Source organism: Leptidea sinapis, chromosome 15 (assembly GCF_905404315.1).
Source record: "Leptidea sinapis chromosome 15, ilLepSina1.1, whole genome shotgun sequence".
Lineage (NCBI taxonomy): Eukaryota > Metazoa > Arthropoda > Insecta > Lepidoptera > Pieridae > Leptidea > Leptidea sinapis.
Window position 1 is genome coordinate 4,017,050 of NC_066279.1, and position 72,089 is coordinate 4,089,138.

The following is a 72,089-nucleotide window of genomic DNA, read 5'->3' on the forward strand; positions in this document are numbered from 1 at the left end:
AAAATACTATTTTACAAATATTGTTTGGTGAAACTGTATTTTTCTGCTTAAAAATAATTTTCAATATTTGTAGCTGACAGCGGGTATAACAAATGATGTATTCATTACAAGCACTATTATTATGTAGGTATCAAAAAAACCTGAGTGAGATTCCTATAATAAAATATATTCAAATAATATGATTCTCAGAAGCACTAAATCGAAATTTAAAGGTATTTTAAGATTTAAATTATATGATTTTTTTTAATACACGGGAGTGGGTCAGGGGTTGGAAATAATACTCCGCTTATAGGAACGAGTCTTTATTTGCGTTCACTTTTTCTGAACTTGCGCTTCGCCGGTCTGCCGCTGTCCTTCTAGTGGGCGGCGGTACCTTCAACGCGTCACACCACACCGAACACTAAGTCTCTTCTATCTTCTTCCTCTTGGAACACTTCCACTTTTCACTTCTTCTTCTTTTCTTCTTCTTCTTCTTTACACTTTCGAGTCAGAACTAGAACTGCCGTAGGCCACACTTAGTACGGCTTATATACCCCGGGATCCGTTCTATTTTCAAAATGATTCTCCCATTCCATCTTTAAATTTAAATTGTACTAGAAAATTCTTCTGCTTACACATTTTCCATCCCTTTTTTTCTATTCGATTTGATCCTGAACTTACTAGAAATTTCCTTTAACTTTACAAAACCCAAAAAAATCCATACACTGGTAGGTGTATCGAACCCGGGTCTACATCGTTTAAAGTAAACACTTTTCCGCTGACCTACGAGTATTGCTGACGCAGCTGTTAAAATTAACAATGTCTTGAAGTCTGACAACTCTCGTCATATACTTCGAAGGGTTGCTACGCAACAATATTATATAAATTTTAAGATGGGATAATTTTTAGGAGGAAAGTTGTAAGAAGTTCCAGTAGCAGTGAGCCAATTTTAAAATGACTGAGGTCTGGATATGTGACAGTGAAGTTGAATAAATAAATACACAAATAAAGGCTTAATTATATCTAATTCTAGACGAAAAGAAGAAAAAGTAACTTAGCTTACAATTATATTATTATTCAAATATAAACTTAACCATTAAATTTAAAATTATTTAGTTCATTTTACATACATACCATCCTAAAAATATTTATATTTAATTACACGAAAACGGAATATAACCTCATTGACAGGTAGACGCTTATCTTAAATTGTAATATTTACAAACATTTCTTTTTCTTTATGAAAATAACGACAGACGAGACGAGCAGGACGTTCAGCTGTTGATAATTGATACCGCCTGCCCATTCCAATGCAGTACCGCTTAGGATTATTGAAAAACCCAAAATTACCGAGCGGCACTACAGCTGCGCTCGTCACCTGGAGACATTATCTCAAGTTACAGAAGTTGTCAAGTCTCATTTGCCCAGTAATTTCACTAGCGACGGCGCCCTTCAGACTGAAACACAGTAATGCTTACACATTACTGCTTCACGGCAGAAATGTCTATTTCTAGTCTTATAAATGTACCTAACTGGAATAACGTCAATACAAAATAAATCTTGTATAATTTTCAATAAAGTTTCAGCTTTCTCGAGTTCTACGATATATAATAAGAATGTACGTGTTCGTAACTTTCTTTTGATTTACAACATTTATTTGTGCACGTGCCAAATAGGTTTGAAACCTGTAAGGCTGTACGTTGCCTTAAGTTTCTACATAGGCTGCACTAAAATTATCGGGAATGGAATATTTCTACTGTTCCTGTCATATTAAAATCTTTTTAATTGAAAACTCCTTGGTTTTATTCAAATTCAAATTCAAATATTTTTATTCAAAATAGGATGTGAAATCACTTATTGAAAGTCAAAAAAAAAACTACCACCCATTCCAAATTGAATGCCTCAGGCCTGAGAAGAATGGGCGCAACAAACTCAGCGGTGTTTTTTTTTTCATCAAAAGTATGTTTTACAATTAAAGTAACATTTACAAAGTAACATTGTACAATTAAACTTATTATTTAATAGCCTGAGGGCGGTCGCTCCATTCCCAATCTGTGGTATCATTAAGAAAGTCATTTATGTTATAGTAACCTTTACCACACAAACGTTTTTTAACAATTCTTTTGAATAACGTAACACCTTTGTTTTGAACATTTTCTGGGATCTTGTTGTAAAAGCATATACATCGCCCCACAAAAGACTTACTAACTCGACCAAGCCGAGTAGTAGGCATCATCAGTTTATGTCTGTTCCATTTAAAAATCGAATACCATTTATTTATTTAAAAAAAGATTCTCGGTCTTGTCACAAGGTCTTGTCAAACTTGTTTAGTCGTTGAGAAAATGGAATTGACTCGAGAAAATTCTAGAGCGATGACATCATCCTGGTCCATCACGACAATGCGAGTTCTCACACCGCGCACAGAACAAAAGAGTTTTTAGAGCAAGAAAACATAAAATTATTAGACCATCGGCGGATGGCGGTACAGCCCCGACCTAAGCCCTAATGATTACTATACTTTCCCTAAAATAAAGAATAAATTGCGTGGTCAGAGATTTTCATCACCTGAAGAAGCTGTGGACGCCTACAAAACGGCCATTTTGGAGAACCCACCTTCCGAATGGAATGGTTGCTTCAATGATTGGTTCCATCGTATGGAAAAATGTGTCAAATTTCGCGGAGAATACTTCGAAAATCAATAAATACATTTTTAAATAGTAATGTTGTGTCACTTCTTTGATTCCCGAAATTTTCAGTGCCGCCCTCGTAACGATAACACGAAGCGCTAGAATTTATTTATTACTTCTGTTAGATTAAAGTAGTATTAATGAAGATGAACTATTTTAAGCAAGTGTCTCTATTTTTGAAGTGAAAACTTCTATAGCCGTGTTGGACACTTTTTCTTAAATGAAAATCTTATAGGTTCACGTCATCGATATGCTCATAACTGGCGCACGCGATAAATGAAAAAAAATATATAAATATATATAGATAGTATTATACACTATCTGAATGGGTGAAATCTTGTGAGCTAGCGTCACCGAAATGGTTATAGCAGTATATCTGTAGTTATTCAAGTGACATTAGTACTGTGTATTAATCTATCTATGTATCTATCTAGAGATTACAACGTATAGAGTCACTCATCACGATATCTCTGGAACCATTAGAACTAAAGACTTGAAATTTGGTAGGAATATTCTTTTCACCGAGTAGAGGTCAGCTAAGAAGCCGGATTTTACGAAATTCCACCCCACCCGCAAGAGTTTTTTTTTATTATAAACAGAACAACGTCTGTCGGGTCAGCTAGTGTCTTATAAGTGAAATCGAATTTATTCATATATATATAGTCAAAAGTGCTATAACTTGTCATTCGTAGCTGTCAAAAAACTATTAATAAAATGTACAAATTATTAAACGGCACGTACCTTTTATTATTTCTTCTTAAATTGAATGATTTGACAAGATTTTCTGAATGTAGTAATATTTCTTAAAGAGTCATTATATTCACATTCATATGTGTATTGTTAGGGCAGGGTTAGGATGTTAATCAACTTGAAATTTTCCCGAAACGAGTCTCTTGGTCACATATTATAATTTTCGGAACACAAAAATACTATGAACATCCGCAGCATTTCTCCACAATAATAATTTTATTTCCTTTACACGTATTTTTCATCATACAGCTGACACTCGTAATTGAAGTGCTGTAATTAGGGCGCCTGCTTCATGAAATCCTCGAAATGCACTCGCAGCTCGTTTCCGCTCTACTTGTCTGTGCCGGTTCACTATACCAGGAATTCTGCGAAAGACATTTCATATTTAATCATTAAATATTCTCTTACAATTTCATTTCTAATACCAATGTATTAATGTGGTCCTTAAAATGATCGTAAAAGTAGTAAGAATTTCTTAAATAAATAAAAGTAGTTTAAAAAACTAAAAAACAAACATTATTTGAAAAGATAATGGATGAAATTTAAAACGAACATCAATTCCTACCTTATCGATGATAGATGAAAAAATTACATAAATTTAACAAAAGTCTTATTTTGCAAATTTAAAAATCGATTAATTTTATCAAATTAATGTATTGTCATCAGTCCTCGATATTAATCGATGTAGATTTCTATAAAGTTTTAACAAAATGTAGCTGTTTAAAGTATGTCATAATTGCGTCCAAATGAGTCAGTTACATACAAATATACATACAGGTGAAGCTAATATAAAACGTGTAAAAATAGCGGTCTAATAAGGCATTCACACAAAGAGTTCAGTTTTATCAACACTACATATTATAAAACAAAGTTGGCAAAGTTGTAGGTAATAAAAAGATCTTGTAAATGTTCGGAAAATAAGGCGTTTCACAGATAATTCATAAATATCATTTCGTAGTAGCAATATTATGGATTACAATTAATCAAATCTATTTATAATTAATAATAATGAAAAAAAATGTATAGTATAACACTAAATTATTATCATTTACACATTTAAAGTGTATTTGGGACATAAAAAAGTATATTTTCACCAAATTTCGTAAAAAAAAAAATTAGTTTTGAAAAATAAAATAATTAAAAACCAAAAACTTGATTTTTTGAATGTTATGTCTAAAAATTAAAAAAAAAAGTTGTAGATTTATTTATTACCTACAACTTTGCCGTTTTTAGCTTTACAACACCCCTCCTTTTCCACATCCCGACCTCGGATCGCCCGTAATTTATTTTTCCTTTAATTTTTGTTATATTCTCTTCCGTTTCTAATGTGTTTCATCCTACTATTATTATTTTTTTCACTTTTTGTCATTTTCAAAAGCTTCACCACTGGTCTATGAGGTATGTTGGCGCATGAAATAGGCAGCACGCGTTCACTTCCCGTCTGTGCACGGCACAAGGAACCCCAAAGCACAACTTACTACTCAGTTCAGTGCAGTTGAACTAATTACATAAACCATGCAGCGTCATTACTAACAGAGGCTTGTCACGACATTCCAAGCAAAGAAAATTATATTTTTCTAGTAATTGTGCAAAGATAGGTGAATCTTTGGTTGTGATTATTTGCTTTGAAACCAATGATACGTTTCTTTGCAATATCTCCAGTGTATTTGGTTTCCAGGTTGGTACTATGTATTGCGATGCATCTTCTATACTCAATAACTCTGAAGTTATTTTTTAATAATTAACAATTATATTTTTGAATTCATAAACATTTCTCAGCATTTGATCTATGAGTATTTTTTTCGTTTCATTAATTCCGAAGTGACCGTAAATGGTAACCAAAATTAATATATGGAAATTGAAATTTTAACGTTTGTGGCCGCCCTAAGAACAAAATAATTAGGTATATTAATAATGGTAGGAACAAGTACAGCCATTTGTACAAAGTTAGTTGTTCAGCGCTGGTCATGTATCTGTTGTTAGTTAGTGTTGTGTTGTTATTGTGGTATTTGTTGTTTCGATATAAAAGACGAAGGCTTTATCAATTAGCTGAACCAATACCCGGGATTAAAGATACATTTCCATTTCTGGGGCTTTTAAAGAATTCATACAATGCGGTTGATAGTAAGTATTAAATAAATTAACTTTAGAAAATTTCAAGCATAAATCACATAAATAACGCTAGAAACATTTTTTTATGACAGTAAGGACCAAGACGAGCAGGACGTTCAGCTGATGGTAATTGATACGCCCATAACAATGCAATGCCGCTCAGTATTCTTGAAATACCCAAAAATTCTGAGCGGCACTACAATTGCGCTCGTCACCTTGAGAAATCGGATGTTAAGTTTCATTTGCCCAGTCATTTCACTCATGCTGCGGCGCCCTTCAGACCGAAACACAGTTTACTGTTGTTAAGCATTAGCTTAAACATTACTGCTTCACGGCAGCAATAGGCGCCGTTATGGTACCCATAATCTAGCAAGCATCATGTGCAAATACGCCTCCCACTGGTATGGTGTTGGAATAATAATTTTATATATCGCACGCTGAGAACAAAAATGACCTATCACAAAATTAGCAAGTTTTGGGAAAAGAAGAATTTATTTATCTGACGAAGCCGGCAACACGTCTCACTCCTAAGCATTTCCCATGACGTGCGCCATTGTCCGTTTGTCACCAAATCTGTGGTGGCTGCACTGTCCCAGACGACCGATATCCATACCGAAATACTTGTTAAGCTGTTAAGTTAAGTTGGCCAATCAAAAGAGAAGGATAGGGATATTATGGATACAAGGGCAGTTGTATCACCATTAAGGCCGCTATCCCTAAAGATCGTCATAATAACGCATGGTTGAAACCATTTCTTAACCGTTTGTATAAAGCTTTTATTTTTACAAAAATTACTGTAAGTCTACGGAATATGAGAAGAAAATTAATTTTCTCTTCACATTTCTATTTATATTAGTCATTGCGAAAAAGAATCACCAAAGTACTCTTTAACTCTTACAGTTGGAAAATTTATTGAATTAGGCGTTACTTTGCGGAAATCCATAATTATACAAATTATTTAAGTTTTCTTTAGTGTTAATTCTGCCAATATTTGTTTTTAAAACAATTCGACACGTGTTTCGCCTCTACACGAGGCATCCTCAGGACGTGTTGTCTCTCCAAAATCTGGCACGAGACTTCTTACAGTTGGTGCCATGTTAATCATCCAATCTAGATAAAAATTATATAAAAAATTATTAACTGTTTAACGTACATACTTTTTAACATGACATAGTTTTGTTATTTTTATAAAGAAAATTTAATTATATTTGTAATAAATTGAAAATGCTTCTAATTCTGATTTAAAACTACGGCGATCCTGTGCGAGAGGGGTAGCATAGCTCCGCTCGTTCCCTCAAGCCGCTTGGTTCGGTCCCCAGCCTTAAGAATCATGCTCAACTATATTTGTTACATTATGTCATAACAAACGCGGGAAATGCAATCCATTACATTCGAATAGTTCAAGCGTATTTTTGTAATTAAAATTATATTGAAATTTTGTGATTGTCAGTTAGAATGTTCGAGATTGTTTCTAGAACATTTCAATTGAAAATTTTAGAAGTTTTGAAGTAATTAATCGGTACTTTTTCAAAGTAATACATTATTCAGTTTTTTTTTTATTATATTTGATTATTTTCATTATTTTATGCATAGATAATAATGACATTATTATGGGAATAATGACATTATTATTGGAATAATGACATTCTTAAGTTCATAATCATAATCTGTGGTTGTCGGTGCTGGTGTTATATTTAGTATTACTTATATTTATTTTATTTACGTTATATTTTACCAGTGGGAGGCTCCTTTGCACAGGGTGCCCGGTAGATTATGGGTACCACAACGGCGCCTTTTTCTGCCGTGAAGCATTAATGTGTTTCGGTCTGAAGGGCTCATGAGCTAATGAAATCACTGGGCAAATGAGACTTAACATCATATGTCCCAAGGTGATAAGCGCAAATGTCGCCACTCACACTTTTTGATAGCCATTATTATTTTGTATAAACCACCTTCAATATCTAATCTCCTTAAATATACAACAAAAGACTTTACATACCAGTTTCTTACATAACAACAATGTAAAACAAATGCGCAATTGTAGTTCACACAGTAATTAATGCAGTACATTATCTGAAACATCGCATAAATATATGTTATTCCCACAAATTTAACTATAATATTATTCTTAAGGATATAATTTAATTTGAAGCCAATTATATTTTTACTGTCTAGTGTCTTGGTTAATTACGATTAGGTAGCAAATATAATTACGTGGCTTGCAATTAGGCAGCTGACGTGATTAGTTTACGACATTAGGGACTGACTTTGATCGATATTACTTGAAGTACTTGAATTAATACGCAAGATACTGTAATTTCGGCTCAGATTAAATATTGCAGATACAATAATAATATTTAACAAAACTCGATTAAATTGGAAAATATTTGTAATGACTATTTAGAATTCCTTACCTCTAATAGAAAAGTTATATTAAAGCCTTAAATAAAGTCACAGCCCCCACAAAAAAAATGTGTTAAAAGTTATTTCCTTTTATGGTCTTAATTAAAGTCAAGTACGAATTAAAAGGTGCGGCCAATAAAGATCTAATTGTTATTTGATTTACCAGGAAACTGTTTAAATATGAGCCTTAAATTATAATTTATTTAGTGAATTTACTATTATTAAGTTCAAGTTCTTAGAGCGCATAAAAATTCAAAAACCAAAAAGCTCTTTCAAAGCTTAAATAATTATAGTGATGACAACGTGCTCATTACTTACATTAGGTAGGTAGTGTTAAATTACTTTTTCTATTGATTGATCAAGTCGAAATTTACTTTATCGCCTTACTTTAGATGCGAACTAAAGGACATGGCAATCCTCAAGTTAGCATTAATGATGTCTACAGGTTATATGTTGTTCCTAATATCCTTCCCAAATCGGCAGTGCCCCAGAGCTATAGATTTTTCAGATACACCAATACTGAGTGTGCCGTACGGCACTCTACTTCATCGCCAAGTTCTGATCCTTATTTTGTTTATAAGATGGTTTATTTTACATGGTCTTATAGCTTGTTTCAATAGCTTTCTGATGCATTCATTGAAATCATCCTAACTATTAGCAATCTATTGCTACAAGATAATATCTGCTGCATGAGCGCCAAAATCGCGTTGATGTATATCGTACTGCGCGCTACGCTCGGATCAAAAAGCGCCGTTTCGCTTCGGATATATTAGCTGTATTAAGCCCAAATGTCGGATGATGAAAGAAAGATTTACTGTTATGATCCCGAAACCAAAATACAGTTTACTAAGTGGGTGTTTCATTCAGAGGAGCTGCCAACTAAAGTTAATGGAAGTTGAAGCCAGGGAAAAAATATGGTGGACACGTTTGTTGGGAATTGATAAAGTGGATAGAAAAACAGTTACAGCAGAGTTTTATACTAACAATTGTTTGCCACTTACCTTGGAGTAATGAACTCGCAGTAGGATCCTTCTTCAACGCGACAATGCTGCGTCGCACACCGCGAGGCAAACGATCGACTATTTGGCGACGTCACATGTGGACTAGCTTTGTCACTGCCAAATTAGACCGTTGCGATATTTATTTCTTCCCGAAAAGAAAAGAATAACTTAGAGGTAATCGTTTTATAGCCGTGGCTGTATTTCTTTTGAAATACCTTTTGGTGAAGAGATCCCTAAGGATGAACGAATATACGAAGTGCTTTCTCAGCGGAACCATGAGATGCAGCGACGTATTGACGTGAATGGAAATTATTTTTTAAAGATAAATTAAGATTAATAACTTACTAGTTTAATCAGTTTTTCATTTCCTAAGATTTCAAATTGACCCTCGAATGGAAGAAAATGGTGGGTATCTTTTTTTTGCTACTGTTCGCTTCATAGTGCTAAATGCATTATGCCTGTATCATTTCACTGCCATAACCTAACATACACACAAACACACGTTCATTAATAAACGATTTGCTAATGACTGGACCAGTTTGATACTTTGTGTTCTATTTACAGATGCCGTCTCGGATATAGAAAATATAAGCAGAGAAACTTTTAAAACTGGAGGAATTCAAAAGATGTGGGGAGGTCCTTTGTTTTTTATAGGTATTATCAAAGTGTAGCCAATTCCTAATAGATTTTATTTGGTTTAGTAGTTTCATATATTTCTTCCCTTAAATTATTTTTGTACACCTCTCAACTGAGAAAATAGCGGTTAAAGTTGTAAATTTGCGTTTACATTTTTATTTATGTCTTTGATTTTATTTCTCGAGAACATTGTCAATGTTTTCTTGTAAGTTCAATTTACATGCAAACGGTGAATACATTTTAATAATATTCCTATGAAAATAAGTATATAACACAGAATGCAATTATTTATTTTGTTTTCAGCGTTAACAAATCCAGCAGACATTGAATATGTTTCGAAAACTTGCTTGGAGAAAGATCTATTAATTATGAAGAGTGTAAGAGCCTTTACTGGTGATGGTGGAATTTTCGCCCCTGGTATTTGTAACAATGTTATAGTGATACGAGTATTTGTTTTACTTAACTTACTTGAACCTTACTTTGATGTGGATTCTCGTTTCAGTTTCAATATGGTCTAGAAAAAGAAAAGTGATTATTCCTGCGTTTAGCCCTAAAATACTCAATAGTTTTATGGATATATTTTCGCGAAGAAGTGCGGATCTAGTTGATAAACTTAAGGAATTGAGTGGCACCGGTACATTCGATATTTGGCCTGTAATCAACAATTTCACATTAGCATCAATAGCTGGTAAGACTAATGCCATTATTTTCATATTCAATCCATTTCAAAAAGACCGCTGAGACAAAAATGATATTATTAGTAAGGTAGACCAAGAGCGAAGTAATTTCACTATTTAAGGTGTTCATCAAAATGTAAAACCAAAATATTTGCCACTATCTATAATATTTATTTGCTAGCGTGCTATGACACATTTTAACGTGCATTATTTTAAACTAACTTTTGCCCTTGAATTTGTACCGCACTCCCCGGGCACTCTGAAAATATGTTTGATGTTCTGGGATCGCATGGCAGATGTGAAAACTTGAATTATTGAAAATAAGATATAATCAACATAAATTAAAAACCAGTTAGCGTTTGAAACAAAATCTTTAACTGAAATTTCAATAGTAGTTTTGATTGGCCTTGAATTAGACACACTTAGACATATTATGTAGATGAACATTATCTTTTGTTTTTGGTAGAGTTCTCGTGACAGGCATCGTCATGCCCGCATAATGCCGGGTCGTTCCCTTTCTTATAATATGGTCGAGGGAGGCGATGGCTGGTCCATGCGCCATGCTCGTGAACGGGTGCTGCTTGTGTGGCTGTATGATCCTCTCACCAGGAAATCTGATTTATGTTTTTTATTTCTTTTATTTTTTCTATATTTTTTTTTAATTTAAGTTATTATATTTTTTACTATATAATAGCTAATAAAATGCTTGTATAATGCCGTTATTTTATTTATTGATGCATCTACTGTATTGTACTTTAAGTATATAGTCAATAAGTATAACTATGTTTTTACTTATTAATTAACATTTTTTGACTTACTCTTGAAGGCATTTAGTAATTGACGTTTGTGTATTTTGTCGCATCACTTTTATATATTGTAATTGAAATAATTTGTAAAATTAATTTGAAAATAAGAATCTTGATGATATTAATCATTCAGTTTTGAATGGAACAACAACCTTAGAGTTTCTTGCTCGTTCTTCTCTAAGGAAATCTGCCTTCCGAACGAGCTATAAGAAAAAAATTACATATTACATTTACATACGAAATAAAAATATTTTTGTTTGCTTGTTTGTGTGTACCGAATACACACGAATGAGTCAAGTAAAGTCCCTCCTCCCAAAGAAGTATCCTTTCATTGGTAATATTATAGGTAGCAATTGGAAATTCTATTGTCATTATAATCATTTTGATTTTGATAAATTTACGCGATAGCCATTTAGGATTTTAAGAATCTTTATTTAAACATAAATGTATACATTGGGTGATTCATTCAATTTCTCCAGTAGTTTTAGTGTATAGTTGGATATGCATACATTTGTAATTGCATAAACATCTTTAAAAACGTGATAATTATTCTATTTCAGAAACATCATTGGGTATAAAAAATCTAGATGGAATGAATGATGTAGTTGTATCAGACTTTCTGAAATCCGTAGAAGAGATTTTTAAAGTGGGCTCAACCAGAACATTATCCATATGGCTGTGGCCAGATTGGATCTTCAAATTATCCTGGCAATATAGACATTTCACAAAACATAGTAACAAAATTATTAACATTACAAACAACGTTAGCATTACAACGATATATTTTATTATTTGCTTTTAGCTGAGTTGCTTTTATTCAATACAGATGCTTTTTCGCTGAATTTACAACGCAAAAATTTCAACGCATATGAAAACCTTGACCACAAGGCCGGAAGAAAAAAGCTTCTTTCGTCCGGTCTTATTCGTATGCATTCAGAACCTGATCTTAGATGTAAGCGTATAGTTACGTTAATTTTTTTAATTATATATAATATAAAGAGTCATAAATCTATCCCTAATGGTCGTTTTTTAAGAGTTATTCACACGCCTTGTATTCGCCCACAATTATTTTCCAATTCTTTTTTACAAATACGATTTTATGAGTTGAATAAAAAACATTGAGATCAGGACTCTGAATAAAACTTAACTTTATTCATACGTTATTAAAAGCCGTTTCTTTATGTGCAGTCATTTTTGAACACACTCTCTCTCTTTCTCTACTATTAAAAAGATAAACAATTCTGCCATAATAATTATTGTCAAAATAAAATTAATTTAGTTTTTAAGCAACTGAAACGTAAAACTGAAAAAAACACGAATGCTTTGAACCATTATTATTTAACAGTTACATAAATATCTGCTAACTATATTGATTGTTTACTAAATCCTTAATTTAAAATACATTTAAAGTTTAGTAATTAATTATTCTTAATGATGTTATTTCAGATTATCCAAAAAAAACGCAATGATTTAAAACATGTTGATTTAAATGCCTACGAAAATCAAACAATTTTTGGTAAGAATCATGCTTTTTAAAGTCTTTGTGAATTAGCAAATCCTTCACAGTTGTGATTATATAAAATATGCGGTGTACAATTTTCGAATTTGCCAGTTTCATGTCATTTTGAACATGTATTTCATAAGAACTCAATATTACTCACAAATGCTATCAATGCAACAATACAACAAGTACTACCACGCTTATATTGTATATTGAAGCGTTCTGGTTTTAGAGTATTGTGTGATCTTTTAGTGTTTACCTCTCCTAGCCAGGTTGATTGTTAATCCAACTGCATGTAGTTTGAGTTCCTTTCAAAATTGCGTAGTTCGGAAGCAAACCGAAACCCTGAAAAATAATAGTCCATTGAAAAGATACATTTGGGGTTTAGTTCTTTAGAGGAATTTCATTTTTTTGATGTGTAAAGGGGTTCAGTGTAAAGCTAAAACCAAGTTTGTGGGGTCCCACGGCCGCCATCTTGAAAATAGGGGTTGAAATGGTTTTTACGATATATCTATTAAACTATTTATCTGATAAAAAAATTGTGAGCATTTTTTGTTGCAAATTAAATTATCTACAACTTTGGTTTATTTAACTATTGTTCGAAATAACTTTTTTTTATCATTTTACTAATAACAATCAATAACTGATGGCACATTATTAGTACACACCTATAATATATGTATAGTTAAGTGTACTGAAAAATAGTACTCACTTCGGAGCGCTGTAAAACCTTAGTTATTGACTTAATGAAAAAATGTTGCATTTAAAAGTTGTACCTCAAAAAACGATCTACAAAAATGGTCTTATATAATTTTTTCGTAAAATGACAAAAGAAAATTATATCGAAAAATATAATTATTATTCTCAATTTTCTAAACATTTTCGCTTATAACTTTTTTATTTACAGTTCTACGACAAAAAGTTACTGAACCAAAGTTGTAGAAAATTCAATTTGCAACAAAAAATACAATTTTTTGTATCCAATACATAGTTTAATAGATATATTGTTAAAACCATTTGAACCCCTATTTTCAAGATGGCGACCGTAGGACAAGGGTGGCGACCCCACAAACTTGGTTTTAGCTTTACACTGAACCCCTTTCTTTACACATCAAAAAAATAAAATTGCGTCCTCTAAAAAACGCAAGGTAAGGCCTAAAAAATGTAACATTTCAATGGAGTAAAAGAAAAAACTTGGGTCTTATAAAATTTCAGGGCAAGACGAAAAAGTGGATTCGTTTCTAGATCATCTGATATTATTATCTCAGCGACAGAATGGTTTCACAGACAAAGAACTGCGTGAAGAAATAACTACGTTTCTACTAGCTGCTACAGATACATCCGCGGTTGCAATTTGTAACACGCTTTTATTGTTAGGAAAATATCCAAAAATTCAGGAAAAAGTTCATGAAGAGTAAGTACTAACATTTAGTTATTTAATTGCATTTTTTTTAAGTTGAAATCAGATTTTTAAGCCTCTAGAATTAATTTTATCTAAAAATAGATACATTGTCATAAGTACAAAATTTTGTTGATTCATATTTAAAGCCTAATAGTAATAAACTGAATTCTCAATAATATGTATTTATTCTTTAGATTAGTACGTGTGTTTGAGAACGATAAAGAAAAATCATTTAAAGATGTTTTAAATGATTTGAAATATTTGGATATGGTCTTGAAAGAGTCTCTTCGTCTATATCCACCTGTACCCATAATTATTCGGAAACCAACTGAAGAAATTAAATTACGTGAGTATAACAATTGGTATGATGGTTATTTTCAACTCATATCTTTAAACGAGCAATTCTTGTATATATAATCTGAATCTCGGAAATGACTCCAACGATTTTCATAAGATTTTGTACACAGGGGATTTCAGGGGCGATAAATCAATCGAGCTAGGTTTCAATTTTCAAAAATATAGTTTTATCCGTATGTTTTAATGAGAAACAGCTACAATAACATTAAAATACAAAGGTAAATTTCGCCACTATATACAAGAGTATAATAGCTCAGACCCCGTTTCGAATACAGATGTCCTATTAGTTTCTTTTATTTTTGTTCAAGTTTTTGAAATTCTTAAAATCCGAGCAAGGCTCGGTCGTCCAGATATTGATAATATATACTAAGAACGTTCAATAAATAGAGAGAATGAGGTGCAAACTCTTTGCAAACAAAAATAGTAAATACCGATGTAGAGTTGAAATATTGATTAAAAAAATAAGTAGTGAGAATATCTTTTTTTAGTAGCTATTATTAAAAATCAGCACGCGTCTCTGGCCCGTTTGCCCCCTTTTATAAGTTCAAATTCAATTATTTTTATTCAAAATAAGTGATGATTGAAAGTAAAAAAAACTACCACCCATTCCAAAATGAATGCAAAATATACTCCAACATAAGATAACATAAATTGATAGGACAAAGGCACTAAATAAATAACAATACAGTTAATATATCGGATTTTTTTTCGGAAACTATTAATGTTGCCAGCAAATATTTGAATATTTTCTGTATATCTTTGAGAATCAATATTATAGGATTAGTCATTAAATTGTAACAAGCAAATAATATTTTCGACAGCATCATCTGGCTACACTATTCCTGTTCAAACTGGTATAATTATTTTTATTTGGGGGGCTCATCGTGATCCCAATTACTGGGGGCCTGACGCTGACTGCTTCAAACCGGAGAGATTTGAAGCTGGAAGTAAAACTGGGCTCTTCATTCCATTTAGCACAGGACCAAGAAACTGCATTGGTAAGTATCTAATCCGTTTTCCTGTGTTTCCATTTTAATAATATAATATAGAAGTTGATCGTGACTCTTATTTGGACGTAGTTCCTGAAAAACGTTCCAAGCCACAAACATCACATTTTAAGGAATTCGTGTTTAAAGTTTAATAAATATTAGTGTATTCCATACATGTGTGTTGGGCTACTAAGTCACGATGTCATTTAAAGAGTGACAGTAAGGCTGCCATTTTTTGTCAGTCCGTTAATATGTATCACGTGACCAGTCGACCTTTCGACATAATTGTGGTTTGCAACGTTTTTCTGGAATTACGTCCAACTAATATGCTTAAAAAATGCATGAATTGGCTCTTTACATTAAGATTATAAGTGGCTAGCCAGAAATAATTTTAAGCTATTGTTTGGTGAACATCTCTCGTGCAATAGTATAGAGTATAATGTATGCTTACAAATAAAGTACTAGCAATGTTACTATGCTAAATGCTTATATTTTTAATATAATAATATTTGAATTAGATTGATATCCAGGATTGGCTTCACGTTATGAAATTCTTTGTCGGTCAGTATTTATTGTACTCACTTGATCATGATAACGGTATTATTTGGCACCATGAAATAAACACGGCGCCCTAAGTTGGCTGCTCGCGAATTAACTCCTCATTGGTTAACGACTCTGATAGTATTTTATTGTATCAAGTAAAAGGTTTTATTCATTATTTTTTTATGAAAATGAGGGAGAGATGCACGAGACCCTAAATTACCTTGATACATAAGATGTACAGTCTGATTTGCCCAGTAATTTCACTAGCTACGGCGCCCTTCAGACCGAAACACAGTAATGCTTACTCATTACTGCTTCACGGCAGAAATAGGCGCCGTTGTGGTACCCATAATCTAACCATGCTTAATATCACATCCTCTAATTGAAAGCGAAGGGTGTGTGCTTCAAAAATTATGATGAAATGATAATTGGCAATAAGTTTAAAGAACTCACCAAAGCAGTAGCAGAGACTGAAGAGTCTGAGGAAGAGATGACATCGTAAATCGCCAAGGCCTTGTGCCAACTAAAACATTACTAGAAGTACAAAATATACTAAGTAAACAACGTACCACAACGTACGGCAATGATTTTCTTTACTTGTATTATTCGTAGGTTAGTGGTTGGTAAAATGCAAAATTAGCTTTAATCATAGAATAGCAGTAGTTACTCGCTAGGATAAACTTACTCCAGTTTGGTTGAATCCGTCCTAAGTGTTAAGTTCGGTCTAACAACGCGCGAGAGAACTCTGGAACATATTTCCTATATTTTGCGCTCTAGTTTCCTTGAAGCTGATGTGACATTCATATGCAGGTGTTATCACTTACTCGAGCAGTAGTTCTTCAGTAAACAATTAATTTGTAGAATTAAGGCGTAGAGGGTGCGGCAACAAAATAACTCTATAATCTGTACACTTTCGAATTCTACTTCCAAGATGTTCTTGGAGTTAGATGTCATATTCGTGATACCATCATCAGCCGGAAGACGTCCACTACTGGAACAAGGCCTCCCCCAAAGGTTTAAACGAGGACCAGTCCTGCGCTGCCCTCGTCCAACGTATTCCGGTGATCTTGACCAGATCGTCGGTCTATCTTGTGGGGGGCCTACCAACACTGCGCACTGTGCACTAGAAGCCTTTGTTACGCTCTATCGCCACCTTCACACAATCTGTCTTATAGCGGCGTATATCGCGAGTCAATGACTTAGAGATCTGTCTATTTAGCTGCCTATACTGGGAAGCATCACCCGGGGACTGAAGGGCCATCTGGCGTCTTACTTCCATCAATTTGATGGTATAATCTGAGAATTTTCCGGTTGTTTTTGAACGGCTGGCCTTAAAGACCCTGCCGTTTGAAAAGCTGCGATGGTCCTGTTACTATACTCGTTCACCTCAACGCAGTCACCGAGGCATTCGAAGCGGTTTTGCGATTCGAGTTGAAAGGTTTCTTTTGGATCTGGATTGATATTCAATGTGCCTCTTACAATGCGGGGATCACTCCCAGTTTTCACTGAGTGGATTACAAATACATTATTGAATATATGTCTTTTGGTCAATCTCATTTTGAGTTGCACCATCGGGGCTAATCCTAGTCCATTTGTCATATATAAATCCTCCTTCATCATGAAGTCAGTCACCATCTGGCCTCGGTCGTTCTGATTTACATAACCAAATTGCTCCACTCTTAACGTCTCCCGTAACAACGTTGAAGTGGGTCTTAGGAATGGCTGTTGAGATGTCCTCATACATGGCCTCCACTTCCTCGTCAGAGTGTGTAGAAGTCGGAGCGTAAACCTGGATAACCTCCAAACATTCAGTAATTCTGAATATAGGTTGCGCTACACTATCCGACACGCTCCCCACCTCAGTTACGTTGCTGACGATAGCCTTGTACTCGAGGAACCCAACACCACCCTGGGACAGTTGGTCGCCCTCCCGGAAGTAGATTATCGCTCGATTAGCAGGTGCCCGGAATTTAGGATTATCGAGTCCTCTCTCTGTCTTCGGACCTCAGATAACCCCAACACATCCCATCGTAATCTGCTCAAAACTTCTTGTCGGTCCGCGGTGTATTGACATTAGATTTTGCCTGGGCCAATGGTCTCCGATTGTGGTAGCTTTGCCGAACCTGGAGATTCGTAGCACCCTCTACCACGTCACTTATGTGGCTGCTACCGTGGCCATCACGAGCGGGGCCGCTGGGGACTGGGGGCCGGGTCTTTACAATGTATGTCATGTTTCTGGGGGGATTTTGCGATAATCGCCACGCTTGGCAGGCGGGTTGGCGATCGCAGTAAATGTTGGTGCTTCTCAGAATAATGCTGCTGCCCATCCTCCGTTCTATGTATTCCTTACGACACTCAGAGATGGGGTGATGCTATTCGATGCAACACCATGCGCACACGTGATATAAAAATGCATTATTGCGGGATGCTGTTTTACGTCAAACGTGCAATAAAGTTGTAAGCTTACCTTACAGTAGGTACAACATTATATTTATATATTAAGTTGCTTATAGTCATTCTTGTTTCTACAGGTTACCAATATGCAATGTTAACAGCGAAAAGTGCTATTGCTTCAATTCTACGTCAGTTTAAAGTTGTCACTGAAGAAGAAGATGGTCCAATTCCTAAAATTGAATGTAAATTCACTCTGATGTTAAAATCTAAGCATGGTTATCCTATTAGATTAGAACGAAGATAATCTACTGTTGGAAAATTAATTTATATAAATCTGACTTTTTCTATAACTGTCTCAAGAATTATAATGTATTAACAATGACTTTCTTTACAACGTCATCGTGTATTAAGTGTAAGTACTGTTAGCATTAAATCAATCAATAAGTGATTTTAGTTTTGACATATTATTTCGTTTCTTCATATTGTAAAAATCTGAATAAATGTATTGATTTATTTTTAATGTTGTAATTATTTCCAATAATCAATCCATCCCATCTCAATTTTCAATCAGCTTTTTGTTTATATTGATGAAATATTTTATAAAAAAATCTAAACTTTAAAAATATCCTCTCACCTTTGGTCTGGTGCACACCAGTATTGGCTTAAACCATTTCACCGTGTGCATCGCAGAGTTGCTTTAATTTTCGGATCCAATTCGGTGCTCTGTGAACGGCTAGATTACTTGGCGTTGTATTGAGACTTCTTTTCATTGTGTGTCTTCTACCGCAGCCAAAAATTAATATACATTTTTAAACCTTAGCCATCACCTTTTTGTGTTACATAATTATAACAGTTTTTTTATCGTGTTTTTCATCGAACGTTTGTTTTCAATAACTTTCTATTGAAAACTTGTTATACTTATTATATTTTGCTGGGTATGATTGGGTATACTGAGTTGAGCGTCCGTAGGGGATTTTTTTTCTAGCAGCGTATGTGGTGAAGTTTTTGCGCGGGAAGGAGCACAACCCGGGAGTTCTGTGCTGCTTGAGTCTCCGTGTACCGGACCGGTACGTGTGGAGGCGCCTCCATCCGCTACTACTATCCATTCCGATGGCGAGAACAAATGTGTTGGCAAAGTCGCCTTTAACTAGAGCCCTTCGCCATATAAACGAAATCCACAACAAAGTGGACATTTTTGAGTGTACGTGGAGTGAACTCGCAAGGGTATTGTTATATGTAGTATGTCATGGTAAATAGTAGTATGTTTAAGTTTTTTCTATTTTCTGATGAAATGAAATGAAAATGAAACGAAATTTTATTTGCAGGAAACATTGTACTTACTTAAGATGTTAACATAATATTATTGATAATCCAATATGTTTCGTCAATTGACATGCAAAATATGTTACAAAATTGTCTAAACACTACTGTTATACCGAAACATGTCGGATTACACAATGCTATCATTAGCATTTATAAAATTAAAATTTTAAGATATTATAATATGAGACGTAAATTACTTAATAATTCATTTAGTATTTGATTGTATGATTAGTTACAGTTTGATTTGTTTGTTATTCTTGTTTGTTTGTAACTGTCGCATTAGGTCATACCTGTCATGATAGTTGCTATCTGTGTGATAAATAAATAAATAAAAATATTATTAGATATTAAACCTGATATTATGAAGGTCTTGAAGTAATGTTGAAACAATGAGTAATTAATCATAAAGCGTAGGTAAAAGATCGTGTTAATTTGTGAACTGTCTTGGTTAATCTACACTGGCCTTCAAAAGTAAGTATCACACTTTTAAAATTGGGATAACGTTTTAAGTTCACAAGATATACTTTCGAAATAAAAAGGACTCCAAAGAAAATTTAATTTCGTACATAAAAACTTTATAGTCGGTAACCTTCTTTTAAGAATTGACTGAAAAAAAACTTCAAAAACAAAACCATTCCTTTTTCAAAGTGGACGTTTCCGAATTACAATTTTAACATTCACATTTTTCTTTCTGTTTTAAATTTTTTTCAAGATCGATGGGTCTTGTTTTAAAAATGTATGCTAAAAAGCACATAACATTTATTTATCATGCCCCTTTCAGTTGAAGAATGTGCTAGGATTATGGCTTTTCTGGAACGAGGCATCAGTATGCGTCGCACTACAAGAATGGTGGGTGTGACGGTACGAACGGTCCAGAAGGTAAAGCGAAGGTACGAAGAGACTGGACACCATCTGAGGAGACCTTGTAATGGCAGACCCAGGTGTACCAGTGCCCAAGAAGATCGTTATATTATTTCCACTGTGTTAAGAAATCGCCACCAAAATGCAGTTGAAGTCCAGCAACAGCTACTTCAGACCCGGAGGGACTACATTAGTGACAGTACAGTGAGAAGAAGACTTGCTGAAGCAAATTTGAAACCCCGAAGACCAGCGAGTGGCCCAAAACTCGAGAGACAGCATCGAGTAGCGAGACTGCGATACGCCCGTGAACACATGCAGTGGGATGAAGAAGAATGGTCAAGAATTTTGTTTGCAGATGAGTCTCGATTCTCCCTTTACACTTCTGATGGAAGGCGAAGTGTTTACAGGCGACCTGGTGAGCGATACCTTCAAGCCTGCATCTCAGAAAGAGTCCAATACGGTGGAGGCAGTGTACATGTATGGGCTGGCATATCTTCAGAAGGTCGCACAGAGCTAGTAGCCATAGAAAAATGCACCCTCACTGGGCAAAGATATGCTCAAGAGATTCTCAATGAGTATGCAGGGCCGTATTTAGCAAATATGGGTGATAGATCGATGCTGATGCATGATAATGCCCGGCCACACACGGCTCATATCGTACAAGAGTATATTCAGGAGGTCGGTATCAGAGTGATGGCTTGGCCATCAACAAGTTCTGATCTCAACCCGATTGAACACGCCTGGGATGAGCTTGGGAGGCTAGTCAGAAATCGCAGACCACCACCTACTACCCTCAGGGCACTAAAGCAGGCCCTGGTAGAAATTTTGCAACAAAACGTTTTTAATCTTAAATCTCTACCTTCTATAGTTAAGAAAAAAAATTAATTTGAAAAGTGTGATACTTACTTTTGCAGGCCAGTGTATTATGGCATGTTTTGTGGGAAACATCTTGATGAATATTTTTAATTCCAATCAAAATAAACCAACAAAAGATAAGATAAACAACTATCTGTAGTTCACTGGTATGTTTGGCCTCGAATAACATCAATCTTGACAGGCAGACTGATAGACGGATTCGTTAGTGATCGTCGATATATCGAGCGACGTTCAGTTCCGTGGTCACTTGGAAGAGAAGGCCAAACTGGCCTCAAAAAAGCTTGGTGTACTCAGTAAGGCGAGACAGTACTATTCTAGAAGCCACCACCTGCAACTTTATAAGGCGCAAATTCGGCCTCATATGGAATACTGTTCTCACCTCTGGGCGGGTGCTTCCCAGTACCAGCTTCTTCCATTTGACCGCATACAACGAAGAGCGACTCGAATCATCGACGATCAAGTCATTTCTGATCGGCTTGATTCTCTAGCATTGCGTAGAGATGTGGGTTCTCTCTGCATCTTCTACCGCATTTATCACGGGGAGTGTTCGGGTTGATTCCAGCGGCCGAATTCCACCACCGGACATTACGTGCAAAGTACCATCCGCATTACGTAGACGTCTGGCATTCCACAACCGCGCATTTTGTTAGAAATTTCTTGCCTCGCACAGCCACTTTGTGGAATCAACTACTGGCAGCGGTTTTCCCGAACAGATACGACTTAGGGACCTTGAAGAAAAAAGCGGCCTTAAAGGCCGGCAAAATGCATTTCTTGACACACCTGTTGTTGCGGATGTCCATGGGCGGTTGCCTCACCTCTCCTCATCCCGTGAGCCTCTTGCCCGTTTGCCCCCTCTCTTATATAAAAAAAAATTAAGCACTAAAGCAAGCTTGCATAAATGACATATCAGGTCATATGGTACTAGTGAATTAGACAGGCACACCCAAGAAAGTACCACTCCTACTTAAAAACTGAAGTCACAATAAATGCAATAATATTCTCATGTTTGGTCATTTGCTCTGGATGCGGGCTAGATTATGGGTGCCGTGTGGCTTTCGGTGAGATGGGCGCTGTAGCTAGTGAAATGAAACTTAACATCTTATGTCTCAAGTTGACGAGCGGAACTGTAAGGCTGGTGACAATTTTTATGTTTTTCAAGAAACCTGAGAGGTCCTGCACTATAATGAGCAGGGCGTATCAATAACGATCAGCTGAACGTCCTGCTCGTCTCTGTCCCTTATTAAAATAAAAAAAACACCGAAATTCCTTTCGCATCAGGTTGAAACTTTATCCTCGCACAGCTTCTTCGATCTTCCTAAAGTCTTTCAAGATGACAGCATAATATAGTATAAATTCAAAACACTAATTTACATTTAAATTCAAACATTTTTATTAAAAGTAGGGTTACACATTAAAATATATGCCTAGGACCTGAGAAGAACGGGCGTTATAAACTCAACGTGTTTTATCTTTAGTAAAATTGCATAGCACTATAATTCATTAATTAAATATTATATACTGATATAATATATATCAAATAAAAATGTCATCCATAACATATAATAACATGTACTTCAATTATTTGTCAAAACCTAGTGGTAATGATAAAAACCTGGATCGTTTTAAAGGATAAAACGTAATAATTCAATCAGAAATTAATTATACAAAATCAATTAAAAGTTAATTCTCTAACGAAGGGTGCAAGGTACAAAAACCGCGTTCCCAAGTTTTCTCATTTCCTGAAGCTAATAAAAGGTTAATTGGTTATATAATATTTTATGTGCTACGAGAATGGAGTTGCTATCGTAAAGGATATTGTGTTGAAAGATGACAATAAATTATATAATACGAAAATCAGCTATGGTTTCGTCAAAAATATGTCAGCGATTGTGTTTAACTGACCTCTATTTTGAGTAATTCACGCGCTCTAACACAAAGTGTCATACATACCGCGAGTGTAAGACGTAGCTTGTTACGCACACTAAACTAATATTCATTGCTTGTTTTTATCGGTTGTCTCACAGAAAGAGACTATCTAGACGTATAAATTATCTAATATTTGACCATACAACCGGATTTTGTTCTCAATTTAAGTGATTTTATTAACAAATGGCCCCGTAAATCCTACTACTCCACAGCTGAATATCTAAGTGATCCGACGGCACTAGATTATGATTATTTTATAGCAATCGCAATGACAATACAATATTGTATATCTAATTAAAAAGAGCGCAAAAAAATGCTAGATGAGTTACTTGCGCCGCTTCTTCTCTCTCAGAATGCCATTTTTTTCTGAAGCAGCAGTAGTAGTGTCTATTATATTAGAAATGACATCAAAAAGAATTCTAAAGGAATGAACTTTGAGAAAATAAATGCCCTCTATGCCTTTTATATGCCTTTAAAGTCAGATAGGCAGTTGTAATAAGCTTATGAAAGGTCTAGAAAATTCCATATTCCAATTCGTCAACATCAATGACTTTGACCAGTGATATATTATAACGTAATATTTTTGAATTTCGATTTTTATTCGTAATTTGTTAACATTTTATTTTTTATGTTATTTTAATAAAATTCATTTTATTTCGACAACATTATTGTCAGGCAAATAAATAGAGGCAAGTAAGTCGTCGACAATATACATTTACGATACAACTATATTAATTAAGAATTGTATTAAGCATGGCGTTTTTCCTGACCTGAAATATAGTAAGATTACACCAATATTATTCGGGATGCTCTTGACACAGTACAATAGTTCTGTGTCATGTCTATTGTACTGTGTCACACACAAAGACGGTGTTGGAAAACTACTATTACATGAAATTATGCTTAACCAGGCATATACGGACAGCACACACGCGAGGGTAGACCGGGTCGTCACTAGTTCCTTATGTTATGTAAGTTCTTTATGATAATAAGGGACGAGACGAGTAGGACATTCAGCTGATGGTAATTGGTACACCCTGCCCATTACAATGATATGCCGCTCAGGATTCTTGAAAAACCCTAAAATTCTGAGTGGCACTACAATTAGGCTCGTCACTTTGACGTATGATGTTAAGTCTCATTTGCCCAGTAATTTCACTAGCTACGGCGCCCTTCAGACCTAAACATAGTTATGCTTACACATAATTGATTCACGGCACAAAAATAGGCGCCGTTTTGGTACCCATAATCTAGCCGACAAAGGAGCCTCCCAATGGTAAAAACTGGTAGTTTATTTTTTAATTTAAGTGATAAAGTGAAGCACGTAAAATATTTGAATGACTCATTGATACTCCTGGATTAGTCATTGGTAATTTGAATTATTGCGTTTGGAATTGATTGGCTGTCATAAGCAAAGGTTGACCTAAAACAGAAAACGGATGAAAAGAGTTACACCCGGAAGACAATAGGATTGAAAAATCGGTAAAACGCCTTTTTCCATAATTGAGACTGGCTTAATAAGGTTTCGCCCCTCTTTTCGATAGAATCTAATGATTCCTCTAATGAGCCATTTCTGGGGCACTTGTGTTACATTTCTAAGAATTGCTCATTGAATAGAAAATAATGTATGATATATTATTATACAACTGAAAAGCAAGTAATAGGTATGTGAGAATATCTAATAAAAGTATTTAAAAGACGATATTTCAAAAGAAACCTTTTCGGCACTTTTAAAAGTAACAAAGAAATGGTTTTGGGATCGTTAAGTGCTTCTTTGTTAAAACGTCAAAGGGAAAAAAGTAATACATTTTATAAGCTTTAATATCTACATTAAGTATATTCAACTTATTTCAACAGCTTATCCGATATATTATGTTCAAATTTTCAAAATATTTACTTTCTCTCACAAACACATAGTATAACATAGTTTATTAATATCGATAATTAGACATTTTTTTTAATTGTGAGACCAGAGCTAGGTAATGAATACCTGTGCTTCAAGTCACCGTGCCCCCAAAGCACATGGTTATGATGATGGAACGGATATACAAAAATAAAAATATAATAATGAAACTTAATAAAATAAAGAAAATTTAATTAAATGTAGAGATAAATGAAGCAAAAATAAATTTAGATAGAAGCTAGATAGTTTGACTGAACAAATTTAAATCTTTTTTTTTAAGTTTACAAGTTCAATCTATGCGTAAATGTATGCAATCGAAACGCAACGAATAAAAACGAATAAAAAAACATAAATCAGATTTCTCGGTGAGAGGATCATCCAGCCAACATACAAGTAAGTACAGAGTTCTCCAAGAGACGAGCGTAATTATTATGACGGACTTAATACGAATGTAATTCTTATTATTGCTAATGCGGGCGAGACAATCATAAGTGCGGTAAAGACAACTGCAACTCCGACAAAAACCTCGAAAATCAGGGTTTCCTTCTCCAGATATTAATCAACGAAATGTTGAAAACTGGCAGGGAAATTTCTGTTTTAATTTTTGACTTCATCTTCTTCAACCAAATCAAATGTTATAGTAGGTACCTACACCCGCCACGCGTGACTTTATAATTACGCGTATCGTTGATAATTACAGTAAGTAAGGTATTTAAAATATTAAATTTTATTTTGATAGGGCTTGGCACCGGTTCAAAACCTATCAATAGGTAGTACATATAAATAATAGGTATTTAAAATCTTTATTATGCTATTTTATAGTTTTTAGTTTATGAAGTCGGTTTTGTATACTAGTCTGTTTGGCCTATATAATTAAGCTGTTTTAAGGACTTATTATGAAAAAAATCCTGCTGAGTTTCTTACGCCCGTTCTTCTCGGGTCTGAGACATACAGTTTAGAATGGGTGGTAGTTTTTGACGTTCAGTAGGTAAAACATCAAAAAACAGAGCGACATAGATAATTATATCTATGTCGCTCTGTTATTTGATCTTATTTGGAAATTTTGATCTACGATTAAAAAACCAAGTAGATAAGAATTAAGAACGTTTGTATACAAAAACAGCCTCTATATGTATTATTTTTTGTTTTTAATTTTAATACATTGACACGTAGACAAATCTGCATTCATAAACTTGTATACGACTATGAAATAATAATGTTAACGATTGATATGATTAAGCCTCATCAAAAGCTACATAATTACCCCTTGTCAGAGTAATCTAATCTGACGATAAACGTTTATTTATCTAAGTATTGACTATTATTGTTTAAATCTAACAGTAGCTCTTCAACCTCACGAAGTGAATATGAAAGTGTTTTGATAAATAGCCATCAGTACAAAACGATATTAGAATAATTTCTAAAAAAGACTATAAACATGTCTTGGAAAGTTTGAAAATGGAAGATAAATTTTACGATTTATTGATAAAATATAATGAAGATCTTCTTGGCAGCTACGGGAATTTCACACTTCTTGGGAAAATTCACTTTACGGCTCTTACACTAGGCATGAGTCTATCAACTATTGCATTATGTTTTTTAATATTAACTTCTGTTCTTTTTTCTGAGTGGAGAAAGAGTTTTAAGAATCAAATCCTTCTACAATTTATGATAGCAAGATTTCAGTACACTCTTGTAAGATATGTTTACAACTTGATCAAAATCAACAAGTTGTCAAGACCATTCTATCGAGTCGATGTGTTAATATTCATCTATACAGAAGCAGCTTTAGTACTATGGATGTTTATATTCAGTTGGAATATGTACAAGAGTTTGGTAAAGGTATTTAATGCGGCATCTTCCAGCATCATCAAAATATCTCTTATTGGCTGGATTGCTCCGGTATTTATATCGTTCTTCATATATACTTTATGCTATTTTCTTATTGGTAGACAATTTGGATATATATTTATTTATTTAATATTAACTAAATGGCCACTGTTGGTTAGTAATGGCGTCTTTTTAATATTAGTCATGAAAGCTATTGTACAGAGAAAAAAAACGGATATCAATAACGATTATCGTGTGGTTATTGTTATGATAATACTAATATTTACATTTTCCATCCAACAAGTACTAATAGATATCTATAAAATACTATGTTTAATGTATCGAGAGGATGAAAAGTATGACGTGTTTTTATATGTAACAACAACTTTATCAGTTTATTACTGTGCATTCTCGAATATATTTTGGTTGTTCGGTAATAAAAAAACAGTTGAATTGTGGAAATTTAAAAGTGAATTAGTACAACCGAATTGTAACAATTAATGCATAGGAATTGGTATACTCTGAAAATTAATGTAAGAAGTAATGTAATTATGATCATACATCATCATAGTTTGCTCCTAAAACGACAAACCAAAAGTGTGCTATAGTCTAAATGCTTAGGTTTAATGTTAACGTCAGGGGTGCTCAAGCTTGAACTGCTGGCGATCTACCTCAAAATTGCTAGACTACGATCGATCGGCTTTGAGAGGCTTCAAGAATGTGTGATGAAGGATTGTCGTCGAGGTAGAGTGTCACGATGACATAGATATATTAGTTTTGCGCAAAATATGCATTTTTTTAGTCAAGGAAAGTGTAGGTCTGCTCTTAAATGTCAATGAAAAAACTCATAATTATTATTCAAAATTGCGAGTTAATTGGTTCTTACAAAACAAACGCGTTCTAAAGTTCTAAGCGTAACTAAAGAGTGACTTTGGATGTTGAAGCGTGACACTGCACGTCCTGAGCATACTTTTCATAAGATGGTACGTAATTACGGATTTTAGTTTATTATACTGGATTTAATTCTCAAGATCGACTCAAACAGCACTCGCGATGGACCTGTCGATCCCGATCGACCGTTTGAGCACCCCTGGTTTACGTGTTAAATGTACTTTCTATTTTTTATGTTTGTGATTTTCATCTTAGATAGCAACGATAATATTTATAAAAGTTAAGATAACTTTCCTTTAATGAAAGCCCAGGCTAGTCGCAAGGCATCAGTGTCAATAATGTGTTTCTGTAAATATAAATTTATGTTAAGAAAAATGTATTTCGATGTCAACCATGTATAAATTTAAGAGAAAATGTTTACTTTACCTTGGAAAGATCATAATAGAGTACAAGACTCAAACGCTTTTAACGTAATTAGGCGTGTCTGTAAAATTTGAATTGTATATAGAAATTGAAATAAAGTATTTATTTTATAGTTTTCATTACAATATGTTGTGTAGTTTAACTATCTTTGTAAATTGAGCTCCACGTTCTCATTGAATACGCAAAGTCAAATACAAGGTTTACATTTATTATAGAGTGTTTTAAAATGCATTAAATTTTTTACAAATGTATTTTGTTGTACTTACCGCTAGAGATCCATGTTGAAATATACTTTACTAAATACAGCTTCATTGTGCGAAAAGTATGGGCAATAACTTATTATTATAATTTAAATAATTATGTTATATTCTAATTTAATGTTGTAATTATAATGACGGGTACTCACGATATATATTTTATGACTAGCTGACCCGGCAAACTTTGTTTTGCCATATAAAGTATAATTAACGCGATAGTTTTATAAGTAATAAAATATTGCCTATATTATAGCCTGTACATCATTTTGTTCTATTGTCAATAGTTTTTGCAGCGCACGCAAAAATAGGTTTTCGATTTTACACCTTGTGTTACAAAATAGCAATTTTATTACGGATCCCTAATTTGTAAAAAAAATTCCTTCCTCGATAAATGGACTACCTAACACTGAAAGAATCATTCAAATCGGACCAGTAGTACCAGAGATTAGCGCGTTCAAACAAACAAACACTGCAGCTTTATAATATTAGTAAAGATTTGATTTGGCGAGAAACACTTTTTTCTCGCTGCCTCCGCAGTTCCGCAGGGACCACGATTCATGCAATTGGATCGAAATATCGGCATCGAATCAATAAAATATATACCGTGAGTACCCGTCATAATAATTACAAAGTTAAAGTTCCGCGATGATAAAAGTTTAATAATATCATTAAATTCTTCATAAAAATATGTCATTTGTTTAATTGACTTTACCAATATAAAGATAAAAGATGAATATATTTTTATGGAAATATGTAAAAAAAAGATCTACAGATAATATGAAATAATTCGCATCACAAAATGACTATGGCTTTACGTAGTGCGATACATCCTCCCCATCTTGAAACTCAAAACTGGGATATCTCGTGTACCTGTTTAGTATCCTTCAAACTACAGAACACCAATACAAGTGCGGTGCAGTTTCGCGTTAAAACAGGAGGCAGTACTGTCCAAGATGAACCCAGCAGTAGAAATAATTTTTTTCATTGGTGCCTAAATAGAATATTTTTATCACTGAGGACTTACAAATGTTTCGATTGATCCACTTTTTTACTGATGATTGTTTTGGAGCATGTTTTGTTTTCATGTAAAATCATATTTAAGTGGTTAGTCTGTGTTCAACACTGACAACTTAAGCTGAACTTTAAGCTTAACCTCTAGTTTGCTTAGTTTGTTACGGATTTGAATATGGACCCCAGAAGACAATAGCAGCGGTGATTCACAAACCACAATACATTTTATATACTACAAAATATATGTGAGGACTCATTATTTAATAAAATAGTGTAGTACTAAAAAATTGGTTTGTTATTTGCAAATATTATCCCAAAGTCTAATTAAGAAACGAATTCGACTACCGAAACTATAGAGTAAATATTTATTATTTTGCCAGAAGTTTAAAATACAGCCGAAAACGGCTACTAACGGCTAACGGCTACGCAATACGCCCACTTCGGGCAATATTATAATAAAATTAATTTAAATTATGAAAATTGAGAAACGGTAATATTCAAGTACATACTGGATAGCTTAATAAACAATAATACACCGGCAAAGATATTTATCGCTTTTTTCGAAATAGATAAGATTGGTTAGCAATTATGTTTATCCCTTCGTATTTGGTCGAAGGTACAGCTCGGCATCTCGTCCAGGTTGGTCGAGACAAGAGTTTTGTGGCAAATATGGACTGGACTTTGTCGCTGACTATGTTTAATAGACAGTAGACGACGTGCTTGCTCTAATTATTGCTGAAATATTTTGTTTATTTATTTGTAATGACATTATAGAATTGATCCGAAGCAAATATCAAACATGTTCTTAGAAGATTCTAGATGTGTTGTAAGAATATATTTTACGTTTAAGGGCTTAAATAGACTCATTCAGAATAACACTGTCATGTCAAGCATATTTTCGCCATATTCATTAACATGGATGTCCTATGTGGTCGATGATTTTGTATGTAAAAAGTATATAGAACAAAATAATATAAACGTATTGAACAAGTTACAATTTCAAGCCAGTTGGGTAGGTCCTATAAAAGAACCCCAAAAATATATGCATATATTCACTGTAAAACTTGAAAAGTTATTTTGTGCAAGTCAGGATGACGTAGAAAAGTAATTTAAAAAGTATTTAAATGAATATAACATTTAATAACAATAACTGTACAAACATTAACCCTCAACTAGTTTTATCATACAAATAATTAAATTTTTTATTGGTAATTTTGAATACGTAGGTCACACTAAAAGTTTTGCGTAACATAAAAAAACCACATGTTATAACCAAAATATTATGTTTATTGCTTTTCAAAATACTCTCCTTTACATTTTAAACATTTTTTCATGCGATCGAACCATTTTTTAAAACAGGAGGACCACAGATCTGAAGGCATGTTTTCTACGTGCTGATTGAACGCTATCACTGCCTCTCCGGAATTGGTAAAAGTGAAACCTCTCATCAAATCTTTGATTTAGGGGAAAAAACAGAAATCACAGGATGCTAGGTCGGGGCTATGCGCAGGACGGGTGACGAGTTGTACTGTTTCGGAAGCTAAATTTGACTTAGTTGTGTTGACGTGTGTGAAGAAGCGTTGTCATGATGAAGGAGAACGCGGCTTTTTGGTCGCCTTTCGCGAACTTTTTTAACACCCTGGGTAAACAAATGGGAGAATACCACTCGGCATTAACACTCTTTTGATCTTCAAGTGGAATTGTGCAGATGGGACCCGTAGCTGAGAAAAAAAAATGCGATCATTTTTTTACCAACGTTCTACAAGCGATGCGATGTCTGCAGCACAAAGAAGGTATCAATATCGTGCTACTCTGTTATTATGTTTGTTCAACGTGATCTCAAAAAATAATTGAAATAACTCAACTGCGATACGGACTCGAACAGAGTACAGCATGCAACACTATCTGCTATTTTAAAATCTTTGTAAAAGCTCTTGCAGCTTGCTATAAAGCGTGCTATAAAAAAACAAAAATTTGTTAATTTGTTTTTAGTCGGGCTAAGAACAGAGCCACAGGACAGGAGCGGTCCCGTTGGTTGCCTTTACCTTAGTAGATTTTTAGCTTTGGTTACTATTAACATAGATTACCATATAAACGATACCAAGCCTTGAGAATGAGGCCGTGGTCACCAGGTTTTTCCGCATTAGGCCTTGTTACACAGAAACAACAACGGAGTACAAAAAGTAGATATGGTTTACCTCCTTTCAAGTAAGTTATCACTCACCTCATTATTTTCACCACAACCGTCTTTTGTCATTGTGCATTATAATAATATGTGATCGTTCTCCTGATTGTAATATAGAATTATTTTAATTTTTATATATAAAAATTTCGTGTCACGTTTTTGGCCGCGTTGAACTCCTGAACTACTGAACAAATTTTAATTTGCACACTGTGTGCAGTATGATCCAGCTTGAGAGATAGCTTAGTAAAATTTATAGATTATACTAGTGGACCCGACAGACGTTGTCCTGTATACACGTGTTACATTTATAACCAATCTCAAATTCACTGAAACACACAAAAAATCATCAAAATCGGTCCAGCCGTTTAGGAGGTAGTTCAATTGTGAATCAAAATCATTCTCAAATCCACCTGAAGACACACACCAATCTCAAATTCACTGCAACACACAAAAAAATCATCAAAATCGGTCCAGCCGTTTATGAGGTAGTTCAATTGTGAATCTAAACCATTCTCGAATCCACCTGAATACACACAGAAAGTTTCATTAGAATCGGTCCAGCCGTCTAGGAGGAGTTCAGTGACATACACACGCACACAAGAATTATATATATAAAGATTTTTATTCGTTGGTGGATTAAATTAAATTTGTACCAAAATAAATCTCAACCCCTATATTTGCATATTATAAGGAAATTGACTCGAGATGACTTTCTTTCAAATCTAAACAATTGTTGTAACCCTCACTTCTGGGATTAAACATGCATCTTTAATTTGTACCAAACGATTTGGTAATAAATTTGTATTAAGCATACAAATTTATTAACAGTTCTGTTCCTTGTCAACGTGCTGCTTTAGCCGATGCAAAAGATCTTCCACAATACTGTTACAGATAGGACAATCAAAATAAAAGATATATCAACGTCGTATTATTTATTTCCTTCTGTTTGCTAGCCACTCGGTACAGTTGTGAGTAGCGTAGTATCTTTACGTACACGTTTTAACGCTACCTTTACCAAAAGTTTTAAAATACTGATATTCTCAGGGCCAATCGCCCAGCAACACAAATGACACGGCGCGTCGTATTGAGAGGAAAACCATTCAACTATACATTATGAACATACACAAATCATCTAAATAAAACTCTATTTACATTATCTAATACATTTCTATATAGTATATTCATTAATTTATTGTTTTTTATTGTTACTTATTGCTCTATTAAACTAAATAAACTGTTAATAAAGGCGTCAATTGAATATTTGTTTCTGGACACATTGTATACAATGCAACAATTTGGCACTACCATCGGTAAAAATAAAAATGTAGAATAATTCATAATTGTATATCTACATAGAGTATTGATCTGCGTTATATTTCAAAATAGGAACAACTGCCGCCATTTTGTCAAGCGTCAAATTTGGCAGTTTAATATATGAAAAACTTAGATAATTTATACGTCTAGATAGAGTCTGTGTCAGAGTTAGACAACCGATAAAAAAAGGCCAGGGATATTAGTTTCGTGTGCGTGACAAGCTACGTCTTACACTCGCGATTTGTATGACACTTTGTGTTAGAGTGTGTGAATTGCCCAAAATACAGGTTAGTCATAAACTCAATGTATCTCGACGCTTTACAGCTGTCATAGTCTATCTAGACGTATATATGATCTAAGGACATTAAAATACATCTTCGGAAGATGAAATGCGTAATTATTGATGTTACAACAGGCCGGAACTTCTTATAAGCATAAAGTACAAATATGCGGACAGAAAAGACAGAAAATACATTCCTAAAGTGCCCTTCAATTGCTTTTCTTGTCTGACATAATACGATACTGGCTGATTACAATTTACATACAAGCAACATGTCAGCCGCAAAGTATTTAAAAAAAGGAATGCCAAAAGAACCTCAAATAGCACTCCGTTCAATTTGAGATAAATTAATTTGTATGATATATTGTATAAAAAAAATTAATAAATTGTTTATATTTTTCTCATAGGTCTAGCGTAGATTTTCTTTGTATTGTCGAGAGCTTTCGACTTTCGTTTCGTGCTTACAAATTTTCAAATTTATCCCATCGGTGAAATAATGTAAATACTTTTAAAACCCAGAAGTAGTAATTTGACTATAATTGTTTTTTTTTTATTAAACGTTTATGAGATTTCTCATTATTATAATGTATGTAGTATTATTACAGTGTAAGAAATAAGTATTACATTATAACTTTACATTTTCAATTCACCCTCAGATTGTGTTCAATATTTTTGTAATCGAAACCAATGGCCAATCACACAGTAGTGAATTAAAAAAAATACAAACGAAGCAATACTCCATGAGGACATATTTTAATTTAGATTGTTAGAAATAGATTTAATGGTACACTGATTAAACATGGTGACAGAAAGTAAATATTAATCATCATTAAACAATTATTAATAAATTACATTATTAATAATTCTATAAACAATTATAACAATGATGATATATGAGACATAGCTATTTAAAAAAAATATAATCTTTTAACATCTACATAGAGCGCATTTTAACTAAAGTCTAATTAAATTAAATGTTTTAAACTAACAATAAATAAAAAATACAACGCTATATTACGTAACTTATATTTAGATACCGAATAATAAATTACGGTTATTGTTCTTCAACCGCGAAGGGTTTATTTTTCATTTAAACCGATATTAAAATTCTAAACTCAAATTCTCTAACGGTCGTTTTCAATAACGTATCTCTTGTTACGGATACATTGCTGTCGCCGATTAATGACAAGATCTAATCTATCCATAGTTATGTGTAATATAGTTATAGTCCAATGCTTTATGTCGATACGTTATTGAAATGTAAGTAAGCGTAAAAGGATAGATTTGTCTACCTCTAGTAACTTAAACTAAGGATAAATAGGTTATTTAAAACGGCCGTTAGCCGTCCTTTGAATTAATATTCATTTTTTGTTATAAAAAATGTAGAGTACCAACATATAATAAATAATTTACGATTCAAAAAGTGTTTTTTTTTGCTATTGACACTTGATTGAACAGTGATTTAAACTGTACTTTAGCCACTGAGTTCGGTAAAATATTGTTAATTTTAAACAAACATGAACTGACTTGTTCAAAGAACCTACTGGTTGGCTGATTGAAGCAATCCATAGAACTTTAGAACTAAATTATATAAAACAGAATTCACAAAAAACGCCAAATACTCATTGTCATCTTATATTCCCGCTATCACTCAAAATTAATTTAACAGTACAATGTACGGCATTTCTTTATTTCATCTGTGTCATCATGATTCTAAATTCTGCTCAACATACGTAACCTGAACTGAATACTGTTTTACATTGCTGCTTATTCACCGGGAATATTTTTAACAACTGGAGTAAATGCAGCAATGCATAACTATAGCAGTCGAAGGTTATTATGGTGTCATTTGTGGCATGTTCCTTATTCCCGCTTTGTTTTTTTATAATTTGATTCGTCTATATGTATATAAAGTCATTTGATTACATAAAATAGCGTCGTATTTATATATTCTCTACATACAAACTCTAGTAATAACCGAGGTTGTCACATTAGGCTTTTCAACAACAGATAATGTCGATGCGTCATCGCTTCACGTCACAACAAATTATTATCTACACAGAAGGTTCCTCTCAAACGAAACTCGCATCCAAGCCAACTGAAGCAGTGCGCCGTACACTACACACTACCGCGGGTCGTGTATCGGCCACAAGCCGTCGAGCCACACTTCAAGCCCATATTTACACTAACTTATGCATCTACCCTCGGAATTTAAATTTTAGATATATGTCGAGAAATCAGCGATGATCCCCACATCCGTAGGCTCCAACTTCAATCTTAGACACGCGTAGAATAAAACACAACACGTGGCTAAACAAAATTAATATTCTCTAATTAATTATTAAACAGGAGATATAGTTAGGGCTCAAGCCTTACGTAAGCCTTTGAAAGTTGAATAATTAAAGACACCGAATCGATGGATATTCCGTCAAATATGTAGCGTACTTATTCGATACGAACAGATCACCGAGTCAAAGCGACTCAATATTTATGCGCACTCCACATTCACGCGAGATCCTCGACAAGGCCTCGGCAAGAATCTCAGCGAAATTCTCGGCCTTCTTTGGGTCTACTCGCCTGCTGCGACTAGATTTGTTTTTAATTCTAAATGAATAATTTCATCAAGGTGTCACGTTTCCACATCGTGGATTTCTGTTTTCTTTTTATAATCTTTTAAACTTATATTCCACAAAATATGTGGTTCTGCTTGAAAGTATTCTAGGAATGCCAATTCTAGTTTGGTCGTTCAAATCCGGCTCAGTAAATACCATGCAAAACTGTATAATCGACGAATCTCACGCTTCCAACAATGAGAAACATGCGCGTATGGAGTCAATAGAAATTCTCGTTGGTGCTTTCATTCTCAGCTCTTTTGTCTCACGCCAAAAATCCGACAAAAAGGCGAGAATAGATCCTCCTGCTGTAGATATCTGATGAAAACAGGCCAGGTTTATTTCTTTAGTGTGTAGACAAGCTACGTCTTACACTCGCGATTTGTATATCACTTTGTGTTAGTGTGCGTGCATTGCATCAAAATAGAGACTTACTGACAACCTCATCCTTTTTCGACGATTTCACAGCTGTCACAGTATATCTAGAAGTATAAAATATCGTCTATGATCGAAAGTTTTGATTAAAATTTCTTAATCATTAATTATTAAGTTTCCTATTTCTAGTCGTACTGTTCGATTATTGTATTTTGTATTTGTATTGAATTGTAGTAACGTTTTCTTTGTGAGTTCTATTCACGTATTTATATAAAAAATGGATTATTAATTCGAAATGAGAATGATCAAGGGGATTATAAGAGGATCAAATAATTTCATGCGATAAATAATTTTTTATGCGAAAAATTCCGAAAGTAGATCATATCCTCTGCATGTGAAGTAAATTGTGATTATTCTCCTTATAGTTATGAATACTTTCCCTTAACAGTAATAACATGTTTAAAAACATTGGAACAGTTGTATTGTAGAATAAGCTAAATGTAATTAGTTACGATTTTCTATTTACTCATATACCGTATTATAGCAAAATGTACGACGTGGCTTTACCCACCTACGTTGAAGTCAACTTCAAATTACATATTATATAAGATCTTACAAACCTTACAAAATGATATTGTCTTCAGGTTTAACGAACTTCGTCGCAACTATCCATACATGAATTCCACGGTCAAAACACAAACTCTACACTGATTGACATCAAAAGTATTAAACAACAACAAGAACACCAATTTCAACAAATAGTGCATAAGCAAGTATAGGAATTCATGAACAGACCTACTTATATAAAAGGCGAGGTTCCAAAGCAACTCCTAGTATTATCACAAATGAGAAAAAGGGGTAAAATGGTAAAGTATCAAAATTCTTGTGTCCCATTTCAGTCGTCATTTTGTGCAACTCTATATTATAAAAAACAGTAACAAAACTTCGTCTTGAAGTGTTGCTCAAAAGCAATACGTAACCAAACAGCTTCCGAAAGTCATATTATTATTATGTGTAATAATATAATATTGCGTAACTATTTCAAAATGGACCAATCATGGCAGTGAGATCTGTATCAGTGCTGTCATTGGTCGATTCATATCACTCTCATATGTTTAGCACATGCTAGATATTGACATATTGAGATATTATTTGCGAATCCTAAATAACATAGTATACTTTATAATTATTTAATACCTGAATGCATCTGCATCAAAAGTTTAACAATACATTTTAAAGCTGAAAAACGGTTAAAAATTCTACAATAACTTGAATTCGGAGAACACTGTCAGACATTGTCACTTTAATTATTATCTGTTATAATATTAATGGCATCTAAATGTGTGAATGAAACATGGACGATATTTCCAATTCGCAAATACGATCTCTGATCTTGAGATTGCGACCGAACAATACAAAGAACAATTAATATAGTGTATTCAAGTCCTTCATGAAATTAGCGACTCGTAATAATGCTTTACTAATTTCTATTTAATTTATGTAACGTTATATTATTTTATTATATAATAGTTCAATTTTAAATAACAATAAAGGAATATTTGGATAATATAATTTTTAAGAGTCGGGTCTTTTGACGTTCTGTGCCGAAGGCGCTCCTTCTACGACGTAGCACCGTAGATAGAGTCGTCTACGCTACGAGCTATTTGATATGGTCTCAGTCTCAAGACTAGTCCGACATCTATGATACACTCCCTAGTCGACCTACTGACTCGTGTTTACCATTGACACTTTTACTTCTAGTTTTCTATAGATATAGAGTACTTGGTTGTGTTCACGAAAAGTGTCCAAAGTGTACGCGAGTCTCTGATATGTGGGATGATGTGTGTAGCGCTTCGGAACGTCCGCCAAAGCACCGCCCGCACGGCACAAGACCAGAGCGTACCTACATTATATACGTATATATACAATATACAATAGAATACGTTAAACTAACAGCGACTACGGGGCGGCGGCTCGTGCGCGAACATTCTCACAACAATATACATCGACTCGCTCTATATATAACAAACTCACGAACGCGAAGCGATCGTTTAACATAATATACATTCGAATTGCTTCGATTAAAAAAATTGACTAGAAAAATCTCAATTCACTAGAGCACTATGCGTGCGTGGACGAGAATATGTCAGCGGCGCGCCACGCTTCGGCTTCTTCTTCTGCGTCATACTGCTGCAGGAAGGGATTGGTAGAGCTGTAGCGAGGACTGGTTCCATTCGAGTTCAATGTTACAGCCAATCCTGCCGATGTCCCCGGGATAGCGCTGCGCGGGGACTCACGCGTGTCTCGCGGCGATTCTCTCGGGGTAAGATCTCTGCCGTTCAATTTGATCCCAGTCGGCGTTGCGCGAGGTGAATTCCTCGGGGAGTGTTTCGGGGAAGGCCTAGGGCTGGCGCGATCCGGCTGTCTCAGTATGGAAGAGACGGAGCCGGTGTGTTTGATAGTGTCCGCGGGGCTGTGGCTGCCCGAGCTACTGGTGGGTGAGCCTGGAGATGACAGAGTCACCTGGCGGGGGCGCGGGGGTGCGGGGAGGGGGCCGCGCTGAGGCGACTGCGGACGATATTGGCCGCCCCTGACTGATGAGAGAACCTGCCCAATTAACACACTACATTAAAAATAAGAAGAAGTTTCATAGCATTTAAATGTATAAAAAATAAAAAATGCAAACTTAAAGCACAAATTTAAATACTTTGCTAATTTATATATTGTACTATTCCTTTTCTACATATAGATGTTTTTATAAACGCTGACTCTTTAAATTAAACTTGAGTAAAGTAAACAAACAGACCATTTAAAATCTTACTTCAGTATGATTAAATTAAAAGGTATATTTATTATTATTTATTTATTTATCACGACTTCGCTCAACATCTTTAAAAAAAAGACTGCTTTATCATATACAAACTGATGAATAAAAACATCTTATTAATATAATAACAATAAATCATATCTTGTAAATTGAACCACAACCTTAAAACCGGAAAGCAACAATGAGCAAATTCGCCTCCCATTCACTGAATTTATGTTCTCATGTAAGTGACGACTGTCTTAATGAGAAATAAAGTTCTTAAACCCAAATCTCTTAATAATCTCTCGAAATATTTTCAAATATTTATATATTTTAAATGTGTGATCTGGAAACGCCACTCAAGAGCATTCCTTAGTTTGGTTGGTGATAGAAAGTTTCTTGGGAGCCACACTGCCAAGAAGCACCACATGTAAAACAAGCTATTTCAGAAGTAATGACATTCCCAACCCCCATGGGAGATAATATATAGTTATGATAGTCGACTATGATACGTACACGTGCGGGCGGCGAGCGGTCGACAGCGGGCCGAGCCAAGAGAGCTGGAGGCGGAGATGCTGCTGATGCTGCCGCTACTGGCCGATATGGACTGGCTGAGGGCGGAGCTCGGCCTGCAAGCATTCAACAGTCAATTACCAGTGGGAGGCTCCTTTGCACAGGATGCCGGCTAGATTATGGGTACTACAACGGGTACGTCTACCTTGGACATACAATCCATTTAGCCAGGTCCAATTTCGTGAAAGAGACGGGTAATCTCTTTGACCGGATTGGCAGCGTTCGGGGAGCTCCGTAAAATCTTCTCGTCCCAAATACCGTAGTGTCTGAAGACGAAGGTTTTCAACCAGTGTGTGTTGCCAGTGATGACTTACGGAACGCAGACGTGGTCGCTAACTATGGGCCTTATGAGGAAGCTAGATTATGATTAAGGCGCCGTAGCTAGTGAAACTTCTGGGCAACTGAGACTCAACATCGTCTCAAGGTGACAAACGCAATTACGCCGCTCAGAATTTTTGGGTTTTTCAAGAATCTTGAGCGGCACTGCATTGTAATGGACAGGGCGAATCAATTACCATCAGCTATACCATCTGCTCGTCTCGTCCCTTATTGTCGTAAAAAAACTGTACCTTGGGGGAGTGTGGCTGAGGCCGCTTGCGACGCACTGGCTCTGTTTCCACGCGGCCCTAGTGCTGGCTCGCCGCGACGAACTGTCTACAAACATACATGCGTTAAGGTACTGCTTATATTATTTTCATTCAACACCAAGTCTCTTACATATTGTCCTTTGATTTCGTCTACGTGAATTTTGGAATTCTTATAAAGATCCCGGAAAATCTTGAGAATTTTGTTTTACGAATCCAAAATAATTGTTAAATATAGTAGTAATTAAGTAAAGAGTACATCAAAGCTTTACCAGATAGCATTCGATTCACCTTACTGAGAATGTGCGGCCGGAATATACCCTAGCCTTCTACTCTTAAAGGCCCAGACTTATTGAAGTCAGTCGTTTTCCATTCGATGCCAAAAAAAGATAGCCCATATCTGGATTACGACGGTAACATTGCCATAATCTTCCTGTTCTTTTAAGTCATGGAGAGTATTAAAACGGTATACCTAAGCTAGCTCTTGATATACCTCATCAAATTCATCAGTCCCGATCACCAGTTTATCAACGACCAACAATATGGATTTCACCATGCTCAATCGGCTGGGGATTTTCTGGTAAAGGTCACTGGACTGGACTCACAAATAGATAATATAATTTTTTTCTTGTGTATTGAAGAGGGTACTTCTGTCGAAGCTACCACCATAATGTGTGCTCCAGAATTTTCTTTTGCACGTGGATATTATACTCATAAGGCGCAGCATACAACCTTTGTCGACCGTATTGCTCTGACTATATTATGCTCTCCCACACTCTTTCTGCTGGATATCAATGAATTGTGCCAACCAATTATTTAATGCTCCATGAACATCTTGATCGAATGGCGTTGCGTATAGACGCCAAGATACAGAAGCGTTGCATTGGTCTCGAAGACAAAATCTGCAATTCTTTTCATTTTTGATTCCTACCACATTCCGTACGGTGGTGCTTGTTTAAGCGATCAAACAAGCACCTCAACTCAGCCTTGTCAGCATTCTGATAACTATACAGGGATTTCTGTTAAATAATAGGGCTTCATTTGCCTTTTTGCTATATCACTCGATAAGGCATTTAGCCTTATCAGCGCATTGGAATGGTCTAGCAGGAAGAAAACTTCAGGTGTCAATCAAGCGCTGCCCGCACTTATAATACTTGTTAGTAACAGTGTAGCCCAACAGACAAAGATAAATTCTATAAACTATTTTATACTTTACTAGCTGACCCAGCAAACGTTGTATTGCCGATATTAAAATAAGGTACAAAAGTAACTGTTGATCGTAGATGGGTGAAAATTTTAAGTTGTATGTATTTTTTAATGCTGACTCATAATCAAACCACCCTTAACATTTAGGGGTATGAAAAATAGATGTTGGCCGATTCTCAGACCTACTCAATATGCTCACAAAATTTCATGAGAATCGGTCAAGCCGTTTCGGAGGAGTACGGGAACGAACATTGTGACACGAGAATTTTATATATAAGATTGTATGTAGAAGCAAGTATTCTTTTGAAAAATAACTCAATGTAGAGTTTTTACTTTCTTACGATTTACGCTACTTAAGGTAACCGTAAAAAGTCACCGGATCTCAATAATTAATAAGGTTGATCTAAAGACTTATTGTATGAAATTAAAATTTGAAATAAGTCTTTCTTTTTTTATCGATGCAATTAGTTATTATTTAAGATCACTTGTATTATAAAGAAAAAATATTTTATATATATATATATATATATATATATATATATATATATTATGAAGAGAAATTCTTTCATTTAATGAATTTAACACTATCTCGAAATAAATAAACCTATTTAAAAAATCGTTACTCGAGGTATCAAAATTCGTGTCAAGTCATTATTGATCGTCCAATGCGAAAACTATTATACACAAATGAATATATTCCATGCTAATTGTTTCTTATAATTTTTTCGATTAAATTCAACTCGAATAAGGTTCGAGCAAACTACTAGTTGTATAAAGAAGAAATTAAAATTAAGATAATGACATTACCTGAACGCTTAGGCGGAGGCCAAATCTGCAAGAGACACTGCAATACGTGTATCGGTTTCTGGTAATCCAAGTCAGAAGGTGGCTGGGACTGTAGCATCAGTGGTGGTGCCAGTGCTACCGCGAGGTGTTGAGGGGACATTTTGTTCCTATCCTGTGCGGCTACCACGAGCGCTAGATGATCCAGAAGGAACACTAAAGTAGCCCGTGCGGCTCTCGGTAGACATTCAACAATTGAGGCCATCAAACGGGCATTGCCTTCCTTGTCATCTGGTAAACAAACTCCTGGAATAAAAAACATTATTAAAATTGGAGTTGAGCAGATTATAAACTGTAAAGTAGATCTTTTAGATGGAGAGAGTTCACAATCAGAGAGTTGAACGTTTAACGTTGAGATTTACGTTCGATGCGTCAATCGGACGGTTGGTTCAGGTGGCGCTCGGACGAAACCCAAGAGGCGTGGGATCGAGTTCCACATTTTTTGGTAACAAATTAAATTGTATAGAAAATATTATTTTAAATGTGATATTAACAACAAATTCTCAATTCAAAATTCTAACAATTTCTCTGCTATTCTTTTCAAATTAAACTTTTGTTTATCAGAAATATCATCTTAAATTGGAAGGAGTTAATTTAAAGAACATAATAACTAATAAAGAAATAATAAGTACAAAATTTACCTACTTTCTGGTCAATTTTATTTTTACTATCGATTCATGGATATATTATACTGAAAATGCACGACGGCAAAGACAAAAAAGTACTGGACTAAAATCTCACACAAGTTATATGTATAAACTATTTTTGTCTCAACGTAGTTACAATTTACAGAGTACAGAAGAATCACATATAGGTATACCTAGTACAATCTTGGCTTAATATCTCACATGATTTTAAAATTTCAAAAGTCACCAACCTAGAGCATCTAAAGTCATCTGGAACAAACATCTACTAAACAGTGGCTGCGGCAGCTCTCTCAAGTAATCCTTCAGCACTCCAGTGATTACATTGATGTCTGGCACTGAGTCAGGAGTCAGCTCCACACCGCGCGCGTTTCTCTCGAATGCCTCACGAAGTATCCGCTTCTTAGCCGCCGAGCCGCAAAGACGATATAGGCCTGGTAAAACCAACAAAATTATAAATATATCCATTGCCAAAACGATTGATTATACGAAACAAGGAGTTCAACGGGCGGAAGGTTACGCCATGCCCGTAATACATTTGCTCAGGATTCCAGCAAACGTAATTAACGTGTCCGTGAAGCAATAATGTATACGCATTACTATGTTTCGGTCTGGAGGGCGCCGTAGCTAGTGAAATTACTGGGCAAATGAGACTTAACATCTTATGTCTCCTAGATGACGAGTGCAGTTGTAGTGTCGCTCAGATTTTGGGTTTTCAAGAATCCTGAGCGGCACCTTGTAATGGGCATGTTCGTTATGTGTCTTCTAACAAATGTATCACAGAGAGTGTTACGAAGGCTTGCTTGGCCTCATTTTTGCTGCCGATATCAGTTTCATAAACTTGGATGTCATTCTCACCATCTGGATGTCTGGCGTTCTATTGCATTTGGTACGGTTATAAAGGTAGGTACTTTCTTCCACGTACAACCAAACAGTGGAATGAGTTTTCTTCGTCCTAAAAGGACGGCAAGGTTCCTGTGATTCCTCTGGTGTTGCAAGAGAATGTAGGCGGCGGTGATTCATCATAATCATCATCATCATCAGGCGGAAGACGTCCACTGCTGGACAAAGGCCTCCCCCAAAGATTTCCACGACGGTCAGTTCTGCGCTGCCCTCATCCATCGTATTCTGGCGATCATAACCAGATCGTCGATCCATCTTGTGGGGGGCCTACCAACACTGCGCTTCCGGTACGTGGTCACAAATCGAGGACTTTACTGCCCCAAGGGTCATCTGTACGTCAAACTATGTGCACTGCCCACTGCCACTTCAGTTTCGCAATCATTTCGGCTATGTCGGTGAGTTTGAAGCTTGAAAAAAAATCTTTCCTTGACTTTAGGCGATGATTATTTAACATCATTTTGACCCGTATGCCCGTTTGTGCTCCTCACCCATAAAAATAGGAATATTATAAAGTAAACTTCACCAAAGTTGTTAGAGTGAATATCGAGATGTCAATAATAGCAGTATAGTATAACATCCTAAATACACAACTTATTATAAACGTTACCAATTATATCCAAGCCACGTCTCTCAATCTCTTCCACACATCGGCGTATGATGAGAGGAACTGGAGGTGCGTGCGTCGGTCTGACCTCCCGGGAGACTACTTGCTCAAGCTCAGCGCCGAATAGGGGTGGCGGAGATAGCCGAGGTGGCGCCGGACGTCTCCGGAACAGATCGTGCGGTTCCGTATGACGAATGCGAACGTAAAGTGTTCCCCGAGGCTCCATCTATCAAGAAAATCAATTAACATTAGAACTATTCATCAACTAAAATCAAAGTTAATTACTTTTCATTTCTCATACTCCAAGGAAAGTGTCTGTTTAATTCTAATAACGTAAAATAAACTGAATTAATAGACTGCCTTTTAACTATTTTTTTTAAATAATTATAATTTCAATTGAAATGGGAAACAATCCTATCCTGGGCCTATTGAACAATAATAGCGTAAAATAAACGGAATTGATAGGCCTTTTAACTAATTTTTTTTAAATTCCATTTCCGTTTCTTTTAGAGACTTACAATACAAACAATTATTTCATAATATAAAATGGTGACAGAATACCAAATTCAATTTTTTTTTATTGAAAATAGGATTCACAATTACTTATTGAACGTCAAAAGACACCACTCTTATGCCTGTCTAAGGCAAAATGAGTTTGCGTGTTCGAGTACCGCACTATTCATAAAATTTTGTTTTTAGCTTTATTTGTGTAATTTATACCAGAAGTGAGGGTTGTGACTTTAAAAAACAACAATTTATTTAGATTTTTTTGAGTTTCGTAATACATTTATTTTGAAGATTTTTTGGGATCTAGTTGTAAAAGCATACAAATCGCCCCCCATATTATATTAGGCATAATAAGATAATGCTTGTTCCTGGTGTTAACATTATGGTTATGACTGTTTCTAGAAAAATCACTCATATGCCTATGTACATATATAACATTATCAAGAATATATTGAGAGGCATAATAATTATTTTGTACAAATATGCAGACTGAAATATGTAATGTAAATCAATTGATAACTACAAACGTTGTACAGCAGGCACAAAACATGTTATAAAACTTTGTAAATTAACCTCTAAACATTGTTGCTTACCCTAATTGCGAGCTGATGATCAGGTGAGCGCGCTAGCAAGTGCGGCAATGTAACAGCACCTCTGTAGCACAGCTTGTGTCTGTGTTGTGGATCCCAGGAGTACACAAGCACATCCAACTGTCTGTTTTCGACCAGCTCCAGCTCGAATGACTCATCCCAGTCGAATTGTAGCTCTCCAGTACGAACCTGGGAGAAACATAATCCTGTTATTATAAATAAAATTGAGATGTTTACACATAAATTCTTACGTATACCAAAAAAGCGATCTATGAATTTTAGTCCCTCCATCGATTGTTTTGTCTCGGCTAAACACCGAAATAGTTTAACCAATTTTGACAGAACTTTCATTGGTAGGTACATAGCTAATGTACAACTGCCTTTATTTAAATATATGACATAAAAATATACGACAATATAAATATATGACATATCGTAAATCCTATTACTCCACAGCTGAATATCTAAATGATCGGACAGCCTGGGACGAGATTGTGATTATTTTATAGCGATAGAAATGACTGTACAATATTGTATATTTTTGTTGAAAAGAGCGCAAAAAACGAATGCTGGGAGAGTTTCTTGCGCCGCTTCTTCTCTCTCGGAGCGCCATTAGTTTCCGAAGCGGTAGTAGTATCTAGTAGTTATTAGAAATGACATCAAAAGAATTCTAAATGAATACATTTTGAGAACATAAATGCCTTTTATGCCTTTATGAAATCATTACACTTGCCAAATGCACGTATTAATTAAACCTTACCACAGTCCTCGCTTTATGAACACGGTCGCATTCTAGAACGCAGTAGAGATCCCTGGGAGCCACTGGTGGTTGAGGAGGTGCTAAGGGTCCTGAAGGTGGTGAGCCAGGGGATGATCCTGAAGGTGAGGGTCTCAGCCCCCTGCCAGCAAGCAAGTGCACCCATAGCATCCCTGACACACCGCCAGCTATCCGAGATAAGCCTGTCATAGAGGATGAGAGACCCCCAGCGCCTGGCTTATCTATCTTGTATTTGAGGAAGTCTGAAATATAACAGTTTCTCAACATTATGGTTTTAAGAAAATAAAATAATTCTGTAGGCATGGTACTATTTTTCAGTTTTATCTCTTTACCAGAGGTTCTTTCCTAAAATAACAAGTTTTTATGGTCGTAATGACAAAAAATTTTAATTTTAAAAAAATTGTAGAAGCCAAGATTTACACCTCCTTAAAATTTCATAAGGGATGAGACATGTAATAAGCAACAGCAATTTGTTTCTTGAAATTTCTCAATTCCATCGCAGACCGGCTTAGAATGAATGATTAAAAATTATTTAGACTTACGGAAGTATTTCAAGTCAATTTCAACAAAAGACTAGCTAGCGATGATATATGATATATTTTAAAAACCATTTCAAGCAAAAACATATATAATATTAAGATAATGCCCTTTATTTAATTTGAGACATGAGCTATGAAAGTGCATTTCGGCGGTTGCAGTCAGTTATAGCTTATTTGGGACATATTGGGGTCTGTCTTATAAAATAACAAAAGAATATTGATCAAGTCTATTGTTTTCACTATCCTCATAAGAGACACCTGATCACCGATTACGTATTGAGATACCTTCTGGAATACGGACCTAAAATCAGAAGTAAGTACCTTTATACTTACCGTTTGGATTAATGTCTAGATGTCGTTGATGTCGCGATCCGGGCGTAGGAACGGGACTCGGGTTGGGACACGAAAACTTTGAGCCCAACTCCAACAATTGTCGCACACGACGGGCCGAGGGTGATCCACCAGCTGTAGGCCCTAAATAAAGGTAAATTTCAGTAAGAACTAATGATCTTGTGCATATCCTCCCATCCATTATATCTTCTATATCCATAATCCGTGCCATTTATCATTAATATAAAAAAGAGCTCTTTTGGCATAAAAACTTCTCTTTTTCGCCTTTCGCCGAATGGAGGTAGCAATTTGAAAATAATGTCAAATACTTTAAGTCTGTTTTTTGGCCAAGAAGAAAACAATATAAGCCGTAAAATGCCACCTAAGCCTTATAACGTTATATTGAACTAATATCAAGAAACTTTGTGAGCAACAAGTTGTCATTTTATGGAATCAAATTTGATAAAATGATATGTATTTGATTATTTTATGTCATTAATCTTCACATAATATTATTACTTAAATAAATCATAGGTAAACCAAAGCAGCAGTAGGTCTGCTGATAGAAATAATTCGACACACTACCTACTTTTTCAATTATACCCACCTAATTGTTGAGATGACAAGGAACGTGCTGGCAAATGTCTAGGTCTTTCAATTCGTCTGTTTGCCAGACCTAGGGTAGACCCAAACCGACTGCCAGTTTCCATCTAAAATAACAGAATAATTATGTGCAACAAAAATTTAGTTCAAAAAGCACGAAAATGTCGTTTACGGTATTTAAGAAGTGATTAAGCCTATGAAGCGCTATTTATGTTTCTCCACTGAAAATTGATTATAATATTATGATCACAGTTGATTTTAAATCACGTGTAAGCGTCAACCACAGAACAGGCAAGTCAACCTAAAAAGGTTTTTTTTTAAAGACAAACGAGTTTACATGTCAGATGATGGTAAGTGATTAACGCTGCTCATACTTTATAGTACCAAAGGAATAAAGCGAGCATCACCGCATTTGAAAAGTCGTATCAACTTATAATTACGGCAGCGTTAGGAATCTCATTTCCTATTGTGGTTATTAGTGACACAGAGTTCCTTTAAAACTGTACTGTGGTAAAATCCCGCACATCCAGAAAGTGAAGATGATGCATGAGCATGTAACTTGTAGGTGTACATGATAGGGTGGAATTTGACGGCAGGAATCCCTCCATTTATGAATCTTTAATATATAGGTAAGTAACTCTACTACTTTCTGACAACTTACATAGCTTACCTAATACAAAATTCCATAACCTTTGTGAATTAAATATGATTTGCCAAAAACTATTTAAGAACTATTGAGCTCTTTACAAGTAACATAAGAGGAAACATTTTCTGGCTTTGTGATATCAAATATTTTAGGGTACCATTTTGGTAGCACATGAAGCATCTCATCTTTAAGTCTCATAGCAACGGTCGCTGTGCTATTTGGGCAGAATCGTACGGTGATAACTGCGCCATCGTTTTGTGATCCGATATTCTCATTGCCATACCATGCATAAAATGCTGTTTTAATTTTTCCATTCTGTCACATTTTCCTATAAATGTAGCAACGACCACCATTACAGATTTAACCTTAGTTGATGAGAATTTCGTCAATAATGATCCAACAGGCACCTTTATAACAGTGGCGTTTATGATAAATTCAAAATAAACTTACATTCTTTAGCGCGTCGTGTATATTCTCAGCAGAATAATGTGTTGGCAGCCTGGGTCGGAGGCTCTCGTACAGTGCACTGGTGGAAGGGGCCCGAGATAACCAGGCACGGTATTCATCGGATGTGAACACAGATGGTGAGGACGTTAGACGACCTGAGCGAAAGCATAGAAAAAATACAATCAATCACGCCTATCTCCCACAGGGATGAATAGAGAAGATGGATATCAATTTGCCATGTTCTCCTTCCAGATAGTTCTCGTGTAACGACTGTTAAACGACAACCCGTCCCCGATACCGGGATGCATGATAAACATACTACTAACTTTAATAATAATATGAGAACTGAAATATATGTAAATACTAAACTTATGATTGATTATTGGTGCAGGGCTAAGACTGGTGCTGGAATATGTTTACTGGAGAAAATTAATAATGCCTGGGGGAAGTCACATGAGGCTAATGGTGTTTTAGTGATTTATGCAAGACCTTTGATGGCGTGCAGCATCACAAGTTACTCAGAAAACTACACCTCTACAAAATTCGTGGTATTGCTTTGAATTTTATTACATTCTTACACTGTTATAGAATTCAAAGTGTTGATAATATCAATGGTAAGTAATCATCTGGTTCACGTAGCAATTAGGATGCCACGGGGATCAATGTTAGGGTCATTCCTGTTTCTTATCTATATTAAAGATCTACCTTACCCTGTCGCAACTATTCATGAAATATTACTGTGTAGAAGTACTTCTTTGATCTTTAAAGTTTTACTTAGACAACTATTTGCTAACGATGAAATCTATGCCATGCTGATTTTGCTTAACCCTTCCACTGGTTTAAAAAAAACTGAATATTTAAAGTTACCTAATGTGAAAGAAGCAAAAACATTTCTAAAAGAAAACATTTTAAAAATAAAAGATGAGAATCTAGAAGTCACCAGAGATACTGTATTTCTGGGTATAAAATCTTATATATAAAATTCTCGTGTCACAATGTTCGTTCCCGTACTCCTCCGAAACGGCTTGACCGATTCTCATGAAATTTTGTGAGCATATTGAGTAGGTCTGAGAATCGGCCAACATCTATTTTTCATACCCCTAAATGTTAACGGTGGTCCACACGAATATTTTTTCTTTTAAATTTTTTGACATTTTTTTTTTAAATTTGTTTGATTATGAGTCAGCATTAAAAAATACATACAACCTCAGATTTTCACCCATCTACGATCAACAGTTACTTTTGTATCGCGACTTTAATATCGGCAATACAACGTTTGCTGGGTCAGCTAGTTAGTTTATAAAATTAATGGGGACTTTGATTCAATTATTAATTTACCATACGAAGTTTGCCAGGTCAGGTAAAAACTAAAAACTAAATACTTATATGTTTATAAATGCTATAAGGTTATTTGAGTTTTTATACGTCAGTACTAGACTAATAGGAATAAATTTAATAATTACTACAATTTCTCAATTATTAAGAAATTCAAACAATTTTACTATTTTTTTTTTAAATATAAGTTTTCACTTGTGCATATAGCAGTAATTTAATAAAAAGTGTTATTACTTTTACTATTGAAGAGTTTACCCTTTTCTATATCCCAACTTATTATTACTTACTTAAGAGTAATAATTAAAGTATAGGTACAAATGATACTATATAACCGATTGACAATGTAAAACTTTGACTTTGAAATGGGATTTGTTGCCATATCGCGCAAAGAAATGAATTACAACTTTGCAAATTAAAATAAATAATTATATTTTATATTATTCTATTTTTATATAAATCTAGTACTTACCGTATTAAATCATACATGTATTAAATTAAAATATTACTAGGAAAATATAAAATAGGTTTACTTTACAGTTATTTCTTAATTGTGCAAGTTACCTCTGGAAGAACGAAGATCTAGTCTTGAGGATAATGGTTCGGGTTCATCTTGAAGTACGCTGCCAGCTCTCCTCGATAGTCCTAACCTATTGATTGTTTTTTAAATTTTAACAAGTATAATTTCAATTTACTAGTTGCCAAGGGTAATGTAGTAGCAAGTGTAGTAAATACAAATAGGTGGTCAACACAATTTTTTAATCGCTAAATATTTATAACAATGTCCGACGTCTAGTTCCAAAAATAACTAAGGGTTGTCATAAAAACTTGCCATATTAAGATGACGTATAATAATTTACAAAGGAATTCCACCTTCGCACGACACGCCACAAGTTAGGATTTCATCCCCACCATCTGGATGTGTGGCGGTCCTCCACAGTGCGGTTTTCAAGGAGCTTTCTCCCTCGTACTACAAAGCTATGGAATGAGCTTCCTTGTGCGGTGTTTCCGGGACAATACGACATGGGTACCTTCAAAAAAAGCGCGTACACCTTCCTTAAAGGCCGGCAACGCTCTTGTGATTCCTCTGGTGTTGCAAGAGAATGTGGGCGGCGGTGATCATTTAACACCAGGTGACCCGTACGCTCGTTTGTCCTCCTATGTCATAAAAAAAAAAGGAAGGACGATGGAAACCTTGAGAGGCTTATTGTGGTCGGCAAAATAGATGGGAAGAGGCGTTGTGGACGCAGTCTAACACGATGGTCCAACCAGATCCGCTCCGCCCTCGACTCTACGGTTCACAATGCCTTTCACACCGCCAGAGACAGGAATAGATGGAGAGCGATCATAAGAGAGAAAGTGCTACAGAGGGGTGGTCACGACCCTCAGTACTGAGGATTACGACGCAGGGAGGAGGACAATAATTTACAGTACAAGTGGTAAGCATAGCGAAAAGTACTGATCTCACTGAGTAGTAATATCTTGTTTCGAACACCAAACGCTTATTACTGATTTCGTGTACGGGACACGCCTGAATATAGGTTGAATTTAAAATGGAACGAATGAATGTGATCGCAGGCTCGCGGTGAGGAGGGGGGCGGACTTAACAAAGCCAGTAAAAACTATTTATTTATTGTGAAAATTGGCCAGCAAAACAAGAATAAACTTGAAATTTTCATGTCAGGGTAGAACATGTACAAAAATGTACATGCTATTCTATTCAACTATACTTAATAGCCTTCCGCTGTATGTACCTACAGATCATAGATCTATATTGCTACTTAATTTTAAGAGAGTAAATTTTAAGTGGCGTAAAAGTAAAGTAGATAGAAGCGCGAATGGGTGTACATAATGGAGTGCTTGTCGCCACGTTAATGTATGGAAGTGAGAGTTGGGTATGGCAGAAGAAGCATAAAAACAGAATTAACGCAGTTGAGATGCGATCACTGCGTAGAATGTGTGGGGTAAGACTGACTGATAGAATTCCGAATGCGGTAATACGAGCGCGCTGTGGTTTGAAAGAGGATGTTGTGACAAGGACTGAAAAAGGAATGCTTAAATGGTTTGGACACGTGGAGCGAATGAGTGAAGAAAGAATGACGCATCAAATATATAAGGCAAGTGTGTGTGGGCAAGCCGGTCGCGGGAGACTTCATAGAACATTCGTCGATCAAATTGGGGACGTTTTGAGAAAAGGAGAGGTCCGAAGCACCCGCAACCGGCGAGCATGTATGAAAAGAGTAATGAATGTAGAGGAAGCGCGTGAGGTTTGTAAGGATAGAAGCAAATGGCATTCTATTGTCTCTGCCTACCCCGACGGGAACAAGGCGTGAGTATGTGTGTGTGTGTGTGTGTGTAAAAGTAAAGTAATGAAATGGATTCGGATAATAAACTGTATAAAAAATACAACAAGTGGACATATAACAAAAAATACGGTAGTAAAAATTCTCCTTGAGACAGAAAAACCTTCCTTATTAATAAGTTCAAGTTTTAATGGTATATTTTAAGCAAAATGACTAATGGTCATAATATATACCAGTGGGAACCTCCCACTGGTATATGCTTTGCATGATGGGTACCACAACGGCGCCTATTTCTGCCGTGAAGCAGTAATGTGTATTTCTGCCGTGAAGCAGTAATGTGTAAGCATTACTGTGTTTCGGTCTGAAGGGCGCCGTAGCTAGTGAAATTACTGGGCAAATGAGGCTTAACATCTTATGTCTTTTTAAGGTGACGAGCGCAATTGTAGTGCCGCTCAGAATTTTTGGGTTTTTTGAGTATCCTGAGCGGCACTGCGTTGTAATGGACATGGCGTGTCAATTACCATCAGCTGAACGTCCTGCTCGTCTCGTCCCTTATTATCATAAAAAAAAATTACCTTTGCCCAGTTCCCCTGACGTCTCTTGGTAATGAATTAAACTTCGATCCAATATCCCGACCCAAAGTGCTACTTCGATACCCACTAAGGCCCGAGTAATATGGGGTTCGAGAAGGCGCAGTGGCTTCAGTATCTGATGAGTAGTCCAAACTTCGATTCCTTCGAGCTGTGCCGAACTTGCTTCCATATGAGGACAGCCCCAACCCAGTTGTGCCATAACCTGCACCCAAGGTCGAACTTAGGCCAGCGCCAGTAAGACCAGATCCTAAACCTGAGAAAAAGGAACGATGTTTTAAAAACGGTACACAACAGCACAGTACAAAACTAAATATTGTTAGCAATACTATTTATTTTTCCGAAACCACCTGATTTTCTCGCTTTTGGTTTTGTATAGTTTCAATTTTCGTGGGCAGTGGTCCGGAGAATTAATATCTTATGTCTCAAGGTGACTAGCGCAGTTTTAGTGCCGTTCATTGTTTCTAGGTTTTTCAAGAATCTTGAGCGGCACTGTACTGTAATAGGTAGGGCGTATCAATAACAATCATCTGAAGGTCCTGCTCATCTCGTCCCTTAGTGTCATAAAAATGTGTAGTCTTAGGGTGACGGGCGCAGTATGAACATCACATCGGGATCATATCATAATTTATTATACCTAGCTTATGGCATACCTTATGGGTAGGCTATGACGCTTGAAATTATTTTGGATTTATTGGATCTTCTTGTACTCATTTATTGCCATATAAAACAAACTTACGGTCTATATATTGCAGTTGATGGAAAAGTTTAACTAATAAATTCCGTCGCAGCAATTTTCACATTATTACATATCTCATTACAAACAAAAAATTGTGACAAAATATTATAAATTTTCAGGAATACCAATTTTTACTCAATAATTAATAACTGTCACAGCTTCGTGAATAAACAAAAATAACACTAAGGAATTATAAACTCTGGGTGTTAAAAAATAACATAGTTTTTAAAATAAATAGTTCGAAACCGTCATTACATACTGGAAAGCGATTACGATTTTGTTTTGGGGAGCACGCCGCAGATGTCACTCTGTATACTTCTATATATCGTGTAACGTTCCTAAATCTGACGCTTAGCTCGAGTAGACAACCCGCTTATTAAAAATAACAGTCTGTTTAATCAATACTATATTACCTGAGCTATTTATTCCAGTCCCCATTAAAGTTGAGCCTGTAAGCCCACTTAGTCCAGTAGACGATAGTCCTGATGGTAATCCGGATCCTCCAAGACCTGAACCAGATAGGCCAGGTCCCGAGAGACCTGATGGCATCCCAACACCATAACGCTGATTATATCGAGAGAGAGTCGACGCTGTAAAAAACATTACGCAGATTATTACGAGTTTAAGGAGTTTCGTGGACCGAGTTTCGCACCAACGTCAAAATTCTCCAAGAACTTGGCATAAAACAACGCCTTTCGATGTTAATACAGTTCTTAAGTTCTTCGGACACGTCTCCCGGCGGGAGAGCGAATGCATTGAGCGCCTGAATGCATTGAGCGCCTTGTCGTTTAGGGCAAAGTGGAGGGTACCAGAGGGCGGGGAAGGTCACCCATGCGTTGGACCGACCAAATTAAGTCCGCTGTGGGCGGTCCATTGAATGAGTGCATAAGACTGTCGGCCAGCAGGGAAAAGTGGCGAAGTCTCGTGGGGCGCTTCACATCTGCCCCAAAAGATTCCACTTCGTGATGACCACGACCGCTCTACGACGAAGAAGAAGAAGAAGATTATTACAAAAATAATGTAAAAAACGAATATAGTTAATGGTTCCGTAATATTTAAAAACAAGAGCCAACGTACTATGTGTATGTGAAATACAGCCCTTAGTTCCATAATTACAAACGCGGTCTAAAAAAGTGGTTTTACCTCCGGGAGCGCCCGTGGCGGCGGATGCCTTGAGACTAGACCGTAGAAGGGAGTGTCTCCCAAAATCTGAATGTGTTTCTGCTCGTGGCAGCTGCTGCTCGGAACCGGACCTCGGAACTCTGCCTCCAAAGCGGGTACTGTTATTTAAAAAATAGTATTAAATTCAATCTATAGCCATTATAAAAAGAGACAGGCATTAAAACGGAGTCCACTGGTAATTTCATATCTTCACAATAACATGGTATTAATATACACATTGTCTAGAATCTCAAGCCTTATAGAAGGGTACCGACAGACTAAAAATTAATAATATCTTAGGCAGAACTTGTGTCAGTAAAGCAATAGAATTGTTAAAACAAAAATTAAAATTACTGAGTGATTCTACCGATTTTGCCAATTATTGTAAGATTATTTGTTGACTTATGTATTTTATGAATATAAGTTTCATATGTGCTAAGTATTTTTTGATTATTAGTGTGTTTGTGGAATATAAATAAAAATTCCCCATTTCAGCAGGGATGTAAATTATTTTTAAACATTTTTTCAGTCAACAATATTTTACCACAATAGTAATCCAATCAATATAACCGAAAGACATAACAAAAAAAAATATAAAAGTGAATGCACACGATATGCATATTAATTATCCATATATTTGTCCAACAATCTTGCTAATGCTACTATTTTACCACTACGATGTAACTAAAATTATGGCGTATTTCAGCTGTGTGTTTGGCGGGGATTATATTACACAGATTATTAAAGTTTGTTTGTTTTATTTATTCAGAGTATTGGTAATAAGACCATCAGCTCAAACCAAAATAGAATTAAAGAAGAATATTTAATAATTTTGCAATTTACTCGATTATAAGAAAAAAAAAATCTGGCAGATGTGAAACATTGAAATTATTTTGTACAAGTAATAGGCACATAATATGTACACATTATGACAGGAACTAAATATGGCATGATAAATAAATACAATATTACGAATTTTTTCCCAGAAAATGATGTAATACTTATATAATTGTTAAAATAATTATCTAAGTTCTGTTTTACCACAATAAACAGAACTTTTGAAATTTGAAGTTACCACAAGAGAAATTACAACGTAATACGTATAGATGGCGGTAACAACAATATAGCGTGGCGTAGCGTCGCCACGGTCTATATCGCCACGCCAACAATCAGGTTTACCGCCTATAGATGTTTCACATCAAAACCCCCGTTAGGTGTATGGGCAAAAAAATACCTTATGTAGGTTACTAGGTTAGACCTCCGTTTTTCAAACTTATTTTTCTGTTTTAGTGTTGACTAGAGCAAGGGTGCTCAAACGAATGATCGACCTTTTGAACGTGAGTGCTTTTTGAGCCGATCTCGAGAAATAAATTCGATTCACAGATTTTGTTTAAGCTAACTAAAATCGGTAATCTTATGAAAAGTATGCTCAGGACATGCAGTGTTATGCAGATTCAATATCCAAAGTCACTCTTTAGTTAAGTTTAAGAACCAACTGGCAATTTTGAATAATTATGAGCTTTTTCATTGACATTTTAGAGCAGACTTACTAACCTTGACTAAAAAAATGGAAATTATTGTGCGCAAAACTAATATCTATGTCATCGTGACACTCTACCTAGACGACAATCCTTCATCACACATACTTGAAGCCTCTCAGAGTCGATCGATCGTAGTCTAACAATTTTGAGGTAGATCGCCAGTAGTTCAAGCTGGAGCACCCCTGGCATGTGTCTGTCTAATCTTTCGTAGTTATAAGTTGCTTACCTCCCACTGTCTGCCGGATAAAAGGAGTGGACCTTCTCAGCTAAGCTCTCAAGTGTATTGGGATAGGATCTCTCGTAGGGCACAAAATGTGTTGCCGTCGACTTGGGTTGTTCGGTTATCACGGGAGGCGGCGGTCGATAACTGGAAAATATTACAAAATTACTGAGTAAATAAAAAAACTCTGGTAAAAAAAACATGATGGGAAACATTATTTGACGAGTCGCAATATTATAATAAATAAATAGAAGATTATATAAGCGATTCGTTTAAACCCTGTAAACCACATCTACGAGAAATTAAAAATAAAATCTTAATTTTAACAAATAAAGTACAAATATTTAATTCACAAATTGTAGCTATTTTAAGTATTTTTAGGATCCTTTAAAAATATTTCATAGGCTGTCACATAGTTTGTATATTAAATGTAACTGGTCACTTTTGTTTTCCGTTAAAATATTCAAAAGTGAAATAGAAAAACAAATGAAGAGTACACAACTTTTCTGCCCGCATCACACGAAATAAATGACGCAATATCAGCCCAATTGTCACATAAGTATAAAGAATTAGGATTTATCGCAAAATTCTGTCACGAGACTAGTCTCTAGACTAGACTTGTCTTGTAACAGAATTTGGCGAGTCAAGACACGTAGAGGCCAAACACGTGTTGAATTGATTGAACACGAAACTTGAATTGACACTCAAGAAGGCTCACAACATTTGGATATATAATTCATAACTTACCTCCACGTGGAGTGGTCGGAAGGTGGTCTGGAGTTGTAATACAAGTCCAGAGGATTGGAGTCGGGTGAGAGCGGGCCCATCTGCATCCGGTTCCTCTCTTCACGACCGTCTCCTACCGGCCTCACGCCACCGCCCGCTGTCGCACTTGATCGCAATGTGCCGTGCCTGCAGAGTTTAATAAAAAAAAAAGTGGCCAAGTTAGAGTCGGAGTCGGCCAAGAACAGTAGAAGGTTCCGTAACAGTAAGTAACATAATATAAAAGTTCTTTAATAATAATAATATTTCAGTTGATAGAATGAAAGGTAAATACGAGGGGTTTACGATTTGTGACGTATTAAAAATAACTACTGAAAAGATCTCGTTCAAACCAATTTTCGCTGGAAGTTTGCATGGTAATGTACATCAAATATTTCTTTTAGTTTTGTCGTTCTCTTATTTTAGAAGTTACAGGGTGTGGGACACACATTTTACCGCTTTGGAAGTGTCTCTCGCGCAAACTATTGACTTTATAAAAAAATGATATTAGAAACCTCAATATTATTTTTGAAGACTACACGTACTACACGGTACTATGGTACACGTATGGGTTTGAGGAAAAAAAATTGAGTTTCAGTTCTAAGTGCGCCCATTTTTATTGCTTTTTTCTCTTCTATTATGGTTTCGGAAAAAAGTGGCTGTGACATACGAATGGACAGACAGACAGACATGCTGAATCCATAAGGGTTCCGTTTTTGCCATTTGGCCACGGAACCCACAAAAGCGTGTGTGTCTCAGAACGCCCAACAGAAGTGATAACGTAAACTAATTTGAACTATTTAATAATGAAATTGTTTAACTTGAGAAAAGCTTAGGTTATTACTTAAATTTTATGTATATTAATATGATGATATGAGGAAAGGTCATTAATTAATAAAATATTATATATTTTATTCTTTGTTACAATCGAAATTTGTCATTGTTAATTTATTGCCACTGTCGAAGGAAATATTTATTTTTGCAATATGGGACGAGACGAGCGGGTCATTTCAATAATTCTGAGCGGCACTACAATTGCGCTTGTCGACATAAGATATTAAGTCTCATTTGCCCAGTACTTTCATTAGCTACGGCGCCCTTCAGATCGAAACACAATAACGCTTACAGATTACTTCTTCACGGCAGAAATGGGCGCCGTTGCGGTACCCATAATCTAGCCGGCATCCTGTGCAAAGGAGCCTTCCACTTGTAAAAATAGGTTCAAATACGATGTAAATACGTTTCATGAACTAAGACATAATTTTCTTAAAGGTATAGTGAAAACTAATACAATTTTTTAAAATTGACAACAGAATTGGATAGTTAATATGGATATACTCGTATGAATAGAGTAAAATACAATAACTACAAGTTGCAACCAACCGGCACTTCAGTAAATACAAGGCCTCTCCAGAGAGTCCACGTGGGAGATCCACGGGTCAAATGTTGTTTTAAAGCAATCTACCTCACCACAATATTATCATTACAGACTCGTTCATTAATTATAAGGAGAATTCGTGTGTTTTATTTCTTACTTTTGATCTTAATTTAGATTATTACGATAGCTTTTGGTAAGTACATACAAACAGCGTTTCCTTATTATGGACACAACAAAGGCTGCCTGATTAGCTAGTAAAATATATATAGTTGTAGCTTAACCGTATGTCTATGTATTTCATCCTAATACTCGTCTGAAGAGTTAACAAGTACACAAATTCGTCCAGATGCAATCTACGTAATCACAGAATAAAATGATTCAATTTGTTTTTTAACCAGTACAATATTTTCGCTTGATGATTTATCATTTGATTGAAGTGAATTAATGACATATTAATGTGATAATTCTAATATTGACAATGAAATATTTGCATGACGATTTATTGGCGAATCGTGCTGTTCATGTAGCAATTGTTAAGAGCTGTGTTTCCCCAAGATTCATAAAAATAAATAAATTTCAGTAAAAAATCGGCATTTTCGAATGATTGCCATAAGTTAAGTTATTACTTCATTCAAGTATCGTTTGTGTAAAAATTATAACTACGACTTACTGTGAATACATTCCGTCAACTCTGTCTCTATCATCATCATCTCGACAGTCCCTCTTCAAAACAACCACTGGAGGAGGCTTGTGTTCTGTCCGGGGCATGGACGGCGAACCCGGCCCAGATTTACCTATAATTATACAAATTATAAGATTTACTACAAAACAACAAGATATAGATCCAGTTTCAAATTCATGGCTTCCCGTATTTGGAATGATTTGCCACCACCTCTTAGAATGATAAAAAATATAAATCAGTTTAAGGGTAAATATAAAATGGCATTGTTAAAAAAACAACAGGAAGCTGAAAATTTTAATTATTGTGTATGGAAAGAACTTCCCTTATATAAATATTTTTCATGATTAAACCATAACATTTGCAACTCGTTTCATATTACATTTAAACTGACACATTGACACACACTCATATATTTATACAACACACACACTCACACTCACAAATACACTCATAATTAATACAGAGGTTGATACATTTAGAAAAAGTTTAGATCTGCATTGTTATCGTTATTAGTTTGCCCTCTTTACTATGTATCCCACCTTACACCTTAGGGAGATGGGAATGGCTGAAAACCAGCGCTGCATGAAAATATTATTTCAGGCAGCATAAGCTGAGCCTACTCCCTTTTGTCTTAATGTATGTTTTGTAATAAGCTGATATTGTATACTTAAATTAAGTTCAAGGCAATAAATTTTATTATTATTTATAATAATGGGCATAAAATGTACCCTGGCGCATGCATCTTCTTCAGAGATTAACTACTTATACACTCTTAATGTTATTTTGTTAGTAACTATTTTAATTTGAGGCTGCTTTACTCTGTACTGAATGTATTCTGTTTTATATATTTCATAAATACCAAGAAAAGAGTATCTCAATCATGCTACTGTACTATTAGGGATATTTTTATTATAACCAGTGGGAGGCTCCTTTCCACCGGATGTGGGCTAGATTTTATGTACCACAATAGCGCCTTTTCTGCGGTGAAGCAGTAATGTAAGCATTATTGTATTTCGGTCGGCGTCGTAGCAAGTGAAATTACTGGGGAAATGAGATTTAGCATCCTATGTCTCAAGCTGATGAGCGAAAATGTCGCTGAGAATTTTTGGGTTTTTCAAGAATCCTGATCGGTACTGTATTGTAATGGGCAGGGCGTATCAATTACCATCAGTAGAACGTCTGCTCGTCGTATCACTTATTGTTATAAAGAAAATATTAGGATCTATCTACACTGTTTATTTATAACATTAGCCTGTTTATAAATATTTTATTCATTATTAATTGTTTTGAAATTGAATTGAATTAGTTCCTCTCAAAGTAGGACCCGATTTTAGGACAAACTAATTTTTCCTCGGCCAAATCAGTTCATCCTTTAGGCGATAAGGTAAGATCTTTAGAGAGGCAGAACTAGTATAAGCAGTTTATCCTGAGGTGTACATAACGGGTTTTTGAAAGGCCGATAGGGAAAATAGTTTAACTTAGTCTGTACCGGTGTATCCTTAGGCGATACCTAAGGGATGAACTGATTTGGCCTAGGAAAAACTAGTTTGTCCTAAAGTCGGGTTTTGCTGATAACATATCTATATATATAAAAATGAATTGCTGTTCGTTAGTCTCGCTAAAACTCGAGAACGACTGGACCGATTTAACAAATTTAGGTCTTGAATTATTTGTGAAAGTCCAGAGAAGGTTTAAAAGGTGAATAAGTAAAACAATGCTCGGAATTAAATAAAAACAACAAATTTGTTTTTCCTTTGATGTGTCCATACATAATTTCTATGAGAGAATATATTGATGCACGGTTTGACAGTTCTGCTGTGAAACAATTTCATTACGACAGCAGGGTGCATATTTTACGAAGTAATTCTTGATGTTATGATACATTATTGACAGATTCATAAAAAAACATTATTTTGTTTATTATATAGAGAACAACGTCTGTCAGGTCAGCTAGTATAATATAAATATTATAAAATAATAATACAAAACTTCAGCTTAAGATTAGATTCAAAAGTTGAGAGATCTGACATGAAGAATCACACATTGCACGCTATTAAAAGCTTGTAAAATATACTTATACTTCTTACTACTACTTATTGGTCTTTATTTGGATGTTTAGACAGACATTAAGTTCAACTGGGCCTAAAGTGTGTCAATTATTTTATATAAAAACAAAATAAAAAACAATTTAGTGCCTTCAACGAAACATCAATATTTGCAAACAGTTTTTTTTTTATTTACGCAATTACAAGAAAAAATCCCTGAATTTTCACAGACAAACCCACTTCACGCCATATCAAAACAAACTCTATTATTATTAATAAAGTCTCTCTTATCTAACAGAATCATAACTTACTATTATTTAATATATTATATTAAACATTGTTACTCGAAGTTTACAAATATTTTAAACGGATTAAAATATTCTCTCATCATGTTAATAAATTCTACGTAATACTTATTATAAATTACATTTTATTAGATCCTATGCAAGCGGCTTTATAAAGAGCGTATGCTTGAAAGAATATTAAAAAAATTAATAACGTTTCTACTGCACGTTAGAGACTTGCATAAGCATTTAATAGCCAACAATTTAATTGTGTTTCAAAGCAGTGTTATGAGATTTAAAATGATAAGATAAACAGATATGCTTACAAACAAATATATGCACTGTTTATATTTAAACATACTGCTGTGTGTGTTTTATCGTGTAAGAGGATTACCTTACATTATTTGCGGTTTAAATATAAATGAAATACTTATAACATTACCTTTTCGTTGCCTCGTGCAGAGCAAAAGCCTTCGAGGTATCGACATGATTATAACAACATCATCTAGTGACATTCGACGTACATCCACCAAGTTTACGGCCAAGATCTCATCACCAACTTTTAGACAGCCACTGTTGTATACCGCTGATTCAAGGGCTATCCGAGATATGAATACACCATCAGTTCTTGCCCCTCCATCGCCTTCTCTGATGTACAAACCCAAGGTCTGGCCTGGTCGTTTCACTATTTCTACTAGCTGGACTACGTGCCTTGAATCCTGTAATTACATTAGTTAGCCAGTTTGATTTTTAACTTTATTTATAAAACAAGATTTGCAGAATAAGCTGTAAATTTATTGATATAGGCATTTATTTGCGGAAATCCATAATTATACAAATGATTTGAGTTTTCTTTAGTGTTAATTCCGCCAATATTTGTCTTTAAACAATTAGACACGTGTTTCGCCTCTACACGAGGCATCTTCAGGACGTGTTGTCTCGCCAAAATCTTGCACGAGACTGCTAATCACTATACACGTGTCGAACTGTTTAAAAACAAATATTGGCGGTATTAACACTAAAGAAAACTCAAATCATTTGTAGAATAAGCTGTACTAATTTTAGGATGGTGGTGGAGTGTTCAATTTTCGAGAGTTATGAAATAAGATTAAGTAGTCTCAATTTTTTTTTCTTAAACTTCATATTTTAAATATATTTTTTTTCTCATTTTCTCAACATTTTACTGTTAGTTACTATATTTTTTTTAAAAATTGAACTATGTTTATCACACTTATAAATGCCTGCTTACTCCAATAAAGGCATGTCTTATTGTATTATCTCTTAAGTACTATAGTTATAATTCTAAAATCTGACTAAATAAATAATAACTTAATATTTAGAAATGTAGTCATGATTATAATAAATTACATAATAAATTAAGCTCAATCGTAATAGCAAAACCAAGTACTTCAAAGCTTTCTCGACTGCGATTCAGAGATTCAGTACAATATTGAATATACAATATTGTATATTATAAATGATATCAAAAGGAATTCTACAGGAATCAATTTTGAGAAAATTAATGCCTTTTATTGCCTGTACAGACCTATTTATCGCATAAATTCTGTTAGACCGCATGAATCTTCATCTAAGCACAGCACATAGTTCAGATGACGAGCTGTTGGTGCGCAATGTGCATCCTAACTAGATCGCACTCGCAATTCCTATTATCTAGGCCAGCATACCGAACAATAGGGCCAGACTCGAGAGCGCTTTCATTTGATCGCTACTAGGTTACGAGCTGAGTATCCAGGTCAACAAAGAGTAATAAATTACCTGTTTTAAAAACAAATTAAATGACTACATGGAATATGTAAATATCGATGAACAATTTGAATATCAAAGCGTCTTCAGCTTTAGACGGTGATATGAACTCATTTGCAAAATAAATTTGAATCATGTACGTTCCGCTTTGAGAGTCTTTGTGATATTTTTGTGTGATCTGAAGTCTTATGACTATAAATTTTAAAGTTTAGAAGAATTCGCTGTTTTAAATTTTATTTTATACCAAACTGAATAAATTATAAAGTGAAGGATAATATAATATTTATTAATGAAGTTGGTTGTTCCTACTGCTAAATGGGTGGGTTAGCGCGGGGCGAGGAAATACGATACTACTAACTACTTCGAAAGACAGATGGCCGGTGGAGCAGAAAAAACCTCGAATTGCGATCAGGACCAATCGTCGTAAAAATCTTTGGGGCTTTGTCCAGCAGTGGACGTCTTCCGGCTGATGATGATGTTAAGGAACTATTGTTTCGTGAAATAAAATTGTGAAATGAACTTAATGTAGTAATATAAAGTGTAAATTTTTCACATTTTTTTCCCATAAAAGTATTCAGTAATGGTTACTGATATGAGACTTGTATAAATATTCTTTGATATGAGTAAAATTTTTTTGGTAATTTTAAAATAACTGTAATAATAAACTATGGATGTTGATTTAACAAACTTCCTCAAGAACGCTTCGAGAACATTCTCTCTTATTCTTGGTTTTCTAGAAATCTGTTTTGAACAGTCGACCTCTAAACCGAACCGAGGTCGCACAGATCTTTATGCATATACGTTCTATTAGAACATTCGATTGGTATACTTGGTATCAATTAAATCTGAATATGTATTACATTACCTGTAAAGCGAAAAACTTTTTGGCGGCCTCAATGTTATTCCGTCCCACTTGTCTTAATTCCAGAATTCGGACAATCATTTCACCGCGACGCTCCACCGCCTAAAAACGAACAATTATTAGATATTTTTGTTACACAAACTACATTTGAAAACAAAATTTATGAACGATGCGGGACAGGAACCCGCGACCTCTCGCGTTCCGTGCGAGCGCTCTTTCTTTTTGTTACCTTAGAGTTGAACAAGACATACAAGATTTATCAAAGATACGTCACGCGAACGGTTGGCTCATTGGAAAGAGAGCTCGCACGGATCGCGAGAGGTCGCGGGTTCAAGTCCCGCATCGTTCATAAATTTGGTTTTCAAATGTAACTTGTGTAATTAATCCCAGAAGTGAGAGCTATCACCTTAAAAAATAACAAATAGTTTAGATTATTGTAAATCAAATAGTTCCTAATAATATTATAAATATTTGTAATGTTTGTTATTTTGTATTACATTACATTTACATAAGGACAGCAATCTACCTATATATGCAATATATTATATTAAGTGAAGATGTGACTCGAGAAGCTATTGTTGCGGGTCGCCGGCAGGCGTCCTGCCTCGACCACATATTTGTGCGGAATGCAACAGCCGCTTCACTGCACTCATATACTGTAATGAGTAAGGTGGCCGATCACTATTTAATTGGACTTATGATCGAAGTTCCGAAACAGGTTTTCAACACGACAGCTCCTTATCTTGTTTACAATAACAAAGAAATAGCACGCAAAATACAGGATGTTCAGTGGTTAGAACTGCTACAGTGTAATAATAGCACCGAAATATATCATAAAATAAGTGAAATCTTTTGTGAAATATATGACTCATCAAAAATGCATACCAACAATAGAAAAAAACGTGAAACTAAGGAATGGGTTACCAAGGAGCTGAAAAATATGATGGAATACAGAGATTTACTTTTTAGGCAATGGAAAGCTAAACCAGATAACAATCTACTTAGACTTAAGTATAATAAATATAGAAATAAATTACAGAAAGCCATAAATGTCGCTAAAAATAATCAAAGAAAAAAATCAATTGAATGCTGTAAGGGTGATATGCGTAAAATATGGAAAGAAATAAACAGCTGGCTAGGTAAGAACAATTTATCTGTAGATAGTGTAATAGAAAAATATATGGGTAAAAATGAAACACCCAAAACTATATGTAATAAATTCTGTGAGACTTTCACAAATGAAATAGATAAAATAAAACATAAATGTCAGCACAAGTTTTTAGACAGGCAAACATATATTAAGGAATCCAACATTAGTTTTAGATACCAAAAAGTGACTGCGTTTGTAGTAGAGAAAATTATTGATCAATTAGATTGCAATAAGGCGCCAGGCTCGGATGGTATAAGGGTTCGGGATATTAAATTAATTAAAAAAGACATATCTCAGGTTATAGCGCATTTTATCAATCTAAGCATTAAGAAAGGAATGTACCCAGAAGAGTTAAAACTGTCATTAATTAGACCAATTCACAAACAAGGACTACATACAGACTATACAAATTACAGACCCATTGCAATCCTAAACACAATAAATAAAATTACAGAAAAGGTCATTGTCGGCCAATTAGTAGCATTTCTGGAAAATAATAATATTATATCGAACATACAACATGGTTTCAGACCAAATAGAAGTACAACAACAGCGCTTACTTCTTTTACTAATGATGTTAATACTTATTTAAATGAAAAACAATTGGTGGTAGCTATTTTTATAGATTTTAAAAAGGCTTTTGACACGCTGGAGCACGACGCCTTATTGCAGTCTATGGATGAATGCGGTATACGAGGGCCTATTAAAATCTGGTTCCAAAACTATTTCAAAAACAGGCTACTTAAAGTAAATGTCCTTGGAGCAGAGAGTGATCCAGGTACAGTATTAAATGGTGTTCCAACTGGCTCCATATTTGGTCCGATAGGATATAGTATTCATGTGAACAGTATGAGCAAAGTTATAAAAAATTGTAAAGCATATATGTATGCTGATGACACATGTTTATTGTATAGTAGTAGAGACCCAAATCTTATTCAAATCATATTGCAACAAGATTTTAATAATATTAATAAATGGGCACATGACAATGGAATTATTATTAATATGGAAAAGACAAAATGTATGCCTATATTCTCACCATATAGTCAATATAAAGATATTAAAATTAAAATAATAGGACATAGTTACTCTTGCTTGCATAGTTCCTCACAAATATGTCAATGTAGTCAGTTGGAACAGGTAACGTCGTATAAATATCTAGGGCTCATTGTTGATAAAAATTTCTCATGGAATGCACATGTTAACTCAGTATGTTCGAAACTCCGCACAGTATTTGGTAAAATTTATCACTTAAAGTCATCGGTGGGTAAAAATATTTTGTACACCCTGTATCACTCTTTGGTCGAGGCAACAATTAGTTACGGATTGAGTAGCTATGGACTAACTTTTACTACGAATAAAAATAAAATCAAAACTTTGCAAATAAGAACATTAAAGCTCTTAGTGAACAGAAATGTAAAAAACAAACTTAACGGGAACTATGAACGCTTGTTTAAAATATGTAGTATTATTCCAATTGATAAAAAGGTAAAATTATTAACGTTAATCGAACAATATCGAGATATAAATAAATTTGTAGTACAGAGAGTGCATACCTACTCAACTCGGCTATCTAACAAAAACAAGCTAGTGGTACCTAAAATATGTAATTATTACGGTATGCGTAGCATGCAATGGGTAATACCTACATTAATAAATGAATTAACTACCCATATAGCGTCACAATTGTCGAATTGTAAAACAAAAAATCAGGTGAAAAACTTATTGCGAAAGTTCTACTTAGCACAATGTCCATAATAAATAGACTTAAGAAATACTGGTAGGGACTTTTAAATTGTCCCACACAAAAACATAATATTGATTTGATAATTTGCGAAACACGAGAATTACTGCCGACAAACTGCTGCGCAGTTTGGCAGAATAATATGTATACATCGTTTTATAATGTTGTATCAGAAATAAATGGTTAAAAAAAAAAAAAAAAAAAATGGTTAAGTCTCAAAAGGAAATACTAAAGTCCAAATAAATTCGCACAGGATAAAATCGTTTATATAGAAATTAAATAGAATCCCTCTTCTAGGAAAATCTTTCATATATATTATTTATAGATTATGAATTATGATTAAAAAAAATAATAGCCCACATATCATATAACCGCAAAAACTCGAAAGTTAATTAACCATACTTTCCGTTTAATACTGCATCAAAAACATATTAAATGCCTTTATAATATAGGTCATCAGAAATAGTAAATTTAATAGTATTTAACGAACACAAATACCCAATTTATCAAAAACAAAATAATTGCTGAGAGATGCGAGACAAATAATTCCTACTTATTCACCCCTGATGTACAATTCTGATCCAATTTTGATCCGTAATTTGTTTTTCATGTTATTAGCTTTGATCAGCCTCGAAAGTCTCGGAAATCCAAATTCTGAAGAAAATGTACAGTTATTATTTTTTGGAGTGAAATTTTTTTTTGCCGCGTTGGGCACTTTTTGGTAGAGGAAAATCTTATGGATTGGCCGACACGCTCATGACTGGCGATGAAAAAATATAAATATATAATATATTGTTAGACACTTTTTGGATTTATGAAATCTCCTGAGTTTGCATCACCGAAACGCTTAGAGCAGTATATCTGTAGCTATACCGCTGACGTATTGTGCAACATGAGTGCTGTGTCTATCTTATAAGTGAAATTGAATGGATTTAGTGAAAAGTTCAATGTATATATACGGTTCATTGTTGAAAAAGTGTTTTTATTTGTTTAATATATTACTGAAAATAAGTTCGAAAAATAAGATGAAATTAATAATTTTAATTAATATTTTAATACTAAAACTTCTAAACAATTTTGTTTATTTCTAAGACCGTGACAGGTAAAGTTTTTTTTATATTTATCAAATAAATAATTGTTTGAGTTACCTCAAGCGCCGCGGCTGTCGTTGCGTCATGGTCGTTTTCCACCAACTCAATTTGTCTAAATATTTCATTGCTCACACCTGATACCTTTAACAAAATCAAAATATATATAACATCACGACCACCAAACAGTTTTCATTACATATAAGAAATTGTTGTCAAATCTCGAAAACTACAGCCCATTTATGGAGGGTAGAGGCAAGGAAAATCATCTCATATGGGAGAAAAGTTGAAAAAGTGTCCAGCTTATGTCGTTAATATTAGTTCAAAAAGCTTCCACATTAGCGCTGGTGTAGGCACAGGGTATGGTATGAAGTATGGTGAATGTAGCACTTAAAAACGAATTGAAGTATGCCGAGTTCAAAAAAATATCATTGTCGTCTAAAGTAGTTAATTATTGAAAATTTCAACAAGTTACGTTGCACAAAATAATGTAGTAAATATAACCTTAATGAATTATTATAGGAAAACGTGCACCTAGAGTTATTAGTATTATTTTATATTTGTCGCTCCTTTTAAGATTTACCCTGATGCTAGTGTGGGGCCACCCTAGTTTAATGCATTTTGACGAACACTTTTTCCTATACACAGATGATTCTCCTTACCCTGCATAAGCCCAATGTTAAATTCAAGCTACAAATTGCATACGACCTTTTGCAGACCTTTTGTATCGATACAAATAAAAGTAGCTAATTCACACGTGATCTGCTGATACTACAAATTAGTTTAGTTAGTTAAAAGCAAGTTTAGAGATATTTATTGCCTCACATTTTTTGTAAGATGTCTGAGTTTTGGCGAAATTAACTGACATGTGTAAAAAATTAGCTTTAATCTCATAAAAAGCATTTAAGTTTAGTGATTTTTGATGTCTTAAAAATTAAATTCAAATAAGATTAACATTTGCAGTCTTCTAAAGCTACAAAAACAACGCCACCTAATCTGAATATTTTGCTTGCAGCGACGTCGTGGGAGGAGTCGTTCCACTCGAATGTCCATACATCATGCTCTTGATCAGGCACTGCTCATGGTGGTTGGACGATACAGTCATCCACAATACTGTTTTTGTTGTTCAATTTAAGTTTAATAATATCACGCTTAAAAGTTAAAACATGTGGGCATAATAACTATATGGATGTTGATAATTAATTGATGAATATAATAGAATTGCAATATATTTATTTACCACAGGGAGTGACAATGACATATCATATTGCGTAAAGGGGCTATGACATGGGAAGAAGAACTAATAAGAAACTCCTAGCCCGACTACTGAATCATAATATTACAAGAAAATTGCTTAGTCTACCATAATTCTATACAATAAAGGTGATCTGAGCAGAAGCTGACTAGAACCATGCATCATTATCCTCAACAATCTACTTACTATAGTAAACCTTGTTTGTTAATTAACCTTCAATATTTCTTAAAGTGCACAGTGATGATTACCAGTTGGAGGCTCCTTTGCACAGGAAGCCAGCTAGATTATCGGTAACACAACGGCGACTGTTTTTGCCATAAAGCAGTAATATGTAAACATTACTGTGTTTCGATCTGAAGGGCGCCGTAGCTAGTGAAATTACTGGGCAAATGAGACTTAACATCTTATGTCTCAAGGTGACGAGCGCAATTGAAGTGCCGCTCATAATTTTCAGGTTTTTCAAGAATCCTGATCGGCACTACATTGTACTGGGTGGGGCGTATCGATTACCATTAGCTGAGCGGCCTGCTCGTCTCGTCCCTAATTTTCATAAAAAAAAGTCCTATTATAGTATAGCATTGAATTGTGAAGTTGAATACCAACACCTATAAAGGAGCCCTTTACCCTAGCTAACCTAAACAGACTTATTCTTTTTCCTTGAATTAAATGAATTCAAATCATGTATTTACTATACTAACTTATAATCTTAACGATTTTTTATTTAGTTACATTTATGATTGTTACAAAGGAACAACTCCAAGAGGCCACCACAAGTAATGACATAAACGTGATCATGTCTATTAGTATACACGGACTAGTAAAAAAATAAGGACTCCGTGTCACCTTACATAACAGTGTAGCACCAAAACAAGCCGATTAACGTGTAAATACATAGCCCCACGCACACACTTACACTACTAGCCGATAGGCGGCCATTATGAGAAATGTCATCGCCTGTGACAGATCAGTTGTCAATGCCGTCGTGCGTTGTGAAATCGTGTGAAAACAATATTACGGAACATAAAAAGTAATTGTGGCCATATGTGACTAATTAAGGGAGAAAAAATTGTAATACTGCTATCCCTCGTATTCACACACACACTAGCTTAAAGGTGCCTCACTTGCTATTATCACGGCGCGGAGTCCTTCTTTTTTTACTAGTCCGTGTTAGTATGGTGCACTTTTCCGCTCTATGTATATTTATGTTACCTTCCTAAAGTCTGGCTGGAGAACGCACGGCGGCGCATGGTTGGCCCGCGCCGGCTGCGGCGGACCGGCCGGAGCTCGGCCCGGCGACGCCGTCAGGTCCGGCGCCGCACGACCGTTCTCCTGTGAACAAGCACCTTTATAGTTCGCTTTCATATATTCGCAAGCAAGCGCTCAATCACAGAAGCGTGGTGTTTGATAGTTACAATGGCATGTGTAGGCTTCCGTACAGATCTTGAGCAGTATACAATTTGTATGTGGATTTTTTGCTTCGATTGATTGGATGTTCTTCTGTCTACACGATGTGAATTTCACTATCACATCTATAACCTTGATATTCTGGAGAGATCATTATGGAGCAGTATGTGCGTATGTGCAAGTATAGAGCATTTAGTGCAGAATTGCACTAAACTGATTTTTGTTTATGGAAAAGGAGGACAATAGAGCGTATGGGTGACACATTCTCTTGCAACACCAGAGGAAACACAGGAGCGTTGTCGGCCTTTGAGAAAGGTGTACGCGCTTTTTTGAAGGTACCCATGTCATATCAAAACACCGCACAAGGAAGCTCAGTCCACAGCTTTGTAGTTCGTTGAAAACCGCACTGCGAAGGATCGCTACACATCCAGATGGTGGGGATGATATCCTAATTTGTAGCGTGTTTTGCGAAGATGGAATTCGGTGGCAGGAATCAGGTGATCAGCTCTTCAGAACACTCCCCGTGACAAATAGGGTAAAGATACACAATGAAGTGACGTCCCTACACAACGCTAAGTGATCCAGCCGTTCACAGAGTACTGAGTCCCGGACAATTCGAGCTGCTCTGCAAGACCAGGGATGACAGCAATACTCCATATGTGGCAGGATCTACGTGCGATTGCCGTGCTCTATTTATGACGGACAATTTCTTCGAAGTCAATTTGGCTTTGCCTTTCAGATTTGAACTGATTACGACATTATGGACCTAATTAGGAAAAATGATGGTTACTTCTAGCTTGAAATATTGATTTAAAACAGTGGTAATGTTTTGGATTGAATCTCTGTTTAATTTAACGAACGACGGCCGTTTATGTTAT

At 35.1% G+C, this 72,089-nt stretch overlaps 1 protein-coding gene across 1 annotated transcript; it reads right to left on the reverse strand.

Annotated features, from left to right (window-relative positions):
* Positions 1-34,201: 34,201 nt before the first annotated feature.
* Positions 34,202-43,709, reverse strand: LOC126968174 (uncharacterized protein DKFZp434B061-like). The gene is made up of 5 exons (XM_050813031.1): positions 43,696-43,709; positions 42,281-42,338; positions 40,253-40,337; positions 39,627-39,739; positions 34,202-38,911 (listed from the first exon to the last, which is right to left on the reverse strand). The coding sequence occupies exons 1-5, from the start codon at positions 43,707-43,709 to the stop codon at positions 38,426-38,428; spliced, it is 756 nt and encodes a 251-aa protein (XP_050668988.1). The 3' UTR covers positions 34,202-38,425.
* Between the last annotated feature and the right edge of the window lie 28,380 nt (positions 43,710-72,089).

Coding starts and splice junctions, on each gene's coding strand:
- LOC126968174 (XM_050813031.1), bottom strand. Junction 40,338..42,280: donor GCCTCCGCCTAAGCGTTCAG/GTAATGTCATTA, acceptor GTATGTTTGTAG/ACAGTTCGTCGCGGCGAGCC. Junction 38,912..39,626: donor ACCGCTCGCCGCCCGCACGT/GTACGTATCATA, acceptor TTAATTGGGCAG/GTTCTCTCATCAGTCAGGGG.